The sequence below is a fragment of the Rhipicephalus sanguineus genome, unplaced genomic scaffold, assembly GCF_013339695.2.
Source record: "Rhipicephalus sanguineus isolate Rsan-2018 unplaced genomic scaffold, BIME_Rsan_1.4 Seq214, whole genome shotgun sequence".
Classification (NCBI taxonomy): Eukaryota; Metazoa; Arthropoda; class Arachnida; order Ixodida; family Ixodidae; genus Rhipicephalus; species Rhipicephalus sanguineus.
In genome coordinates, this window is record NW_023614784.1 from 98084 (window position 1) to 157737 (window position 59654).

Below are 59654 nucleotides of genomic sequence, written 5' to 3' on the forward strand. Positions count from 1 at the left end.
GATGGCAGTGATAATCCAGCAGTATTTGAACGAGATCCAGAGTCCTTTTTAGCAAAGCGATGGTTATATATGCTGAGGAATTTTTTCTGGACTCGTTCAATGGTGTAACCGCTGGATTGAGCAATGCCATTCCATATCACGGACGCATACTCAAGTTGTGGAAGACATATTGCCGTGTACAATTTGTGTAGGGCCATGGGAGACCTGAATTCTCGAGATATTCTACAAACACATCCGAGAGAACGAAGGCCCCGCATAGCAGCACGCTTAACGGAGAAGAAAAGTTTAACGCGCTGTCAACAACACCAAGATCACTGATTCATAAACCCTGCATGCATAACGACACAGAATTGACAGAGTATAGTAATAATAATCAATCAATCAATCATCAATCAATCAATCAATCAATCAATCAATCAATCAATCAATCAATCAATCAATCAATCAATCAATCAATCAATCAATCAATCAATCAATCAATCAATCAATCAATCATCAATCAATCAATCATTTACGTGCCCAGGAACAACCGTGAGGTCCTTTGTGCAGGCGCACGCAAAAAAAAACAATAATAATAATAATAATAATAATACTAATAATAATAATAATATAATAATAATAATAATAATAATAATAATAATAATAATAATAATAATAATTGTTATTATTAATATTAAGATTTGCGGCAAGTTTTTTTACGGAATAGAAGAAAGGGCACCGAATATACGCCGTAGGATCATGCGCTCTGACCGAGAGGGACACGTTGGCCAGAAAATCTTCCACTGCAGCGTTCACCGGCATCGCCCTTCTGATTTCGCGTCGCTCTTTTTTTTCTTTTCTTTTTTTTGCTAGTGCAGACCGGCCTGAATGCATTCATTGCACTCAGCAGGTCAAGTTCGTTATCACACGAATTAGAGGTCAGAAAGTCCTCAAAATTAAGGTCGCTCCTGTGCGAAAGCTGGATTGTTTTTCAAGAGGTTATTTTTTTTTCCTTCGGGACCGTACATATGTGTATCTTACAAAAATATTTTAAGCCTTGTGTGACAGCTAGCGCGCCGCGAATCGTTTCGCGAGAGGGAGCAGGGCGAATCCAATTTGTTCACTGTCATTGCCCACCTCGGCGTTCGTGCAGATGTCAGCTGGCAGGAAAACAACGGAACAAGCAAACGAGTACTGCGTTTGACCCTGCGATGAACGTGTATAGGTCGTACGCCGAACGTAGTGCATGAGAGTATGTCACATTCGTGCAGCGCAATTCTTCGCTGCTTTCGACCATTGCCAGTAAATATTGCCGACGATGCATTGGCGGAGATCAGCTGTCGATGTGACCAAGGAAAAAACAAAAGCATTCTTTGCCTATCTCTCGCATTGTTGGCTTGATGCCGGCTGCACTATACACTCTAAGCCAAAAGAGACTAACGAGGGTATAGGTATTGCTCATTTTAAGAGTAACTGCGATGTCAAACCATTGCTCCTTTTGAGGGAGCAACTGCAAGGGGACGAACTGTTAGCCTTCTAGCAGTTATTCTCTTGGAGGATGAAATGCTGTGCCCCCCCCCCCCCTCCCTGGTGCTTCCCGAGGATGAATTGTTACTCCCACAAGTTGCTCCTGAAAGACTAACGGTTAAGTCTTTGCAGCTACTTTCTGAGAAGCAACTGCCTATGCTTCCAGTTACTCGGCAACTGCAGAACTATAGTTCTACAGTTACCGAGTCGAAGTGAGTGATCTTTGAGGCGCTGCCCGCGACAGTAACTCCGTGATTATGGCGTTGCGTTGCTGAGTACGGGGTGGCCTGTGAGTTTTCGGACAGCGACAACCGCAAAAGAAAAAAAAAAGAGAGAAGAAAGCTTGTGTTCTTAGATTCAGCTCTAAGTTAAAAAACCCGAGGTTGCCAAAACGAATCTCGGGCCTTCCACTATGGCATCTATCAAAGCGCTACTACAATGTATTGCTTTGGAAAGTTAAACAAGATAAATTATACAATGCACATGTGAGCAATACAGATCACGAGGAGTGAGAGAAAAAGCTGCTTTTAGGCAGCTTGACCATAGGCCGTCACCCCCTGTATCTTGGACTTGTGTCAGCATTTGGCCACACAACTATTATCAATATAATACATCAATACAATAATACAAATCATATATACAAAATGATTGAAACAACAATGTGCATGCTATGATCACCCTGAAAAAGTAGTGTAACAATAAAAGAAAAACGATGCAATAAATATGTGGTACATGGGTGGATCTTTGGCCTTGTTGGTGCGACATATGTATAACGTTAAGCGCAGTACTGAATTGACGAGGACGGGACAGGGAGTGACACACACACACACAAGCGCTTGTGTGTGTGTGTCACTCCCTGTCCCGTCCTCGTCAATTCAGTACTGCGCTTAACGTTATACATGTGGTACATAATCTTCCATGAATCCTGACGTGGTAAACAAATAAGGAAACTTTGCCGTTTAGTAAAAACAAAAGGTCTCAGAAAGAGGATGAAAAAAATGGAGTACAGTATAGAATCGACGCTATATATAATGCTTCGTACAGCGTCGTAAACTCTCCCGTTGTTTGTTGAGGTTGTCGATGCGTATCGTGATGGCGTCGCGGTGAACTCTTCTTCATTAGGCCGGATGCAATTTGAGGAAACTCTATCAAGGTCTCGATCTACCGCTGGTGTCGTGCCGAAGCGTCCGTCCGTGATAGCTAAGTGCATGCTCGGCGATCTGAACCGTGCATTTCCTGGTCGGTCAATTTCAGTCGTCGCGCTAGTGCCTTCGTAAAATGGTACGCGCACAGAAAACGGGAAGCCTATCGAGGCACGCCGCTAAAGAAAAAAAAATGCACTGGTCAAAAGAGAGATTGCTTCCTTGATCACGTGAGTGAATGCTGTAATTCGACGTGACACATAGCAGCTTACTTGGTGAGCATGGCAAAGTGCAATATAGCTTGAATTCATTTCGGTAGCGCAAAAAAAATAGAGACACAGACACAAGAGAGGACACGTAGACAGGACGTGTCCTTGTGTGTGTGCCTTCATTTTCTAGCGAATGAATGCCAGTTATCACAACCAACTAACCCGCACTACCACCTTGACTGCAATACAGAATCAACATCAAAGGGGCTCCGTGACATCTCTTTTTCATCCGTAAAATCGTTGAGTCGGTGCCTAACCTCACTTTCACCGGGCTTTATTAGCCACATTGATCTTCACTGGGTGACACCGGATGCTTTATCGCGACATGTCATTAATTAGAAGATAAAAAAAAAAAACTGCGCTACCACGAGAAAAAAGAAAGACTGAACGTCCATATATATAGTCCTCTGTCGAGTACCCACGCTCATTATTCACACTAAAGTACGCATTTCATTTAAGCTTACGTTTTGTAAAATTAAATTACAAGCAATAACATCTTTGTTTTACTGCCCCCCCCCCCCCCCCCCCCACTTCTTTTTTTCCTTTTGGAAGACCTTATCGAATTGTGATCGTATGCACGCTGTGTACTTCCTGTACCCTACTGCTATGTTTTTTCGGTATATGCAAGAATCGTAGTTCGTACTTCATATCGTTGTGTTTCTTTCTCAATTTGTGTGGCATTTGCATTGTTCTAAAAGGGGTATTCATGCGGCATTTCTTTGTTTCATAATTTCATTATGTACGCCACCCAGGTTTTTTTTATTAGATAGTGTTCAGGAGATTTTGGTACTTTTGTCTAGCGCCGGCTACTCCTGTTCACAGGTGATAGTATAGGGAAAAGTCACAGCAATGAAAAAAAAATACGTAAAAGATTTGCTAGGCAGAGTTCACATATAGTCCATTTACATAAAAAAGGGGGAAACACACACATACAAGGTACAGTCTCGTCAGATAACAGTATAGTTCACATAATGTAATCACACGGACACTGCATATGCTGTAAATAACACGAAACGTCCAGTCACAAAACAGTACCGAAATTCGCAAATTCCAGTCACATGGATACAAAATGAGTTCGCACATGAAGCGACACATGCGACACAGTCAGGTCAAAATGTATGCATCAAATCAGCTTTTGAACGTTTTTCTCAATAATTTCCAAGTACGTCACTTCTTTCTAGGAACTTTTTGACTGCTAATAGTGCACGTTTTTGCAGGTATGTATTGGCCATGGACCTAGGATTTTTCGTAGGCTGACGGGCCTACAATCCAGTGCCATTAATCTCTTACTAGTTGTCTTTCGTCCTGATATCGTGGGCATTCTAATAAAATAGGCTGTATATCTAGTTGAAAGCTTTACACCACCAAGTTTTCTGTGGGGCCCCTTTGCGTCGGCAACTGTCAATCTATGAATAATGTGTGTAACATGCTGCATCCAATCTCGATCTACGGGCTTTTCCTAGGTGCCTGAAAAGTGTTTCATATGCAATCCGCAGATCCGACAAAGTGAGCTTATGTGTCTAGATAGCCGCAAAATAAATTTTTTCTTTTTTCTGCACGAAAATCAAGAGATAAGATCACAGAAGGGAAAACGTGTTTGCGGCGGTCTGTATATTCTTCTAGATGAAATATAAGCAACGAGAAAGACGCGTAGCTAGACTAGCTGGTAGCTTTCAGTGAACAGAGCAGTGACAGGCGCCAAGGACTTACGCACCGCGATGAGAACATAACTAACATCATTTATTTTTTTAACGTTAAGGAGATATTCTCCCTTGCAATATTTTGTCGTCTCTGAAAACACATACGTGACACAAGTTGAAGTTCAAATGCATATCTGTGTCAACAAAACTGCATATACATCACTTTAAGGTGCCGTATGTTCCGACTCGAAACAAAGTTATCATTATCAACATTCAACATAAATGTTCCACAACTAAAAAAAATTTACTAAAAAGCACGTGTGACCTATAGTTTCCACGCGTTACTGGAATTGAGAAGTACTCGACGCCGCTTTTTACATTCTTGAAGTCATAATTCTTGCCTGATCGAAGCACCTCTAAAATAGCTAGGGCTGATCGCACAAGCTGGGATAACTCCTGACAAGTTTGCTCACAGCTTGCCTTTACCACAAGAATTAGTCTCCACCGTGAACCGTGCGGCTAGCTGACTTCTTCAGAAGCTTGGAGTGCTCGCAGCGAATAAATCCTCAAACAGGGTGGCCAGATGCAGCTGAACTGTACGCGCTGCCGAACATAATAATTAGGTGTGAAATTCGGGACAGTTTTGAATATGTTCGTACCTTCTGCGGGACCCCCCCCCCCCAAGCTACACACACACACACACACACACACACACACACACACACACACACACACACACACACACACACCCGCACACACGCACGCACGCACACGCACGCGCGCGCACACACACACGCACGCACACACACACACACACACACACACACACACACACACACACACACACACACACACACACACACACACACACACACACACACACACAACACACACACACACACACACACACACACACACACACACACACACACACACACACACACACACACACACCACACACACACACACACACACACACACACACACACACACACACACAAATTCCGTGCATCTTGATTTGGGTGCACGTTAAAAATGCCCTATGGCCTTCATAGCCTCAATGTTGCTTTGGGACCGTTACACGTAGTCAATTAATTTTTTCACTTCTCACGATCGCTAAACAGCCCAGTTTATACGTGTAGGGATGTGGATTAATTCAAAGACTGACAAGTTTGAACTGTCGCTTCTAGGCAAGCACTCACGTGACGCGCGTGGCCTCGGGACAGGAGTGCACCTGCCCTTTTGACGTCGTGTTCCCTGTCTCGAACATTTGTCGGAACCGCAGAGCTGCGCTTGCAAGGCCGCACTGTCGTCACCGTATTCTGTCCACACACTCCCATGTAGCGGTCCTCCGCTGGGAGGCGACGTATCGGAAACCGCTCTCGTATTTCTGTTGCGTTTGGGGACTGCGTGGCTCAGTCGCGTAACTGGCGCGTGGCGGAACGCATTGCTTTTGCGCGCGCAACTTGTGTGAGGGCCGTAGCAACGCGTCGCCTCGAATAAGACTGTCTTCCCGCAGTGACATTTCTAAAGGGACGGAGCACAACGCAAAGGAAACGGTCGCTTCACCTGTCCGAGAGACATGACTCGGAAACCATAAGGTGCCGTATTAACGAAGATTTTCGCCCGTAATTTGAGAAAGGAACGTTGCCTCCTTTAAGTGTAGTATCAGGATTGCTTGGAGCTCTATCTTACGAAACAATTCTAGCGTAAGAAATCTTCTTTAGTGAATACGAGCCCAGAAGATTCTCCAGCGAGCTAGTGTGATTAGCAGGCTGCTCACAACTTCTTGTGGCAGACTAAACAAGGAGAAAACAGGAGCTCGAATAATCCATCACTGACGCCGTCATCAGAATCAAGATAAAGCAGAAATATATCGTGCGGGCACACAGACCTCACGGACGTGGCTTCATCTGAACGAAGACAGCGAAATAGGTGGACACTTTGGCCTCAGCGACGCGTAGCCCACAAAGAGCGAGCATATCACTTGACAGCGCAGGGAAGATCTTCGTCGGGTCACGGCTGAGACACTGCCTAGCAGTCGACACCGTGATCCGTTGCCGAGAAGAGAGGCGACTTCGATAGCGCGCCCATTACCGCCACAGGACCGCACGTGCGGACACGGTCGACCTTGCTCGCGCTCGCTGAGCCCTTCGGCAGCTTCCCTTTCTCGAGTGACGGTGGTCCCCGTATTTTGGCTCGTTCGTGGTGGCCGAGGCCGAGGAAAACAAAAACCTGTCTCGGCAGGTGTACTTTAAGCCCCATTGCTTTCGCGCGGCCCTCGAGTTTTCTCTCTTGGCATCATCGCCTGGGCGGTGGTGAACAGCGATCTCACGTCGCAGTCCCCAACTTGTCGCATACCTAAGCCTTGTAAGAGAACCGTGAAGCCCGGGCAGTGTCGCGTTTACACCGGTGTGTGCCCCTTGAAGCCTGCCCCATTCCCGCGAGCGAGGGCCTGCCCGCACTGCCCTCTCATCTGGTGGCGACGACCGACCGCACCGAAGGAGAGAAGGGGTTACCTCCGCAGCGAGCGCTCCTCCGTGAAACAACTTTCCTTCGCCGAACACGCAGAGCGCGCGCCCGCTTCAACCAAGTTCGCGCGAAGTAGGGACGGCTGCAGGAAGGGCTTCGCTCAAACGACACTCGAGTCCACGACCGCCGCCATCGCCGAGCAGCGAGAGTCATGCGTGAGAAGAAAAGTGGCGCGCCGGACTCCGCTTTCTGCCGTCTAGTGGGTCCGCAGCGGAGGAAGTCCCGGACAGCTTCTCGCAAGGGCCGTGAAATCGGCACACATTTTCTTGTTTATTCCGTGCCACGGGCGGCCACCAGTCTCCCGCCGCAAGTGTGTGCTCCGTGAAGACGACGAGTAGGAAGGCTGGACGCCACGCTGCTTGTGGCGGTCGTGCTTGTGGCCTGCCTCGGTGAAGACTACATCCACAGGGCTGCCTTGAGCTTGTCGAGAAACCAAGATGGATTCCGGCGCAGTTCTTCTCAACGTTTCCAAGTTGGAAAACGACGCGCCGCCAAAGTGTTTCGAAAACATGGCACTGGACGTCCCAAACGGAGTTATCGACGACGTAACCCGTAAGTGTCACGAATATTATCCTTGCGTGCGGCCCAGACACACTGCGAAAAGCATTCCCCTGCAGCGCTTTTCTAGAAGCACACCTGCAATTGAGAGCAGGCATCATGTTCGCGTCTGTACCGTAAAGGCACGTTCAGTTTTGGACGGTGTCAGAACGTCGTCTCAAAAGCATAATTAGTACGCGACGCTTCTTGGCCTTAAAGCTGAAGCTGCTCGTGCTGCTGCAATACACCAGTGGTAAGACTTAGCAATGACATCGAGTACAACCGCAGTGACACAATTATCGCTATTATATGCCGACTCGCTCGCGCCCGATCGTCCTGGATGGAAATACACTTAAAACATGCCTCGGTAAAACTAGGTTGCGACGTATTGCAATTGCTCTCACCACATCGATCACAAAGAAAGTTTTGGCAACTTGCACCCTTATATGCTCAACGCATGGAAAGACTTTGGCTCCACTTCGGCCAGAGAGCCAACGATATTGACGCGTGGATTGTATCTCGCGTTCTACTTCCTTCGTAGAACTCTGCGCTGAACTTCGGCATGGTTTTATGTTTCACCAGGCGGCTCAGGCAAACGTCCTGCTTCACAACGAGCTTTGCTTCTATTTTCATAAACATCCGGGGATCCAAAGCGCGTGTCGCGGAAGTTCTGTTTCCTTGGTTGTCGATAGGGGAGCAGCCTCGCTTCAAGTTCTTGCACCGCAAGCTGAATAGCCCCGACAAGATATTTTTCAGTGCAGTTTCTTTTACAGCCTTTCTCTGCGTAGTTTGCCAAAATCTTCGACTTTTGCATAAATTTAACTAACAAGTCATAGTTACCATGCAGAAGGCAATAAATAACACTCTCGAATAGTCATTTTCTAATGTCTTCGACTGCATGCTTCAGAGCGCTGCTGCGGCGCTTCAACACTGCATGTATAAGACAACATGGAAACATATATTAGGATACTGAACTAGTCTGTAGTGATAATCTGGCCTCATTGTTGTTACTGGAGCCCACTTAAGTACGCATCAGCGCTTCATTGATGATTCAGACTAGTAGCACTTCAGTGCCGTCGGACTGGCAATACCGACAAGCCGAAGGTACCATAACAAAGTAGCGCATGGCGCGTCGGTGTGAAGAACACTATACTTTAAAAAATAATATTCTAGCCAGAGCCAATCCTCTGCTGCAGTTTTTTTCTCGATACGTCGGAATCATTAGAAGCCAGCTTGGTTAGAGGGAGAAAGAAAGAAAGCCTGATTGCAGGACAATCTGGATGGCGTGTGAACAGCGTTAAGCAAAGTGCGCGCGCAGTTTTAATGTCCAGCTAGAAAAATGAGGCTTCAAGGAAGCATTACAAGTGAAAATGGAATAGATTGTTTCATTGCATCGTGCCCTACATGTTCAGTTCTCCCTCTATCGTGATGAGACGCGACGATATCCGACACGCACGCATGTTTCCCGACAAATGATAAATATATTAACATCAGCAGTCGTTCAATGTATACGCCTGGGGAACGGGATGGGATATTCTGTCAGAATCCGCTACGTGGGTCAACTTTCCATTTCGAGATGAAGCACAGAAAAGGAAGGCGACGGCACAAAGCTAAACTAACAACTGAATTTTATTGCAGAAAAACGTCATTTAAAGACCTCCGGCAATCACCCGGTGCATGCCCGAGAGTCATAAAAAAAAAACACAAGCGAAGCACGACGCGAAACACGTAATCAAGTACCAAATCACCCGAAATGGCTCATTTTAGGAAGCCTCTTCAGTCGTGCACTAACTGGCCCAACTCTTGACATCGCTGCTTTCATTTCAGCGCTGACAGAACACTAGAGCACACTGGTACACGCCAATGCTCCAGGTCTGTCCAATCAGCGTGCGCTGAAATGGACTATTCCGTAAGATTACACTTACTGTATTCTTAGACCCCCTCACCCTTTTTTTTTTATGACGCCACACTGGCCCTACTGCATGCTACGATGTTATCACCTTCTGCTATGCTCGGTACCTTTCTATATCACCGCACGTGTGCAGTGTGAAGAATGTGCTTTTGAAAATTCAAGAGAGAAAGAGAAATAGAAGTTTAATTCAAGAACGGTGAGCACATGCCCGGACACAGGCACTGACTCATTCAATGCGCTATTATCCTTTGACACCGAAGGAAATATGTCACCCCGCAGTGCGAGTTAAACTGCGTTAACTTGTATTAACTCTAAATTAATGCATAGCGTGACAAGATAAATACGTAATGAGCGCATAGCCGCTCTTTCGATATCTAATTTTTTTGTTTCGAGTTATGTGCCATAACCACTTTAAATACTCCTTGTGGACGCATTTCGTACGCGTGTGGAACGGCAAAAGACAGCCGAAATTTGCGGAGAACAATTGCCATTAATCTATAGTCAATTTCTTCAAAGGCATTCCGTCCTGATCTTGGCGTATGGTTAGTTCGCATTTGCTCGCACTACTACGCCTCAGAAAGTTCTGTCTCAAAACATAATTTCAGAACCAGCGTCTGTAGCAGCTGCATTTTGACTCTTCATGAGTACCTGACGTTGATTTAGACTAAAAGAAAAAAAAAAGATATGATCTTTACCGAGTGACACGGAACAGACGTGGAAGCAAACAACTTTCCGCATTGCGGCGCATTCCAACCACTGACGATATCAATTACCCCATTTAGGTATCGTGCGCAGTTCGGTGCTAGCACTATAGAATGAAATGGCGCATCAAGAAACTCGCATGTTTTAGGCCTTTAAAGGGCATCTTTCTTGAGTCTCCTGCATTTAGGACTCGTAGAAGCACACAGACAGATATAGGAGTATATCAACTATGAGTCTCCGACTCTGACGTAATCTAATAATATCTGGTATTTTATGTGCCAAAACAACGGTATGATTATAAGACATGCCGTAGTAGATGGCTCTAGCACTCGGTTCTCTATAGCATGTCGTTTCGATTCGAAATGTGACCGCAGCTGCCGGAATCGAAAGCCGCGACTTTCGGGTCGGTAGCCGAGCACCGTACCACCGAGCGGACTATAGTTGTATACTCAGTTATATATATATATATATATATAATATTATACTATATATATATATATATATATATATATCTATATATATATATCATATATTATATATATCTATATATATATTATACTGAAACAGTAAAGTGTGGCGTTTTTTTTTCTCAAAAAGCCAGATCCAGAAACCGAAACTGGACTCTAAATTTCATAGGAACGTAAAGCACGCCTAAGTGCCCTTGACATTTAAAACGTTTTTGTAACTGCAGTGGGGCGATTCCTGATTCCGTGGACTCAAAAAAGCGGTTTCGAATCGAAAATGAGCCCAAATCCTGCACCTGATTGAATCAAACCGAGCCAGATCCATTTAAACCAGCGTTTGCGTCAACAATCGTGGACCAAACAAACGAATGTGGTTGCATCCAATCTGTTTCATTTGTGGACCCTAGTTGCTTTATTATCGTGTTTTCGCTCCACAGTTTGCTTTTTTTTTGGGGCGAGTTGGTACTTACTGAAGGACATGATATTGTAGTGCAAATTTCGAATGGAAGAGCAAGATGCCGACTTTCCTTACTCCAGCCTGTCTTTAGTGCTTCTTTTCGAGTTTTCCGCTACATATCTTTCTTTCTCTGCGAGACAGTATAATTGGAATGGAAGACAACGGAATGAGTTATTAGGCACCTTAAAAAGAAGCGGTCCTGAACTAAAACCACATAAGAAGAAGAAGGGCTGAAGCATTTTTGGAGAGTCCTCAATAGATGCCACGGACGCGGAAAACGCTGCCGACAGTCCAGGACAGTGTGCCTGCTTCCAGGAAGGGCCATTCGCTCTTCAAGTCTAGCCATTACGCCCATGAAAAAAACTTGGAGCACGCTTGAGCTTCGCCTTCAAGAGTTAGAACGCGATAGCGTAATGGAGCCCCGTGCGCATTGCCTTCCACTGTGCCGCACAATAAAGGAACATTTGTTCGCGTAACACTGGCCGTTTTCAAACTATACTAGAATGCCTAATGCAGGTGCAGTTGCGAAGTGCCCACTTACGCCATAACTCTTCCTTTTGCGGATTGGCGAAGTACCCAACTACGCGTCCGTAAGGCGCCACGCGCACCAGCGCGAGCTACACAGTTTGTAGTTGGTGGGCAGCTTTAAACCGCTCACTCGTTGCGCTATTCACATGTTATGGACACCTGGTGCGATTCTACGATTCTGCCACCCAATATTAAATGCGTTAAGGAGACTCCTCCCGCTACATCAAATTGTTAAAGCCATTTTTTTACGAAGTGGTTCCGCGCATTGGCGTGGCTCCGTAGTAGAACACTTCCTTGCCATGCAGAATGCCCGGGTTCGATTCGCACTCGGACCGAACTTTCTTATTATTTATTCATTTGCATCTATCTCGAATTTTCGCTCACAACCAACGACGCCGCCGCCGCCGACACCGGAAGGACAACACCCGACGAAACAAGCACAGATGGTTTAATTACGTAGCAAACATTGCTATATTGTTCGTACGCTGCCTTCTAGACTACTTTGGCGTAGCCAATTCAAGTCCGAATGAAATGTTCCCATCTATAAGAGCCAAACCCAAATTTTACTCATGAATACCGATTTTTGTGAGCTTTTAGCCGTAATATATGTTGAAGTATTTTTGGTTGACAGGAGCACACTGGCGAAAAATTGTGGAGCAGACCCGATCATATTGTCAATATCAAACAACTGCGTTTTTCTCAGTTTCGCTTAAGTGGACTTGGCTCTTTTAGAAAAAAAACAACACTACAATTGAGGTTGTTCTGAGTGCCATGGCGTACTCCTGGTGACACGATGAGCATATCAACGCCAATGAGATGGTTGACTGCAGCGCGATATTGATCCATGGATTGTATCACGCGTTCTGTACTTTCCTAGCCTCTTCCTAAAGTTCTGTGCTGAACTTTTGCATGGTTTAAGGTTTCATCGCCACGACACTAACCGGGTGGTGGCTGTATGCTCGAACCAATTACCATCTCGCCATCTTGTGCATCGGCAGCCCTCATTTCTCTTACCTTCTTCCACTTTGGCCAGAATTGACTTCATCTGGCAGCTCATATTACGTGACCAAATAAGGAAGTTTTATATGAACCGGGGTTCTCAAATTCACCTTAGTAGTGGGCCGCAGTCACGCAATTTAGTCCCGCTAGTGCCAGGACAGTGAAAATTGGAGCGGGTGAGGGGGGCGGGGGTTGAGGTGTTTTAACAAGATGTCAGCTAACGTTGCCATTTGAAATAAGGCCTTTCCCATATCTTTAGTATGGGTCATTTCTGAAGGGGATTTGGCATCGTGTAGGATTCGAGGAACGTATCGATACCGATCTCTTCACAATAATGCTGCCACTCGCTATGAAAACAAATAATAAGACGCAAATAGTAAGATCACGAAAATTATTGCGCCGTGAAGAGATTTTTACGGGAGGCGCATACAGAATGTAAAGTTAGTGCAGAAGTGAGAACAAAGTAAAAAAATACCTGCTCGAAAAACATATATATATATATAATGAATATCGTTACGGGACACTTGAGTGGTTAACTAAACGCGTTGATGTGATTGACGGCATATATGAAGCTATAGCTATATTACGCGACCCCGCTCTCCGAGCCGAACGAAAAGAAAGTACTTGCGTGGCGGTCTTCAAGCGTTATCAGTATGAGGAATCTTCGCAACGGCTGCTGTGCACACATTGCGTATAAAGCAGCCGTTGAAAAACAAGGAAGAGGGGTGCCCCAAGTCAAGGACCAATTGGTTGCTTGCGGGCGCGTCTCGTCGGTCGTTTTGCAGTGGATTCGTCATTTGACTCTTTGATAGCTTTTGCTAGCTACTTGCCATCGACATCAACCCACAGCCACATCATCGTCTCAGTCATGGTAATCATGCTATCCTTGCGCTGATCAAGCGCTATACTTATTCCCATGCTAGAGCCAGTGAGTGAGAGAGAAGAACATTTAAAATACCCCGAGTGACATTTTCGACCATGGCAGAACAGATTGCCAATACGTGCGTTGCGATTAATACATCCGCAGAAAGTACGCAATAGTGGGTATCTTTTAGCGATTCACAAGCCGCCCTCGCACTGTTACAAAACGATAATCGAAATTCTTTAAACGCTGTGTTGCTGTATGAGGACTCTCAACGAACATAACGAAGCGCGGTGACCCAAATAATTGCATTGCAATGGATACCAGGGCACTGCAATATTCCTGATAAACATTGCAGCGGGCGCAGCTGCGAATCGCCACAATAACGCAGAGACGATTCGCCTATCCTCTTTGACGCAGTGGAATCCGTCTCTGCTAGTGAGGCGGACCTCCTGTCGTCTCGGCAAAAACAGCTGGTTCGATCAACAATCAGAGAATTCGAAGTTATTTTTTATAGGGCCCACGTATAAAACTATCGAATTACGTCAAATCTGAACGAAAACAGAAAATTGAAACATTAGTTCACCTCCTGCGGCTTCGGTACAGCCTTTACGCGACACTTCCTATACAGGATAAAAATGTGCTCTACTCCAAAGTAAAAGAAAAGCTCCCTTGGAATGCTATACGAAGTAAGGGCTAGCAGCTAATTCTTTTAGCATCCGACCTGGCATAAATCGACAAAGCGATGTCGTGAGGTTAATGCCGCCGCTGCAACCGAGAGAAGCGACCCTCGTGCTGTCTATCGCGTCAAGCAAACTGAGCGGTTGGGGATTACAGCACGTACAAAGTTATGAGCCGTCTAATAGTCCCTGTCAAGATAGAACGCGTGCGACCGTGCCCGACAGCTGAAAGTAGTTGCTACCGGAGCAACGCAAGCACCCCCGCTAGAAACCCCCATGGCCCTTCCGCGCTACGGAAGACGCCCCGTGCGTTTCCTCTCCGCCTGAGCCGCGATCGTCGGCTGCCCTCGCACGCTTCCACTCGCACACAGAACATACGACGCGCGGGGCGATGTTATCGTCCTTGGACTTTACACGGAACCTCACGGCGGCAACAAAAATGCACCTTAGGTGTCAATAAAAACATTGCTCTAAACATTGCTTCGGCTAGTTCAGTTTCTAGTTTCTAAATTTATTACTCTCAACCAGGGGCGTAGCCAGAAACTTTTTTCGCGGGGGGGGGGGGGGGGGGTTCAAGCATCTTTAATGTATGTTCGTGTGTGCGTTTGTATGTGTGCGTGTATATATATGCAAGCAAAATTGAAAATTTCCGGGGTGGGGGTGGGAAGTGGAACCCCCCCCCCCTTACTACGCCCTTGCTCTCAACTTCGGTGTTTTATAATTTATCGCTCGCTATAAAAAGGCCCGCGCTCCACTTACAGCCGAACCGCAGTTCCTCAGGAGGCAAGTATTGAAGGTACTTATGGCTGCAGGGGTCATGTAAATGGATAGATATACGATAGGCTTACGGAATTTTTTTTTCTTTATATAGTGCACTAAAACTAAAAATGTCAACATTCTGCAAAATGAGCGTGCGTGCCTCGTCGTTGGTGCTGGCTTTGGAAAGTGAATTTTTCGATGATGTATTACTGTCCTTGCTTCTTACTACTACAGAGTTTCGAGGCGCATTTATAAACGAGGTGCGCACATTTGACTCACAAAACCGCGCCTTGAATAGCAAGCTTAAGGGAGTTTGCAACCGGTAGCTTTAATTATTCGACCTCGAAAGCGACGCGATTCCAGGGTCATTGTTTACAAGGAGAGCTGTCCGCGATTACTGTCTGCAAATGAACTCATTCATTTTTACGTGAAGACTAGAGGGCTAGAAGAATTCGTGCATTTTTTTACGGGCTCTTTGATACTGCATTACGAGTACTACGCCTTCAAAGGAACGAAATCGAAAGCCCACAAATACCTTGCATATAGCATGAAAAGTGACAGCCTTAAGTAATTAAAGCAGGTTGCTGATTATCCAATGAGAGCAACGAGAGTGCTGATATATCCAGTGTACTATGTAGTTGTATAGCGTAGGCATTTGCGCAATGCGTTCATTCATGGGTACCTTCTTCCTCTGTGGGCCGCCTCAGGCAATCCCCTGAAGTATAGCTCGTTGAAGCTATTCACCGGGGAAACACTCAAGGTATCGCGCTCTTCGAAGTCGGTAATACGTGACGTGCCTGCGCATGAAAGTACACTCACAGCGCACGAGTGGATGATAAACGCTGGACAGTATACTCGTGCATGTTGCTGTTTTGTGACGAAAGTGAAGAACGAGGGGGAGGGGGTCTCTTTTCAGAGGACCAATACAAAAGAGTGCACGGAGACGGCAAGGTCACCTGAATGGGGGGTCTCAGCTTTCCCAGCTGGGAAAGGCACTCGGGGCTCAGGCCCCATAGCGCCCCCGTTTCCGGAGACCTTGTTTTGTTGCGCTAACAATTGAAAGTACGTGCGAATACACGTATATCACGGCGTGGTACACCGACACAATGCCCTCTGGCACACTACGAGGTTGTCATGGTCGGAACGGCTGTCTAAAGCCAGAGTTTGGGTGCTGCGAGTGTTTCGCTCCACAATATTAAACGCCTCACGACATCTCCTTATGTCATTGCAAGGCGCACAATTTTGACCAGAGCGTATAAATAGCCGGAAAAATTCTTAAACTTGACAGGGCCATTTACCCGATATATACCAAACACCGCATTGCTCTCAGCATGAATTTTGTCATAAAGCTACCCCCCCCCCCCCCTTTTTTTTTACCTGAATGAAGGACTGAGCAACCGGCAGTATACCGTGTCCCTGCTAACGTTAACCAGACTCCATGAAAAAGAAGAAAAACCGGCAAAATATACGATCATGATACCTGTAAAGTAACCGGTCAGCTGACCTATTTCGCCAGTAGCACAATTTTTATGTGCAAGTTACTTGGGTGAATAAAATACATCAATAAAAGGATAAGGTAAACAGTAGTTTGCCTAATGTTCGCTGGTACACACTATATATTTTTCACGTAGTCATAACTTAACTCAGTAGGTATACCTTAATCTGCCACTAAAAGCATATTTCATAATCGAAGCCATTCCGTCATGCTTCGTTAATGAAAATCTCGGAATTAGAATTTCAAACGAAAGAGATGACGGAATTGCGAATTATATTTGTTTTTTTTTAATGTATGTGCGGTCAGGCTAGCCAGAACAGTGATCTATTAAAGAGAAAGGTATGCCTCTGTTTCATACGTGAAGAGGTTTGATAACAAGTTGCTCCCTCGCTTGACCACACTCGACAGACGAGCGCAATTTGCTGCACGCATTCCTCCAAACGCGAAGGCTGCCGTATAGAAGACGTTGGCACGAGATTGTTATTATGAGAGCGAATGTGGGAGCTGCAGGTGCCCGACACAATTATCATAAGTATGAGGATCGGCGACTGACTTAGCCAAGGTCACGTTACTTTCGGGATAATTATTAAGTGGCAAGTTAGAGGAAGCACACATTGCCAGCTAGGCCAGCACGCTTGGAAATGTCGTTTCTTTACGCGCCCTTGGATATTTGGCACACACCAACGAGGCGTACCGTCGACATGTTATGCTGTGTTTCATAGAGGCGACACTAGACAGGGAAGATCAGCGGCGGACTACCAGCTCGCAGTGCCTCTTCATGACGTTTTCGCCAACCACATAGCGGCGTAGGCTCGTCGGGACTTAACCAGGTCACATAGCACGCGTCAGCCGCAGGCGGCATACATGTGGCTACCGTTAGATGTGTGCCCGTGCACCTTCAATAAATCATTGTTCGTTTTAGAAACTGGAGCAGTAAATAATAGCGTGATTCTGTTTTGATCATATTCCTCTTGCGCTTCGCCTGTGGTCCAAGTAGTATCGCTAGTGTTGGTGAGTCTTGAACAGAGTATGATAATAGATGAATGCAATCATGCAGAAGGTATACTTACATTATCCTTCCGAGACAGGGATGCATGTCATGAGGGTAACAAATATTTAAGTTAATGTTATGTCAGTCAGACTTGTCAAAAGTTGACGGCAAGTATACGATTATGTCCTTTCCACGCAGTTTCACGTACATCCGACTTTATATGCGGAGCTATTATTTAAGGTAATACCTTCTGAATTCGTTCTGTAAGGCGTCGAAGGCAACACGGAAGCATATAATTTAAGAGATGTCTAAGAAAGTTGCGCCAGTTTTGATTTACCATGTGATATCGCCATCAGCTACAACTGTTAGATTGGCATGTGGACGGCTTAATGTAATTAACTATTTCGCGATGTATTGAAATTAGGCAGCTAACTGGTCGGCGATGAAATTTTCTTTTGTCAGTCTCTTAGTGAGCGAAAAGTAGCATTGGGACTCGGATCCTTTGTATGTATGTATGTATGTATGTATGTATGTATGTATGTATGTATGTATGTATGTATGTATGTATGTATGTATGTATGTATGTATGTATGTATGTATGTATGTATGTATGTATGTATGTATGTATGTATGTATGTATGTATGTATGTATGTATGTATGTATGTATGTATGTATGTATGTATGTATGTATGTATGTATGTATGTATGTATGTATGTACGTACGTACGTACGTACGTACGTATGCATGTATGTATGTATGTATGTATGTATGTATGTATGTATGTATGTATGTATGTATGTATGTATGTATGTATGTATGTATATATGTATGTATGTATGTATGTATGTATGTATGTATGTATGTATGTATGTATGTATGTATGTATGTATGTATGTATGTACTGGTGTGAAACAATCATGCATCATACTTATGCTACTTTGAGCATTATAAATCTTTCTGTGCGCCACGGCATTCTAGGACGGTTAACAGAATAAACTCGGAGAACGCTTGAGATTTCGCCTTCAGGAGTAGAACGAGATAGCGTCATCGGACTCTGTTCGCATCGCATTCTCAATCGCTAGCCTGCTTCGCTTCTCGGTGGACACCGTGCCGCAAGGAAAGGAACGTTTGTGTGCCCAACAGCGACTGCTTCAAACTATCCTAGAATGCCTACTGCACGTTCACTTGCGAAGGGCCCAGTATACGCTATAATTCTTCCTTTTGCGAAATGTCCCACTATGCGTCCGTAAGGAAACACGCGCACCTGCACGCTTTGTTGATACAGTTGGTGATAATGATAATTAATTATGCCTGTACGCTTTGTAATTTTAAACTAACCACTCATTGTGTAATTCACGTGTTTTGACGCACTGTGCGATTCTACGCTTCTGCCACGCAATACTACATGTTTTAAGAAGTGTCCTCGCACTACATGACATTTGGGCAGGGTTTGTCCCCGCAACAATCTTAAGCACTATAGTGTATCTCTGAGGTGGAGCACCTGCTTGCCACACAGAAGTCCTGAGTTCGATTCCCACTCGATCAGAATATTTTTATTATTTATTTGCATCTATTTCGAATTCTCGCTCACGGACAACGCTGATTTTTCGCTCACAACCAACAACGCCGGCGCCGACACCGGAATTTCTGCGAAACGAGCGCTTTAACGCTATTGCGTTAATACTTTCGCGTGCCTGTCAGACGCTCTGTTAAATGGACTGTCTACCATCCTTCATCGCTTTTCTGTTTTGTACCGCAATAGAAAGCACACCGGCTGAAGTGTCCAACCTTGCAGCGGTTTCTCTGGAGAGTGAGTAGAAAATTTTAAAACAGAATGTTTCGATCTGCGTTCGGTTTTCTTCCATTGGCGTGAAACATGCCCACAACACTGGTTGGTGGACGCCATGACGATTGTAGTGCCGGTAAAAATTAAAAACCGAAAGGACATGTGATTTCTGTAGGATTACTTTATTTTCGCTGAACACTAATGTAATGAATGTAACAGTCGTTTTCAGCAAGCTAGCGGTTAACTGAAGCCTTATTATACGATTACAGGAGCAATCGCAGTCTCTGCGTTTATTTTAGCACTGCTGCCGCAATCCAAGCAAAGTCGATTCATCAAAAAGAGGCAATAAATGCACGCCTTCACAGCCAGACATGTGAGGCATCCTAACAACAATACAGCGGCGCAGTACGACCAGCGCGAGGAGCCGCATGGCATAGCGCATGAGTTGAAACAGATGAAATCGAAGATGGATGGATGGATGGATGCTATGAGCGTCCCCTTTAAAACGGGGCGATGACATGTCTGCCACCAGGCTCGAAGAAAAAAAAAACACCTTCCTTGTTTCATGTTGGCCTAGTACCTTATCTACATTGATTAAATCTATGTTATTATACCAAAAAATATAAATTCACGGTCCATCTCTCTGCCTCTTAAGGCAGAATGACCTTATTTTTCCCCCATTATTATTTTTGTTCTTTATCTCTACTTTTCTGCCACGAATACTCTAACCGTCTCTTACTTATTTCTATCGCGGACGTGTGCAGCTTTCCATTGTTGTCCCTAAAACCCAAGGCTTCATGTAGACTCGTGCCCACACGTATACTGGTTGAATATCGCCACATACAATCAGTACATGTTCCATCGTTTCCTTAGTTCCCCGCAGCATGTACATTGTTCTTCTTCGTTACTGAATCTCGCTTTATAACTACGCGTTCTAAGGCAGCCCGACCTTGCTTCAAACAGTAAAGCGCTTCCCCTTGAATTATCATAAACCTTTCCCTCCTTATTTCGTTTTTTTCCCTTCCGGTACAGCGCCGCAAGCAGCGCCACCGCGCGTCTTTTTGGATGCGTGAGAAAAAAAAAGCAAAAAATTACTCTCTGACGCAACCGAAAGTTGCCTCAAGTGCGTAAAATACAATTTCAAGTTATACATGTTTGTTTTTAAGCAGAATGAGTCTACCTGCGAGGCAGGCCCGTAGCCAGGAATTTTTTTGAATTTTTTTCGGGGGGGGGGGGGGGCAACTTGCTGAAACCTTGACTGTTTGAGAAAACGCCTATTTTCATTATTTATTTTCGGTAAAACACCATGTATCATAAAATTTCACCCCCCCCCCCCCCCTGGCTACGGGCCTGCTGCGAGATTTCTTGTCCTACTAGTAGGTTGACCACATCGCTCTGGGTGGTGCTAGCGGTCATTCTTTCACGATTTTCACCATCAAATTAAAATATATTTCCTTTTTATGGGGCAAAAGCATGCTCGTTGCCGCCGATGTGACGAACGACTTCTCATTTCACCACAATCAGAAAATTTTTTCCGAGCGGTAGACAGTTCCTTCAAGTTTCAAACTATTATTCACAGGATGGTCTCATACACGGCAGTTTGTACGCGTTCCACATACATGTCACCCAAGTCTTTGCGTGGTTTCGAGTTTCCGTGTTGCAACGCGTGGCATTAGACATTGTGCGAACGGTCCGGTTCTGAAGGACAAAGGCGGCGTCTAGCGGACACGTACGGAGAACGTAGTGCAGGGGCTCCCTGTCAAGGGCTCAAGGCGCCGTTGTCAAGGCCAAGGTCATAGAACGCGTCATCGGCACCGAATGGAAGCCATGCTCGCCTCAAACAACCGTTTGCTTCTTGAGTTATGCCGCGTGGTATGTTGATTCAAGTAGGACGACGACTACAAAAAAGCACGAAATAAGATACGTTGTTTTTTTCTTTTCCCTCTTACTATAGTTCTTTATTTTTTGTAGTCGGTGTCTAATGTTCACTATTTATCACGCACCCGGCCGACGAGATCAAGTGGCTTCCATAAAACGCACACTTAATTACGCTTTCTCTTCGTGTCGTTTCAGTGCGCCGTCTAAGAATACAAACATAGAAGCGTGTCACGTGACTCCTCTCGAGGGTTAAACGTGAAAAAGGAAAAGTAATGAACTAAGATAGCAATCGTTGTTGTTTGAATGCAGCGCACGGTTACTGGTGTTCCTTATCGCACGATTTAGAAGGTATACCGCTTCAAGCATAGAATGAGCCACGTGGATATCTACACCGTCCTTTTAAGGCACACACGCACGTACCTAGAAAGAAATGCTGACACACTCCGGTGGTAAAGGCATGTTGCGCGAGTTCGCTCTAAACAGCGAGGCTTTGCAACCGGTGTGTGCAACGGTTTGCAACGGGTGGATGCCTTCACGAGGCTAGTCCCTTATGAAACTCGACAATCTTACGAATGGTGCTCTTTGTTTCATTTTCTTTTTCATTTGTATATGCTGTGAAAGTTTCTGTATTCTGTTGTTATTTGGCAAATCGCCGCGAAATATGGTTCTTGGAGCTAGTAAAACAAGTTTTGTGGTTTTGGATTTGCCGTAGAGACGACAGTTACTCGAATATCAAGAAACGCATTTTTACTTCCAGGCTTTGAGAGCCTGGAATACAGAAAAAAAAGAGAGCGAGAGAGAGAGAGAGAGAAAGAAAAAAAGTTACGCACACGCGCCAAGTTCATAACGCTCTTCTTTAAAACACTGTAGCATCATATATTCATACCAGCTGATGGCCCACTAAGGCGGGGATGCAAGAAAGAGGTATTCTTTACAGATGAAAGCATGATGACAGCACACACGTGCTCATTTGAGTGCTCAACTGCTTAAAAGATTACTCATGGTTAATTCTTCCGCTTAACGACCTTTCACGCTTTTTTCTTTTTTGTACGACGAATCCCTGTCACATTATGACGGCTTCGCGGACCTCAGCGTCTTTCGTGTGAAACCGCAGACCGCCTTAATAGGCGAAGCGCCTTCTCTTCGGGTGTTTAAAAAGTCGGCGGCAAAACTTGTTGCGTATGCGTTACGACAGCAATACTCTTCAGGCGGATGAGCATCTGTGCCTACATAATTACGTCATTGCTTCGTGCGATGGCTTTCTGATGGGCGCGCGATGTCGATGATTGGCGTGCCTCATAATCATACCGCGTGAAAGGTTTGAATGGACGGCGGCAGCTTTTCCTCGCTCACAGGACCCATTCCTTGTACGCTTGCGATCATATGCGTGTAGAATGCCTGTGATTTTTTCTTGGTTATTTGTTAGTTGAGTATCGATTTCATAATTTAGGGATAGCCGGTTCTAACACCACGTTTTTACATTTAAATTAAAAATAAAAGAAACTGCTGCCCTCAGTCTGAAAAATATTTCCCTTTAGGTCTCGTAGGTGAGCACAAGGCAACGCATGACTTAATTGTTTGGGTTATTTGATTACATTAAAAATGTTAATATTAGGTCGCTGATTTTCACGAATACAAGAAATAACAATGAGCCTGTATTGGGGCCTATTTTATTCCTGTTGTATGTAAATTACATCAGCAATAACATTTCATCTACAGTTCGATTATTCGCAGATGACTGCGTAATTTATAGACGAATAACTACACCTCTGATAGTGACGCTTTGCAATCTGACCTTGCGAAAATTGCAGATTGGTGTGAACAGTGGCAAATGGAGATAAATACTTCGAAAACTAAGGCTGTAGCCTTCACTAGAGCGTCCTATCCTATAAGCTTACTTATTATTTGATAAGTGACACAGTCATTGCGCGTGCGCATACAATAAAATACTTGGGAGTTCATTTATCTTCTAACGTTTCATGGAGTGACCACATCGAGCAATCTGTAGCAGTGCATGGAAAACCCTTGGCTTTATCAGGCGTACCTTTACTTGGCAAACAAGTCTAACTAAATTATTGGCCTATGCGACTTTGGTTTCGCGCAAAACCAGAATATGCATCTTTATTTGGAACCCGCACCAGTCCTTATCCTCAACAAACTCGAAGCAATTCAAAATAAGCAACCCGCTTCATTACCAAAGATTATTCACGAACATCAAGCATAACTAACCTAAAAAAATCTCTGAATCTAAGCACCCTAGAAAATAGAAGAATCATAGCACTTCTATCTCATTTCCACAAACTTTATCACTCATCATCGTCGTTCCGCGCATGCCACATCACGGCCGCCCATCGTATCTTTCCGCGCCTGGATCACCCGTTTAAAGTATAACCCGTTTTTGCTCGAACAAACTTCTTAAGTAAATCCCCCCTTTTCTCGCAATATATCACTGGAAGAAGCTACCTGCCGACGTCGTTTCTTCTCAAAATCATGAAGATTTCATGAATAAACTTAAAAGTTATTTTAATGAAAGTTAATATTGTTCTTGTGCATATCTGTTTTGTTGTACTTGTTGTCGTCGTTCTTTGTACGCGGAATTTCAATGAACGGGAATTATCCTTTCTTTGCATCCTTTTCTTGTTTTGAACACTGCGAAAATTTTCCTTAAAGTTTCTGTTGTCCTGTTCTTTTCTTTTTTTTTCTTTTAGTAGCACTTTCTTTATTTTCTCCGCGTAGCATCCCTGTTCTGTTAAGTAATAGTATCTCTACATATGTATAGCGTATGTGCATATTTATATTTTGTATCAATCGTTTGTATTTGTTATTCAATTTGTACACGGTACTTGTAACAGCTTTATTGTGTTATAACTCCCCTATGTAATGCCTACCCAGGCCTTTAGGGTACTTGAATAAAAAAAATAATCTTTACAACGTTGTTGTACTGCAGTGCAAACAAACTTCGCAAAACTGGAATTCTTCAATGATTATCCAAAGCGAACGAAGCTCATATATTGTGCATAGCTGTGATATGCAAACACAGATATTCGAGGAAGTCACTCCAAATATTGAATCGAATGTGAAACATTTTAACATTTCTTAAGCCACATCAAATATGAAGCTTGCCTGGTGTCTGTTTCATATAAGAAACTGGGGTTATGAATATGTTGGCAGATATATGTATAATACCATTCACAGTTAGACGCCCAAATAACCGAAGAGCCTATAAATGATAAGCAGCTTTATAAATGAACAGCGGCAACATATCAATAACGTTACCGAAATATGTAACCGGCTGCCGCGGTGCTACAGTGCTTACGGTGCTAGGCTGCTAACCGGAAAGACGCGGGTTCGATTCCGGCCGCGACGGTCGCATTTCGATGGAGGTGAAAGGCCAGAGACCTGCGTACTTAGATTTAGGTGCTCGTGAAAGAACTCCAGGTGGTCAAAATCATCTGCAGCCCTCCATTACGGCTTGCCTCGTGATCGTATCACGCTTTTTTTTAACGTAAAGTCCCAGTAATTATTATTTTAAATGCGTAACCATATATGTATACGCACAGTGTTGTGTTCTCTAAAGAAAGGTGTCTGCTGCAGCGCCATACATTTCTTTTAAGGAGTGTAAATATTATGACACACGTCAAATAAATATCGCAACAAAATCCTAGAACTACATATCTAAAAGCAAGTAATTATATTGAATAACTGGAAATCACTTAGTCGATGGTATGTGCCGCACGCACTTCTTAAGGGACTATTGTCACTGTGTGACAAGCGCAGCTATCCTGTATAAATCATTCGGAACAGTCTCTACGTCCGTTTTTTGTCTCCCTCGTGAAGCCTGTAAATAAGTGTATTCTAAATAAACGAATACCGACAACATACAATAGTGCGTTCTTGGACAGAAAACAAATCGATTACCACTGAATATTTGGTCCAAATTCTAGACTTAGAATATCTGCCCACGCCTAGATATACGATGCGTGATCCTGCCTATGGAAACGATTACAAAAGACCGCGAGAAGTCTATCTGTTAGGACCGGGGCGTTTTGTGCGCACGTTCTTTACGCTTCAGAGCGAGTATAAGCTCAGCTGAGAACTACTGAGGAAAGTTACGCAAAACATCGCGTTTGTGGCGTTTATTGTGCGAGATGTCATGTCATACGTGAAAGGAAACAGCCCCCCGGCGCCACGTCATCTTATAGTTGACGATAAAGGAAGCTTGTCGAAGGCAACAGCGAGCCATTGTCGGAGTCGCATTATTGCAAATGAGTTCTGCGGAACCCCGCAAGATGGCGGCATGGTTATGAAAGGGAGATTGACAACCACTCGTTTGTGATTTCCTTTCATTGTCGGAGTTTGCGTGCGCTAGCTTTCCCACTGAAAAAACGGATAACTTGGTGCCGCACTGCTCACTGATGGTCTTAACAATGCGCAGCGACGGTGGACTTCAAGACCGAAGTGAACGGCAACGGCCGCCACAACGGGTTCAGGAACTTCGAGAGCATCGACCTGACCTGGAGGAACCTGATATACAAGGTCAAGAAAGGCAAAGGTACACGCACTGCACAACGCGGAGACAAGCGAAAGCTTAGTAACCAGGAATGCGCAGAAGAATGAGGGCATGTCATGGACGAGGTTATGTTAGAGGAAGTGAAGGGTGCCCTTTCTTTCCTCCTCCTGGCAACTCTTCCTCAACCTCCTCCCTTTTCTCATTCACAAAAAAATTATGCGTGGCTTTAACTGACATAACGTCAAATGTACAGCATAGCTGAGGGGAAGCCTCAGCGATGAAATGCAAAGTGATGCAAAGCTAGGCGAACGTGGACATGGTTTAGCACTGAAAGAACTTCCTCTTCGCTTGACCACCCGCGTGCCTCCAACCTGCAACTCACTTCCCTTTCCACTCGCCTCCGCTATACTATACTGTACTCTCCGTCCTCCCCCTCAGCCTAACTTCCCTTTCCACCCCTTGCTATACTAAACTATACATTCTATGCTGTGCTTTATCTCTCTCTCCTCCTCCTTTCCATCGTCCTCCGCCTCACTGGCACCCTTTCCCTACCCTTGATATACTATACTGCGCGCGGTTATGCTTCACCCCTCCCCTACTCCTTTCCTTCTCACCCTCACTTCCTTTACCACACCCCTTGCTATACTACACAATATACATGGCTATGTTATGCTTACCATATTCCTCATTTCATTATGATGATAGTTTTGCGCGGTCGCCCGGCAACGGGCGGAATTCAAGCTTTAACATCTCCGCTGTTAAAGTTCTTGCGCTATAACTGCCCTTAAAAGCATATTCCAACCAATCTTGATTCCGGACATATCATCGAAAGCGGCCAGCCACAGTGAGAAGAACTTAAGAACGACGAGCTTAATAAATACGTCCCCTAATCTATATTGAATGACGTCCTGCCTCCGCAACCAACCTGGCCTCCAGGCCTTTCCGATATTCATGAAATAAGTGCACGCTGCACGCGTGCGTGAGTGGTGTTCCCCGCCCGTAGAGCTCCCGTTAATGGACCCTTCGCGCAATAAAAACTCACATGTTGCTCTTACTCGCTCCCGGTTCATATTGTACGATAAATTATAGTTCGATAAGTATCCTATGCCTAGATGTATGCGGTATTCAGCCCAGTTTTCTGAACAAAATATACACTGTAATCTGGAACGAAGAGGGTATCATGGGGAACAGCACAAGCTTACTTCTATATACACATGGCTAAGAAGGTCACGAAAGTGATGAGCACTCAAAGAGAAAATAATAATTGCTGAGAAGTGACATTTGCGCAATACTTTGCATTATGTCATTAAATTCCTTCTTTTCTGTTGTTTTTCAGCCCGAAAGTACTTAGTCAACAACATGAGCGGTGAAGCACGGTCCGGTACGCTGACTGCCATCATGGGTCCTTCTGGCGCAGGCAAGACGACGCTGCTCAATTTGCTCACGGGCTTCTAGTAAGTGGACTCACTCTTCTCATTCACTCGTTCTGGTTTCTCATTCAGGGATACCCTTCAAGGGGTAGGGGCGACGTTTATGCATAGTATGAATTTGATGATAAACCATAAATGCACGAGTCATGCAGCTTGAATATGTTTGCCTACCGTTTACTCAGCCCACGCAATGTGGAATGAAGAGCCACAGAAAGCGCCTGTTTCAGTAGATTCGAAATGATCATCATTATAGACGCTTAGCCACGTTATTCCGTGGTGGGTAAGTACTGGGCGCTTCTCAATGCATTTCTTTGCCCTTAGTGCTTACGCTCCCCCTTTAAGCTTGATTAAGACGCCCCGAGATCAAGTGGATTTCCAATAAGAAGTGTCAGATAGACTTGTACGCTGCGTGGCGTTCTGCGAATAGATGAGCTATTGCAAAAGGTCCCGCGATTAAGTCCATAGCCCAAATCTTAGGCCCGTATTCTGAAACGCTCCTTACCCATGAGGGGGCCTTAACTGCTTGAGGACGCCTTATCGCGTATTCTGGAACGCTCCTTACTAAAGTTCCCCAACTGAGGCCCTCCTTGGTGCTCCCTCAAGTTAAGGTAGCTCTAGGGCTACCTTCAGGCCTCCTTACCTTGCTACTTGCACTGAAAGGGTGCTTCTCTGCAGTACTGTTTCAGCGACAGTCTGTCCGATTTTTATTTTCGATCGATGCCTTGTACTTCTGCACAAGCCTGCTATAATCGTATCCTCGTCGTTGTTGGAAAATTACTTGCCAGGCGTATTTTCGAACGTGCGGCTGAACGGCTGCCAAAATTTTTCGTTAAGATTGCGCAGCGCGAAGAGGACAAGACATTTTACAGGAATAGAGAAAACAGAAAAGACTCAAGGAATGAGAAACGGTAGACCCCCTCTTCGCCCACCGTTCGTGCTGGCGTCTTCCAGAAATGACAGTTCTTGTTTGGATTATGCTAACGATGGCTTCTGATGCATGGGCATTCCCCCCACATGTCATGGGGCTGCTTCCACAATGAGGCAGGTGCGGTCGTCCGGGTAAGAGGAAATCCCATTGGTTTTAGCAAACACGGGGGTGCAGCCGCATGCGCTACAATGTATGCCCAGGAAACCCTCCTTTCCTTTCTGCGGATTATCTCAGCCACTAAGATTAGTAATCCGTCGTGATACAGGCGAGTGACCTGTGCCTGAAAGCTGGCGCCTACTCTGTCGCAGCATGACTATTTTAATGCGCTTGAGAAGCAAGACCGAACAATAACCCTTTTGGCAAGTTTACTGTGCGGAGTTGAGAACAGCAGGATTGCTTGTACGAGCCTGGTTCATATGTCCAGCAAACATGATCGCGTGTGAAATCGAGCTTAAGATCAAGGAACCCGACGGAATCCTAGAAGGGAATACCACGTGTTATGACGAGGAGCGATATACATTCTTCAAATATTCCGACCATTTGTGACAACTCAGAATGCAACCCGAGGCGCCGCACTGTAAGACTAAAAATCGTCCTCATATATCTGAATACTTTCGATATATGGCGCTGGCTAACAACATGAGCGCGAACTTGGCGCTGGCTAACAACATGAGCGTTTATTTCGTATGTGCACAAATATATACGCTTCTTGGGAAACGGAAATAAACAAAAGAGAGAGAGAGAGAGGGGGGGGGGGTTCAACGCATACGTCCCAACTAGTCCATGACGGTGCTATGATCACGTGCGGAGATACTTAATTTCCTTGTCGGTTAGTGCGATCGATGGGTGCTTACACGTGATGGCCCAATGGAATGAATTGCGAGTGCTTCATATATTTCCCGGGCGCGGCTATCACGAGAATCTGCGCAAGATGCGCGTCTGATCAGAATTAGGACTTCAGCCACAGTCGGCACAGTGAATAACCAAATTGCTTCCAGTACGCGCCTTGAGGTTGATCTTCTGTTCTTGCAGACGGTCGTTGAGGTTCAGAATACGGGGTGTGATCACGTGCGCTCCCCCCCCTCCCCCCGAACAAGGAGCCACCCATATATAGGAATCTGAATCGGATGGGCAAATTCTACGTTTTTCGTCGCGTGAACTAATTGATCAAAGAAGCTTCATAATAATGAGGGCAATACATTTCGAGATACAATTAACACGCGGTATTATTAGGACACAGCGCTGTACATGCACACCTTTGTGTATACCGTATTTTTCGCCACGGTGCGACCTATCGGTTGATCGTTGGCGTTTGTGTTGCCTGTTACTCTTCTCTTATTTCCGTATCGGCAGGCCTTGATTACTTCCACGATGTATCTTTGCCAACTAGCTCACCTATTTGCCGCTTTAAGCGCTGTGCACACTACAGTGCGAACGTACCGAGTGCGTATAGCAGAGACTCGTGCTACTGTCTCAAGGAACGTTTAAGCGCGCAGAATTCCCTCTCGTTGCGCTTGGAGAGAAAAACTTGTTTCGCCACGGACTGCGAGTTGGAAGTGGTTTTGTGTCACTTCCGCAAACTTTTGTCCCACCCGCTTTTGTCCCGCCATCGTGGACTCCTTTTCGCTCGGCCAGCAGTTTGGCGCATCTTCATTACGTTGCGCAAGCGGCGTGACCTCGGCGCGCTCACGTATCGCCGCCTCCTCAAGTCCGGCTGCAGGTAGAAGTATACGTGACCGCGTGCGCAGCGCCCACGACCATGTTATGTACGCGTTCGAGAGAACCGGCTGGCGATCTACGCCCTACGTTATGCTGCTTCGCTTGGGAGCCGTGAGAAAGCGCATCTGTGTCTGTCACGAGAGCGAAAAAAAAAAAATAATAAAGCCAGGCCTGCGCGGAAAGCGCAGCACAGTCACAGCGAAAGCTGGAAGAGCGGCATTTCTATAGACTGTTGTAAACTCTCTTGGGGCTACTAATACAAATACACTAGCAAGGTACCACTACGCCATAAATCACAATTTTTGTGAAGTTTGGAAGCACCTACAACGCCATTATTCGTTATTATGCACAGAATCGAGGTACCAACTACACATCTGTAAGGCATTACGTGCACTTTGTTGGCGCGCGACGACTGATGACTATGAAGAATTGTGGCTCAGCCCTTTGTAATGGGTTGGAAGCTTTAAACGGTCACCAGTTATGTAATTCGCATTGTGTGATGCCCGGTCGCTATTTCACTTTGCCACCATGCTATATAACATACGTTGACGTGAGAAAGAGAGAGAGGGGGGTAAGAACTTTATTGAGACCCTGAGGAAATGGATCACGGGCTTATGGGTTTCCTTGGCAACCGATACAAGTGCACTTGCGAGGAAACCACTACACTATAATCATCATAATTTCTGTGAAGTAGGGAAGCAGCCACTATGGCAGTTTCTTAATTCTACGGGGAGCCGTTGCACACGCTAAACATGTAAGGCATTATGCGCACTTTGTTGATGCTGTGACTGATGACGATGAAGAATTATGGCAGAGCCCTTTGTAATGGGTTGGAAGCATTCAACAACCAACTCGGTGCGCAATTCGCATTGTGTGAGGCCTGGTTGCAGAATTCACGTCGTGTGACGCTGCTTGCTATTTCACTCTTCTATCACGCTATGTTACATGTAGTAGTGTGGTTCCTTCCCGACATGAAGCCTGTATAGCGTCTTTTGCAAAGCAGTTTCAAGCACGGGCATGGCTCTGCAAATGAAGAGAAAGAAAAACAGGAACGGCTCTGAGGTAGAACACTAGACTCCCACGCAGAGGGCCCAGGTTCGAACCACGTTCCATCCGGGAAAATTTTCTTATTTCTTTTTTTTTCTTATTTAGCGTGATAATGTTTACGGACAACGGCGGCGGCGGCGGACAACTACGGCGCCGAAACGACCGTTGAAATGACCTCATAACAGCTTTCGCTGTAAAAAAAAAAACACGGTTGATCCTCCGTCATAGGAATCGGAATAACACAAAGTAAAGCGTGCCCTTACAGAAGTAACTGAATGTTTACTGTACATTGATATAACAGAGTTTGCAAAATGTATATTGATGTCTAGCAGCTATAGCACCGTTTAACGTGGATGTGCACACTTTCATGATTGGTAGTACATCTCCATCCCGACGACTAACGTCCCTGCTAAATGATTAAACAAACCCTTGTGGTAGCTGTAGTAGTTAACGCAGGCCCGTAGCCAGGAATTTTTTCGGGGGGGGGGGGGGGGGAGGGCACTTGCTGAAAGCCTTGACTGTTTAAGAAAAACGCCTATTTTCATTATTTATTTTCGGTAAAACGCCATGTATCATTAAAATTTCGGAGAGGGGGGGGCGGGCCCCCGCCCCGCCCCCCTCGCTAAGGGCCTGAGTTAACGGTGAAAGCGTAATCAGAGAACTAGGGGTGATAGCCAGAAGAGCGTCGCATATTGAACGCAGAACTTGGTCGCCATCCCGCGGCGTGTTAAAATGTGATTGAACACCACGGCCGGACTCGAGGGAAACGCAAAGCGCGTCGTGCCGCCCCAGTAGCCCGGCCGCGATTTTTCTAGGAGCGAGCGCGTGAGCGGGGAACGCGGTATTATAGCTACGTGAGGCAGGCGCGCGTCGCAGAGCTATGAGCGAGGCCGACGCTTTTACGACGCTTGGCTAAGGTCGCCACCTCGCGGTGTGTTAAGGCATTGACAAAATTGAACTTCTATTGAAAACGCACCGAATGGGAGGGACGTAAAACGCGTTGCAGGTGCTAATCGCGGAAGCCACAGTAATGACGATTTACTTTACCGCTCCGAAAGGGCAACCACCCGCCGCCGAGAGAGGTGGTAGATATAAAATGCGCGTTTGTAAAGCGCCTAGAGTCTGTGACCGTGGCGCAGTGGATAGCGTCGTGGGTTCGATGCCCGTTGACGGAACTTTTTTCATTGCCATCTGATCGTGTATATTTTTCGACGTCATTTCCGTGACGGAAATACGTCACTGAAGTCTTGGTGGACCCCGGCATAAAACACTTTTGTGTTAAAAAAAACGGTTAGCGCTAGCGTTTGCCTTTGCAATATACCAGAGACGGAGACACGCTTTAACAGTGAAGCTGTTTAAGGTGTCGGTAACTTGGGCTCCGTCGTGCAAAACTCCTCAGGTGGAATTATGCGCCACAGGGATCGGGCAAGCCCACTACCGAGTACAGCAGGTGTGAGCGTTAAACGGAAACTCTGCTCCGCAAAGTGGAGCGCGTGAAACACGTGAAAGAAAGAGAGAGAGAAAGAAAGCGATGGAAAGAAAAAATAGCGAGAAATAGAGGGAATAAAGACATAAAAAGATAGAAAGGCAGACAAAGACATAAAAATAGAAAGAGATAGATAGAAAGCAACAGACACGAAAAAGAGATAGAAAAACATAGCCAGACAGAAGAGAGAAAGAGAGAAACTAAGAAAAAGAGAGAAAGAAGCAGAGAGAGAGAGAAGAAGAAGATAGAAAGAAAGAGGAATCGATAAATAGAGAGAGAAAAAAACAAATAAGAAAGAGAGAGAAAGTTAGAAAAAGTGAGAAAGAGAAAGAAATAGACAGAGAAAGAAACAAACACAAAAGAGATACAAGGAACACAGAGAAAGAGAAAGAAAGATAAGAGGAAAATAAAGAGGAACAAGAAAGGCCACCCAGCTCCGCTCTTCCTTCAGGCTTGGCACCACTACTGCGAAGCTGCCATAATTTTTTTAATGTGGCACCAGTAGCCATGAATGTGCATTACATTCGTATCATACAGGGTGTTTCAAGAAATGTGTCCAACCTTCTCAAAAAATCAGAAAATGCGATACTTGCGGGGTTTCAGAATTGCGTTTTCTGTAGCGGCAGGAATCTTAAGGTAGTTAAGGACATCATTTAGGACAGTAATTAAGAAAGTACATTAACTTTTTAATTAGTGAGTTAGGTGATTGTGTCAAATGGGAGAATTGAAGTTCTTCATGCGAGGAACCCATCCGAGCTTTGAGATTTCGAAAAAGCGTCCTCTGGTAATTGTGTGGCGTAATGAAACTCAACGAAATGCAACGGCTTTCAACAGCGAAAGCCATCGAATTCGGTTTGAATTTTATTACTTCGTAATTATAGAGGCAGCTTTTTCGAAATCTCAATGTTGGGATGGGTTCCTGGCACGAAGAACTTCAATTCCCCAATTTGACACAGTCACTAACTCCACTAAATAAAAATTAATTAATTTAACTGTCTTAATTACTGTCTCAAGTGACGTCTCAAACCATCTTAAGATGCCTAGCGCTACAGAAAAAGTCATTCACTCATTTGGACGTTCTCAGAAGAATATGGCAGTGCGTTCTTCCATGTTTCTGTTTACATTTCACCATTGAATTTGGTTGAATTTCATTACTTCGAATTATTACTAGATGCCACTTTCTCGAAATCTGAAAATTGGGTTGGGTTTCTGGAATGAAGAATAACTCCACTAATTAAAAGTTAATTAATTTAACTTTTTAATTACAGCCAAATATTTCTTAACCATCTTAAAATCCTTGCCACTACATAAAAACCAATTCTGAAGGCAGCAATTAAATATCGCATTTTCCTGATTTTTTTGAGAAGGGGACAGATTTTTTGAAACACCCTGTATTTGACAAGCATTAGCCGTGCATAAGTGGTGGCGTAGCGAGAAATTTTTTTCAGCGGGGGGGGGGGGGTCAACCATCCTTTATGCATGTTCGTTCATGAGCCTGTATGTGTATATACACACATGCAAAACTGAAAAGAATTCGGGTGGGGAGGGGGAAACTTGAAGAGCCAAACCCCACCCCCCTGGCTACGCCGGTGTCATGCATGTTGCCATAACTACTTGCATGTGTTCATGATTTCGATATCTCCAAGAACGCTACAGTATTGCGAGCGACGTAGTGTATATCAGCCTTGAAAAAAAGTTTTTGCGTAAAACTACTACTACCGACCAAAATTATGCGACAGTACGGCGCGAAACGAGGGATGCGTAAGTGCTGCAGCAGACGTCATTCAGAAGCTGAAGGAAGAAGGCGCCACTGTATGTCCTCGCGCCAAATACTAGCATATCCCGCTTAGAGACAAGCTATGAGTGACTGGTACCTTCCCTGGATCTTTCTTCCCATAGCGACAAGGGCTTCAAAGGCGAGGTCCAGATCAACGGCTACGTGCGTGACCAGCCACTGTTCAACAAGCAGAGCTGCTACGTCATGCAGGAGGACCGACTACTCCCTGCCCTCACCGTTTACGAGGCTATCTTCATGAGCGTCGAACTGCGCATGCCCAACATGGCACCAAAAGACAAAGCGAAGAAGGTGAGCCGGGCATGGATGCTTCTTATCATACTGTCGTACAGGAAGATACACTCAAGAAAGTGAAATTGCACAAAGAAGCTGGAGTTGGCCGCGAGCTTAATTTGTCGGAATTGTAGCTTCACTTGGATGTGTAACTCTCACTTACAGATGCAAACAGTACATGTCCGGGATTCGATCCTGCGACCTTCGGGTCAGCAGTCGAGCACCATAACTTGACAACTGCAGCGGGTGGTGTATAAACTGGTGTCCTTTATCGCGATAGCAATTATATGGACACTCTAGATGGGTTTTTGCGCCGCCGTCGCCGTCATGTTCCGTACAAAGTCCAAATCGATAACATCCCCGCGCATCGTGTGTTCTACCAGTGGGTAAAAGCGCGCGAGCGGGGGCGACGAACGCGGCTGAAGCGGAGATGAAACTAGCAGGCCCATCTCCGTCGCACGGAGGGCGCATGCGATAATAGAGGTCTTTAGCTTGTGCGTATACTTTTTAACGTTACCGTGCTACCGGAACGCATGTTTTAGCAAAGTTTTAGCTCCACATACGTAAACCTTTACGTACTTACGTAAACGCATACGTTTACGTTTGCGCAAATCCTAAATGATGATGATAACTACATTTAAACTATATTTCGTTTAGATAACATTCAATCACCGCTGTGGCAGAATCGTAATAAATGTCTTTAGCGTGTATGGTATTCCGGTATACGCAAAGGGGTGTAGGAATAGCCTGTTACCGGGCGTTGGTATCGACATCTTTCGCACTTCGTGCAGCCACCACCATACACATGCGTAACCTCTGTGCTCTAAACGTGAAGAGGCTGGACGAAAACCGCTTTTCTCCCTAGAGCGGCCGTATTCTCTTACACCAGTCTTTTGTAGAGTTACGCGAGATCGGATCCAAAAGAGTTAGCTGCCAGCCTTACTTCGTATAACATTACAATTTGTTGCTGCATTCATTGCTTCGCCCTTGCGGTGAAACTATGATATATTTTTTCGTCGGAGATCGTCAAGCGAAAAGAAAGTGAATCCCATTACTAGAAACTAGCAGCTCGAACCTACGCTTAGATAACTGAAATGTGCACACACACACACAAAAAATGCATTGATTAGAATGCGGTACTTGTTAGAGTTGTCCACCGCACAACATGAAAACATGTTTGAAAATGCTTTTTTCGACACTGCTCGTCAGAAACGGATGCGATAGAGACGGGAGAATAGGGAAAAGCCGGTAGGTTACCAGGCGCGCGTTCAATTTGCTACACGGAAAAAAGGGATCAAGGCACACAAAAGAAGAAAAGAAAAGAGAGAACAGGAAGAACGCTACTGTATCCTAAAGTGCATACTTTACGTCAAAGTTAGTCACTGAAATCTGTACAGGCCGGTTTTTCTGAGCTTGAGGCTTCTCAATATTAGCTAGGCTACATGCCCTGAAGTGGTAAAGAAGCCGAATTCGCCAAGTTTTTGAGTCGGCACTGTCGACAGTACGGTCCTGATAACATCAGCATCAAGGATATTGCAGTGTCTACGATGTGTGGGAATAGTTATTTTTTCTTTTTTTAAAATAAGCTGCTAAAAGTTATCAGGATCAGTCTGCGCTTAGGCGCGTTTACACTAGAGCGACACGACACCGACGTAGACACGAGACAGACGCAGACGGTCGGCCGACGAGTCGCCCGCCGACGATGTCGCCGGACCGTCTGGTCACACTAGGCCGACGACGCCGCGCCTCCCAAGACAGCATGTCGTAGTAGTGTCAGCGCGTGACTTTTTGACGCGGCGTCGCGCCCTCTTCCTATGGGAGAGAGGGCCCACAGCTTCGTGTAGCCGCGCGCCCTCTCTTCTCATGGGTAGAGGGCGCGACGCCGCGTTAAAGTGAGCTTTAGCCGCGTCAAAAGGTCACGCGCTGACACGCCGCACCGCGTACGTGTGTTCAGCCCTTAACATGATGGCAGACCAAAAACACCAGCAAAACGCATCGGCAGACCTGTCGTCGGCAGGTCGTCGGGAGATCCGTGGCCGAGCGCGTTTACACTAGACACCGATTTCGGTCACGGTAGAGGAGTGAGGACTGCCTAAATGAGCAGCAGGTGGTCCCCCGTTTTAAACTTTTGCGCGCAAGTTTAGTCGGTGTCGCTGTGCGCGCCTTCTGTGTGACAAGAGAATCGGCCGACGAAAGGCTGGGAGCACGACAAGACGCGGATGGCGTCTTTCACAGACGATCGGCCGACTGTTGGCGTCGTTGCAGTGTAAATAGGACGACGACACGACAAAAGCACTCCCGGCGACAGTCGGCAGACCGAAATCGGCGTCGTGTCGCTCTAGTGTAAACGCACCCTCGAGAGTGTGACATAATTGTTATAATAACACGTAACCATATTAATAGCATGCAAGCAGACGCTACGAAAATTTGTTTTGATAGTGAAATGTGGCAATTATTTTAACGTGGTGCTGCTCACATGTCTTCAGCGTTCATGCCACACACGGCTTACCCAGGTTAGCATCATATTGAAGTTGACATGTCTTGCACTATACATGTTCAGCACAGCAGTTCAGCCAAACTTTATATTTCATGCCTCAGCGTTGAAGTGACGCAGACCTGTTTCAACATCTTCACGGCAACACCGACTTATATTTTCATAAAATATTTTGTTTATTGGACGAACATAGAGCATGATGACTGCTAAAACAAACCTAGGATAAAAGTCATAGCCATTGCTCAATTCTTTCACACATACTGTAGTTAATCATATATTCCATGAATCGTTTAGTCGTTTAATAGTTTTATAAGCTAATACTTTAGAAGAAACTGTGTTAAAATCTTTATATTTTTATCACAACACAGGTAACTAAGGATAAGTAATTCAATGTGATATTTTGTATTGCACAAATGTGCGTTATCAGTGCGTCCACGGACCACTCATGTACAAGTACAGGCCCCGAAAACATGACTCGCTAGAGGGAAATGTGGTAAAATAATTCGTAAGAAATATTATTATGTCATAAAGTACCATTAATACTTCTCCTAAAGTTGTTTATCGAAGATTTTAAGATAACGTCTGTATGTCTGAGGACCATGTGTTCTTTTTTTTCTTGTGTTTGAGAGTAACCCGAGGGTGGCATCTCGTACAGGAAATTTACGTGAGTACGCCTTCAATACTTGCCTGCTGTGTTCTGGTCGGCGCTTGAAGATCTCTGCTGGTGGTTTGGACGCTTTGAGGGGCTCACTGCAAGCCGAAAGAGGTCATTAAGTGGCACGAATGCGTGGGTTTTTGTTTTAATAATTTTTTAATCGGGGAGTTCGTTCGTCTTCGGTGCACCTAACCGAAACGTGAGAGGCCAAGCTCGCCCTCGAGGATCTGGAAGACCAGCGACAACTCGTCGCCAGGTCCAAGAGGGTAGTCGAAGCCAGAGGGTCCATGAACTATAGGGCCCTCCCACCTCACGGTAATGCCGGGCGTCGCTCGGAACACTGTTTCGACAATAAACGTTCATTTCTCTCTTTCTCTCGGGGAGTTCGAAGATACTGCACGATAGACGCTGCATTCACAGAAACTTTGTAGCTGCGTGACTGTCATATTCTTAGCAAAGGAAATAATGAGAGAGACGGAGAGAAAGAGTTAGATTAAGACGCCATTTTCTTGTAAGAAAAACGATCCTTTGTTGTTCTTCCGAAACTTCCAGTCATTCCACCAGTTTTAGAGAACATCTTTCATAAACACTCTCATGTATACATTATTAAAATCTTAACTGTATTACTCTCAATCATATATTGAGGCTAAAAGGCACTCTGCAGCGCTGGTAGGAAGTTTTCGAGTTGGTTCATTTAGTGAGGCAGTGCCATGTTATCTGTGAGCACGGGAGCCTATGCGTCGAAACGCTACCAGATGGGAAATCAAAATGTTATGAATCAGTCCAGAAGTTCTCATCATTGCTAATGTGTTCAGACTCGTAGGTCAAGCTTATTATATTTCGCGTACCAATATCACTAGGACAACAACAAGGATAGGTCAAGAGGAAATCGCTGAGCCTCGCGACGCACTGCAACACATTGCTCAGCACAACACTGCCTTGTACTGCACTGGCACGACAACGCTGCACAAAGCACATCACCGCACAGAGAAGACTCCAAACTCTTACAATACATACAACATCAGTTGTCTGCATAATGTAGGTATGTATGTCATACGTTAGGTAACTTACTGGTTATGTCGGATCGAATGAACCAACTCTGACTAAAGCCTCCAATACACCACAGTGTGTATATAATTCAACGACCTTTTCGATCAGAGAAAGAAACGCTTAGTGTCACGATTAACGTTACGATATTCCGTTTACTCATTATAATTACTATTGTCCTTTCTTCCCGTAGGTTGAGCGATCGATTGAAGAGTGGGGTCTGGAGGTGTGCCGCAACACGCGTACAGAAAACCTCTCTGGCGGCCAGCGGAAACGTCTGGCCATCGCCCAAGAGTTGGTCAACAATCCGCCCGTTCTTTTCCTCGACGAACCCACTAGGTAAGCGCACCTACATTCATGTTCTACGCTTCTTATGGGCAAGTGAATTAGAGAAATACCTCTGGTACTATCGTTTTCTACTTCCTTTATACTTCCTTTATATTTCATTTTTTCAAATTTTTGGTGGTGCCTTCGTTTATCATCTTTTGTTCCCCTTACACCTTTCTCAAGAGCAGGGTATCCAGCCGGTGTTATTATTGGCTAACCTCTCTGGCTTTCCATCTACGGTTTCTCCTTTGAAGAAACTCATTGGAACAGTATAGGCAGGCCATCTTCTGATGGCAAAAAAAAGAAGAAAGACAGCAGAACTTTCTCGGTTGAAACTGAGAATCATTAAACGGACCCTGAAACGGTTTTGACGATTTTGTACAAACACATTGGGCCGGTAGAGCAAGTCAAGTCCTAAGGATCATTTACAGATCAATTTAAGCTCTGTGCGTAAACTGTGTAATTTATTACAAGGCTTTAAAGCTGCGAATCGCCACCGATCACAGCGGCTCAGCCAAACGCGTTTTCAAGCCGCCCACTTCCATCCAGTGCGCGTCGTATTGGAAGCCCGACGTCACGCCGGCGGCTGATCTGATTGGATCCACAGTCCACGTAACAGGCAATTTTTTTCGACATAACTGCGAACAATGTTGTTCGTGATCTTTGAAACTCTTTATAATTTGTTTTCGTTAAAAACCAGTCACTGATAAAGCGAACAGAATCGCAATTTCACTGCTGTGATACCACGCGCTCCATGTTGACGTGAGCTGCGCGACCAGTGTGTATTGCAAGGTTTTTGTCTGACATCATGAATTGCCATTGCTGCGTTGTGGGCTGCAAGTCCAGCGATTGGCGACAAGTGAAATGCGACACCGTATGCCTTTGGAAGGCAGCAGGCTCGCCGCGTGGCTGCAGCGCATCGGACTCTCTGTATCGGATCGACAGCAGGATATACAGTGAAACCTCGGTGATACGATCACAGCTCATACGAATTTCGGGGAGATACGAATTTTTCGTTGGTCCCGGCCAAGGTCCATTGGCCTGCAATGTAATGGAGTACGGTTGTTGCGAACTGATTTTCACCCAGCGACATTTGATACGAACGTTCGCTACCACCCAGGTACTAAGAGGTGCTGTCCGTGCTGTCGCGCAAGACGCGCCAAGTACGTGCGAGCGCGAGAACGGGGCATGCGCGCCGCACCGCCAAATCATCAGAACTACGGTGCAAGAAAAACACTTTTCTTACGGTCAGAATAAACCTTCAGAGACGCGCCACGGCCTCCGAGTGTCGCGGGTCAACGCACCTGCTTCACTAATTAAGTGCGCGCGTACGGGCCGCATATTTACCAGTGCTTGTATGATTGATCACATCTAAAAACTTAACTGACAATCATTCAGGATTTTTCCTGACGCTGTCGCAGCCTTGACAAACAACAAATGAAAATGTACGCCAGCTTTCTTTTGTCGCATGCTAATTTTCCATGCTTTCTGGTGATATGAATTTCGGATGATACGAATATTTTGGTGGTCCCGTGATATTCGTATCACCGAGGTTTCACTGTACGCGTTTGCGGTCGCCACTTTAAGCCGGAAGACTACGGGCTCAGTTCCGTGTTTATGTAGTGATCCGGCCTCGGTCTGAAGAGGTATCCCCTCAAAGCCGACGCACTGCCGTCTTTGTTCCTTCCAGGTGGAAAGGTAAGTTCACAATCGATCCAGATCATGTGCTGTGTGTGCATAGTGGGCGGTTCGCACGTGGGCACTCACAAAATTATACGTAATCTCGTTAATTATAACTATAACGACTCCGTCTATTCAATGTAATGTGGCCAGTTTCGCAATAATTATATATACGCAGAATGTTCCTCACCGCTTTGCGATTTCCAGCACTGATTAAAAAGTGACAGGGTGCATGTGAATTGAAAACAGTGCATTTGAAACCTCTGCACAAGTGCGTACGTCGTAGGGCCAGCTGGAAATCCCCGGTTCAAGTGTACGGTATGCGGTGTCGTATATAATGAGCTCAAATTAAACCCCGCAATAATGCAACTCGTGTGCGACGACGTTGATATAATACTGCCCGGCGAGACTGGTAGGCGGATCACTGCTGCCGCCCTCAGCACGAAGCGCCGGATGGCGAAATGGCGTGTCACTGTATGGGTCGAAACCCATTTCGGCTCATTTGGCGCAACCGTTCTTCGAGGCCGGGGTCCATTCTCAGCAACTGCCTGGACTGCCGTGAAACAAAACACACGCTGCTCGGATGGCGCACGCAGGAGACGGACGATCAGCCGAGCCAGCGGCCCAGCGCCTGACCCACCGGTGGCTACTGCGCTGGCGTCGACTTACCGGAAGTAGACGACGCGACGGCACGCAAGCGTTCTCGCATGTCACATCGTGATTCAGAGCCTCTTGAAGGCGGAGCTTAGCCCCGAGCGCTCGAAGGAAGAGTTGAGGGTGAAAGTCGGAGTGGAGGAGGAGGGAAGCTATTTATTATACGTAGCTCTCAATAAAGGGTGTTTCGACTGAATTATGGTGCCAATGATTTGCCAGGCGACAAACCAGGCTAACCTCTCCGGGATTTTCATTAAAGATTATTGTCTCTCTCTTATCTCTCCAGTAATGGTCTTAGCAAAAACGAAATGTCAAAAATCCGTTTCAGGGCCCTTTAAGATCATTACAACAGGAACTTTTAAGGCCGAATAAAGCAAGCTACCAGTTTCCACCAATCACTGCATAATCGCCAAAATCACCACCAAGATGGCTCAACACCAACGTTACAATATTATCGTTGCGGTCGGTATGTCGAAACTGGGCAGATGTAGCTGTTCATATCTAGGGGATGCGATAAAAAGTTTTGGCACGCAATCCCCAAAGATTATTATAAAGGGGCTCTTACACGTAACTCTATTGTAGGTGTCAATGGTATCAAAAACAACCGCAGTATTGCCCGAAGGGCGAGATGGCGCTTGTTTTTCAATGACGACGAAAAATAAATTCCCGTAATCTGTGAAAGTACAGGGAGGCAGAGAAATGTGCAAGAGATTAGTGAAAACTTAGCGCTTCACTGAAACACGTTAAAACGGATGTGAGTGAGCTCCAACATGTCGTCCATCGACAAGCCATGCCGCGGTGCCATCTTATGCTCCTACAAATTTAAGGGATAAAAAATGTGCACCATCATGTATGGATTTGACTGCATGACAGCCAATTACATAAAACGTGTCATTTATAGCGACAGGCAATTTAGTACAGCTAAATAGGAAGATACGCTAATTGGTTGTCCAAACAGATCTCACAAGAACACTTGCTTCATTTTGTGTGGCAGAATGCATTATTTCCTCCGCTGATATTCTGCGTGACACACATTTAAATTCCACTCATATTACGTAAAATGCCACATCTATCGCTATTCAAAGAAAGTATACATAATGCTGCTGCTTTACTCAGCACTAACTTCATTCCCAAAACAGATCGCTAGTGGAGCTTGTTTGCTTTGGTCACAGCGGCGTGGAATGCGCTGATAGCGTTACTCTTTAAAACTGACAAAACTGTTTACCATCTTAAATTTAGCACGTAATCAATAGTGCTACGCTGAAGCGTATTCATGACTACGTCGACTTTTTGTAATTATAGCATTAAATGCTCACACATTTTTATTTATTCTATTGTTGCTGGTGCACGAAGCTATTCTGCCAATTCACTTTTTGCTTGTCAGATCTTTCCAGCTGTGAGCGTAGTCACATGCCAATCTATAGATAGCAAAATATTACGCACGTCTAGCAGATAACCTTTTTCGGGTGGCTCTTTCTTGCATAACGTGCTCACGATCTCGCTTTCTTTCTAGCTGTGCATTATTAGGGGTTGTCATTTGCTGCAGCGCTCTTTTTTTTTTATAATGTAGCCGCTCTAACGTCCCCTGTGTTATGACGTTTTCGCTAGAATGCACGGCACGAACGGATCAAAATAAACCTGTGGACACCTCGGCCCCGTCACTATTAATAAAGTTAGTTTCGCGTTTACTGCACGCTACGTCAGACCAGTGCATACACACCAACTCAGCGGAAACGCTACTGTGATAGCATGCGTGCACACAACGCACAATACAGCAGCGCAATGCAGAGCGCTGCTGTGCATGCCTTTGCCACCGAACCGATTGAGCGAAACGTTGTAGGTGCTTCCACTACGATTCGTCATTTTTGCAGCCTATTGTATATCTCGTCTCTAGAAACCTTCTAAACGTATCCGCGAGTGGCGCATGTGCCGTCAATAGCGGTAGAGCACGACACACCGACGGCGCGAATGCGCCTCGTGCGCGAGCAGTAAAAAAATTATGAGAAGTAATATGTAATAATCAATAAAATAATTAAAAATTCAGTAAGAATTTATGCAGTCGCACTCAACGTGAAAGCTTTAGGAAGTGCGGAGCAGTGATTCGCCTGCGCTTCGGCGACGCTGGCGTTCGCGGGCAAGCATGCGCTGGCGTTGCAAACGTACAGCCTGCTCGGCGTCTATGGTGGGAAGGGAAACCTTCATTTGTGATGCAGTGGCACCTTCTCCCCCCTTTCCCTCCTCCTAACCTCACATCTCTCCTCCTCACCCTCACTTCCCCTTACCACCCCTTGCTAGATTATGCTACACATGGCATGATGCTCTACCTCCCTCCTCCCTCAGACTCACTTTCCTTTATCACCCCTTATACGTACACGAATATGCTATACTTACCCTCCGCCTCCTCATTTCCTTCTCCTCACCCTTACATCGCCCCCCCCCGACCCTCACTTTCCCGCCTGCTTGTTATACTATATACATGACTGTGCTATAAATGTCTATGATACACATGGTTTTGACTGGGTGCCGCTAGCGACGACATGAGATGACAGCATACGACAGCCTGTACCCCTAAAGTGCGGAGATGAAGGAGATGACGGCGATTTTCGTGATCGTGTAGTTTGTTTCTATTACATCATCAAGTGTTGCTCACGCAGCAGACACGTTATTAAGGAAACAGTGGTTACAATTTAGTCATCGCTAAAGTCTCCATAACAGTGCAACGATTTCTTTCAAAACGAGCTGTACATACTGATTTCAAGAAATGTTTAGCGCATAACAAACGCACGGACGACAAAAGGACGGACGCAAAACGAACGCTACGTGCCGTGTCCCTCCTTTTTTCGTCGGTGTGTTTATTGTGCGCTAAATATTCCTTGAAAGCACGTGCTACCACCAAGCCCGAATTCCAACCCTTGCATATTGACGCTGCAGTGGCCTGGACAACGTGTCAAGTCTGATGTGCGTACAGATACTGAAGCGGTTGGCTTCCATGGGACACACTGTCATCGCTCCATACACGCACCCAGTGCCAAGATCTTTTCGACTTCGACATGGTGAGAGGTCTTCTCACTCGTCGCACGCTGTTTTAGCACGCCATTGTATTTATTTGTCCCATTTGTATGACGGGTTACTCTATGATGACACGCAAATATTGCTTTGAATAAGTGTGTCGGTTAGTTGACATTAAAGAGATACGCTCTTATGTTTCGTGATTGAGTGGCTGTCGCTGAGATTTTCCGACGCACTTCGAACATAAGAGAAGACAAAAATTAACGTGAAGAACGGCGCTAGATTTTTCGGCGTCCTTTCTGATCTGTTCTTCTTTCTGTGTCCTTCTAAGATGCCCACTCTTCCATCCTAACGATTGAAATGTATCAGACGTCTAAATTTCAAGCAGCTCGGCTTTGTGCGATAACTTCTGTTATCAGCCACAATAAATGGGGACGCGAGGAGGAAGTAAAAGCATGCCGTACTCATGAGCCATGACTCCTGTGTGGTGCAATACAAGTGCGGGCTTTGCGAAAAATAATATTCTAGAGATAATCGATCGACTATTTACGGCTGGTGTTACAAAAAGCCTTGCGTAACGCGAAGCTCCGGGATAGGGCCTTCTGAAACATTGAACCTTTACTTTTTATGGTACTATTATCGTGCACTGATAGTGAATTGCAGGGCACGAACTACCATACGGCTAATAACGAAACTGAGTAGACCCCAAGTTATTCTGCTGAATAGTAATGGAACGCATGCGTGTGCAGTAAAGGAGCGATGCGTCATGGTTTGTATTTTTTTCTTGTTGTGTTGCGAATGTATTTGTTTTAATGCTTCAGATTGCCACACACAACTGTCTAATTCGACAAAAGCGATATTGGCACGAGGAAATGCGTTAATGCTCGGTCTGAGACACAAACGAGCTTCAGTGTCACTAACTACTCGCGCCCTTTTCTTCGCAGCTGTACATGGTTTCTGCGGGTCGTTGCATCTACAATGGCAAGGTGGACAGTCTGTTAGGCTTTCTGACGAGGCATGGTCTGCAGTGTCCGCAGTTCCACAACCCTGCAGACTACAGTGAGTTGAACACACGAAGAGTAGACTCGTAGTGCCGTCATAACGGAAGGTACACAGTCGACGTTCACACTTCACATTTTCATGTTTTTAGCTCTAGTTCCTAAGGAAGATATTATTTAGAGCTAAAGAAAAGAACAATAATCTATCGGTAGATATGCTGAACACATTTCCGTTCAGTTTGTTCAGATACAACGTGTGTTTTACTTAACCGTTGCGCAGGGAACGGAGTCAGCAATCTCTGCCGCGTGTAAATAAAGTTGCACATCAGCCGCGGACGTACGCCGTTCAGTGAACATGGCTTCCGCGTTCCCGCCTTTTCTACACAGCGTAATCTACAGATGTGAAAAGGAACGGACTCTGGCCGATGTGATGTGATGAGGTGCGCACTAATTTGATGACCACGTCCAATTAGAACGGCGAAATCAGGCAAGGGCGTCCAATCAGAAGTGGCGAAAGCTGTTTGATCAGGCATCCGTGGATCAGGCCGAAAGCTCGGTTCGTGTCCAAAGAACGCTATTCGCATAATAATGCCCACGGTGCGTGCAAGTTACTTTTGGATGAGACTCGGAAACTTGGGAGTGACGCTGTCGGAGCAGCAATATATCGGCGAATAAACCATTTTTACCTCTTAGATGAACAGAAAGGAGAGGGAAAGGTTCAGGAAGGTTAACCGGGAGAACAATTTTCCGTTTGCTACCCTACACTGGGGGAGGGTAAGGGGGACGGAAAAGTAAGGAAGGAAAATGAAATTTTTCTTTTCTGGTTCTCAATAAAGTTTATTCCTCCTCCTGTCAGTATGCGGGTACACGAGAAGAATAGCTGATGTGACGACGCGCAAAATATATTTGCATAAATTTCTAGTTAAGATGAGTCGTCTAATGCCTGTAGAACGAAAGAAAGAAGAAGAAGAAGGAAAGAAAGAAGAAAGAAAGAAAGAAAAGGAAAGCGAAAGAAAGAAGAAGGAGAAAAAGAAAGAAGAAAGAAAGAGAAAGAAAGAAGAAAGAAAAGGAAAGAAAGAAAGAAAGAAAGAAAGAAAGAAAGAAAGAAGGAAAGGAGAAAGAAAGAAAGAAGAATGGAAAGAAAGAAAGAAAGATTGTGCTTCGTAATCAATAGGTCAGTGTTTAATGCAGCGCCGAACTAACATTGCTTCTTTTTTTTCTTCCGCAGTCAGCGAAGTGGCGTCTGGCGACTACGGTGACTACCGCGACATACTGAGCCGTGAGTTCGAACTGCCGATGCCCGACAGCAGCGAAGCCACTAAAGGCACGAAAACAAAGTACGGAGGTCTCATCATGACCAGCGAGGTGCGTGGAGCGATTGCTGTGTTCGGCAATGGCCGTTCCCTTCCCCCCTGTCTCTCTTTCTTTACATCCTTAATTTTCAAACCCCGCATCCTTGTATCCCTCCATCCACGTAGAATACGCCCGAATGTACATGATCGCAGCGGCCTCTTCGAAAGGCTGTTCGAAAGGCTATTCGAGAGGCTATTCGATTTTAATAACATACGTGTAATTTATATGACCAACGGACACGTAATATTTACTTAGCTTCACAAAATGTTTCCAAGGTTTTCTAAAATCTGGTGCTTAAACACGCAGCTGATAGCCCCACGTAGCGTGTGCCGTACTTTAATAGCACTGGCATAACCAGGGGGGCTTCAAACCTCCGGAAAAATTTTCAGTTTTCCATGTGTATACATACACGCACACATACAAACGCATGCACGAACCACACAACGGGTTGCTGGACCTTACTACTACTATTTAGGCTTACAGCGCACTCTGACACGCGGACGAAAAAGAGACACACGAAGATACTACTACTACTACTACCCCCCCCCCCCCTCCCCCGAGAACAATTTCTGGCTACGCCCCTTGTTAATGGTGACTAGCGTCTAATGTCAGGGTGATGTTATAAGAGACGTTGCAGGAAGAGAAATTTCCTTTCAGCGATTTCACAAGTAGGCTCATACTCACGTTGTAGATATTATAACTGCAAATTATAGAGACCATACGAAGACTGCCAATGGTAAGCAAGACGTAGTCGAAGGCAGCTGAACGCTATCGAAGCCATCGATAGGAAAGAACCGTTGTGTCAGGACCTTAAAAATACGATCATCCGTCCAATATATCGGCTGACTGCATGAGTAAGCAAGTCGAACTGCATCCGTTCTTCTTGAGGCAAAAATTATTACCCCAAAAAATTAAATGCTTGGATTCAGTCATTCACTAACTAAGTTAACAAAACGTTCCTTTAAAATGTGGACACGGCTATTGTCATTTATCTCTTCTAAATGCACTTGCCATAGTTGAACAGCTCTCGATATTGTAATTTTTTGTAATTGGCATAATTTAAGACATTTAGCATAGCTAAGTATGGAGAGTACGAAACGTAATTTCCTCGACCATGTTATAATTCCGCAAATGATCCTGAATCACCACTGCTTACAAACGCCGATGTTTTTCAAACGTTTATGGAGAGAGAAATTATTTTTTCAAAGCCAATTCTTATACTACAGAAATAAGTGTTCGTTGTGTAAAAGTGGGGGCCATAGAAAACATGCATCCCCTTTCGTCCTTTGTCTGGGCTAGTAATACGTTAAAATCAATTTTAATTCCGCGTTATTTCTGCACAACGTTCTTGTGTAGGATCAGAGATGTGGACAACGTATATCAATTTCTTGTTGTTTGTTTTTATCTACAGCAAAAGGCAGATGCCAACCGGATGTACTCTTTCAAAGTCAACCAGTTCATCAGTTCCAGATTCTCCTTAAGATGCTGGCTTTCGGTTTTTCGTAACAAGGTCAGTGTTTTATGATTTTGTGGTCAATATTAGCTCTGTTGTTGATATAGAAAGTATAACATCTTCTTCATAATTGCAGAACACCCGTGAGTCCGTCAGTTTATTACATCAGCAAGCATAGAAATATTAGAATGGGATAGTTTTATTATAACATCAATCTTGACATATGCTCAGGGAAACTGTAATTCATGCATGAAATTTTAGTCACTCTGCCTGTTTACAATAAGCCCATAAAATTGTATTTTGCGTCTTTGATCGTTATTCTTATTTTAAACTGTTGAAACGAAGGATGGTCGCGTCGGGAAGATGCATAATTAGTGATTTTGCTTAAATAGCACCACTAAATAGCAAAACGATTTTTCTCGCATTAGTAAAGTAGCCTTCCACGATACCAAAAACACCCCGCTTGCTGCGAGAAGACGCTTAGTAAGCGAGAAAACGCGCAAACAGAAATACAGGTGGCGACGCCACTTTGGAATTCCCGCACCATTTGCCGTGACGTCACATACTTTTGACGGCGCCTGCTTGGGTCTACGTAGTTCGTAATCGGTTAAATCGAAGTACATTGTCCTCTGAGGGGGCCAGAGACTTGACATAACGAGTTTGTGGAAATTTCGTCGAGCCAGTGGCGCCAAAATACGTTAAATGCTCTTTGAAGTCCCTTACGTCACGAATTACAAAGCTCGGCGCGAAATTTAAAAAGGAAACTTTGAACTTGGTTTTCTCCTCTAATAATAAACCTATGGTGGTGAAATAAACTACACAAGAGTTCTCCGCGCACATTTTATCAATCTAAACCATTCATTGTTTCTCTTTAGTGTCCCTTTAAAACAGTGCGTTACAGGGGTGCGGCGAGCGACAGACAGATGGACAACGCGTCATGGCGCATAAGCGTCGGCTTTCTTGCAGCACAGTTCTAGCATGAATTGTACCTGAGCAATTTTGCGTTTGTGCGCGTGCTAGACATGTAGAGAGAGACGTTAAGAGGAGGCACGATTATGTACAGTGCTGCCTTAAGTTTGCCGACATGTGATCAGTACATGCATCTGCGTGTTCACTATTGTTGGGCGCAGGTGGCTACTCCCCTGCGTATTGTAGCATACGTGGGTTTCGCGCTCATGTTGGTCATCCTGTACTACGACATCGGCAACAAGGCGAGCACGGTGACCCACAACGCCACAATGTTCTTCTCCATGTGCTGCATATGCGTCTTCCAGACCATCCTTCCGCCGTCATAGTCTGTAAGTCTTGACATGTGCGCGAGACCGAGCACCATTTCCGGTCACAATACTGGGCGTGTATGCACTTCTATGCACAGCGAATGCACAAGAGAGCCAGTTATTTTTGTTTCAGACCAAAAAGCAGAGGAAACTAGGGGCGTTTTGAAGTTCGCACGTTTATCAAGGAAATCGGTGACCTCTTTGACAGCTTAAACCCCTTCACGTTTTTGCAGTTCCCGTAAACATCTCGGTACTGATGAGAGAGCAACGGAATTGTTGGTACAGCCTCAAAGTCTTCTACCTGGCGAATTACGTCACAGAGATTCCATTCCTGGTGAGTGATGGTGTTCATAATGGTGCACGTATAGCCGCCCTTTTAACAGCGGTGCTGTTTAAGCTTGCAGTAGCGCCGTTTGTCGCCCGCACAAAACTGGAAGCGGGGGAGAGCGAAGCTAGAGAGGTGGAAAGACGAGAATAGGTATGCAACGCAACGGTAGGAAAGGTGTATGATGAGAGTAAATGCGTAATAAATCATAGTGTATAGTATAGCAAGGGGTGGGAAAGCGAAGTGATGGTGAGGAGGATAGAAAAGAGAAGGATAGGATAAAGCACAGCATAGTCGTGTATAGTATATCATTCAAGGCTCCACGTGGCAAGCGGATGGGAAAGGGAAGGAGCGATGTGAGGGTGAGGAGGGAAAAGCAGAGAAAAAGAGGAGGGTATACAGCATGGTATACATGGCATAGTATATCAAGGGTGGGAAAGGAAGTTTAGGGTGAGGAGGGAAAGAGGGGAGAAAGTAAAGCATGGCCATGTATAGTAGTGTATATCAAAGGGTGGGAAAGGCAAGTGAAAGTGAGGGGGAGGAAAAGGGAAGGGGAGAAGGTACAGCATAGCCATGTATAATAATATCTGGGGTTTAACGTCCCAAAACCAAGATATGATTATGAGGGACGCCGTTGTGGAGGGCTCCGGAAATTTCGACCACCTGGGGTTCTTTAACGTGCACCTAAATCCAAGTACACGGGGCTCAAACATTTTCGCCTCCATCGAAAATGCAGCCGCCACGGCCGGGATTCGATCCCGCGACCTTCGGGTCAGCAGTCGAACGCCATAACCACAAGACCACCGTGGCAGGGCATAGCCATGTATAGTGTAGTTTAGCAAGGCGGCGAGAAAGGGAAGTGAGGGTGAGGAGCAGTGATGTAAGAGTGAGGATGATCAAAAAGGGAGGGGAGAGGGTAACACATAGCCATGTATAGTACAATGTATCAAGGAGTGGGTAAGGGAGGTGAGGGTTGGGAGGAGGGAAAGAAGGAGGGAGAGGGGAGCCATGTACAGTATATCACGTGGTGGGGAGGGAAGTGAGGTGAGGAGGAGAAGGAAGGAAGGAAGGAAGGAGGGGAGAGGGTAAATCATTGCACAGCCATGCATAGTATAGCATAGCAAGGGGTTGGGAAAGAGAATTGAGGGTGAGGAGGAAAAGAGAGAAAGGAGGAGGGAGAGCGTAAAGCATAGTATAGCATAGTATAGCAAAGTGTGCGAAAGGGAAGTGAGGGCGAGGAACAATGATGTGAGGGTGAGAAGGAGGCAAAGGATGAATGGGGGTATAGCATAGTTTAGTGGAAGAGGGAGGCGAGTTGGAGGCATGCTAGGGAAGGCCACCGGCTCAACTGTTTCATTAGTCTTCGCACCACTAGTGCGAAGCTACCCCAATTTTTTAGACCTCCGCTACCGAAGTGTACGTGAACTGTAATGAGAATTGCTTACAAGTTACCCTTCTATCTGCACTAAGTCCTTTCGCATAGTTCGCTATCTGCAGTACTTTTAAGCGTGCGTACCGGTTCTTACTGCAACCGAAAAGCGCTACATTCAAGTTGTGTTTCATTGCATAAGGTGCCGAGACTAGATTTGTTGTAATCCTCCATTGCATACATTTGTACAGCTTAAATTAGTTTAGTAACAAATTCATGATACTGGGATAGTCGGTTCTGAAAAGCATACGTGGCGTATGCATGCACATCTAAACAAACAAACAAACATGAATCTCATTTTATTGGCAATACCTTGAATCGTGCAAATGAATAACTATTCACAAGATCTTTTGTAGCTCGAAGCATGGCCGAAGAAGGTAGCCTAAAAATCATTTCTAACACAATATATGTAGAAAGAAAGATGGCTTTTAAGGGCTCGTTTTTCTTTGTTAGACACAATACTAATGAGAACTAACAGACAATAATGCCAATGAAAGTATAGGAGATGTTATTTGCAGTCCCTGCCGGCGGCAAGTTGTATTTTCGTCCACTTTACTTTCTTCCCATTTATATTCCAATTATTACAAATAACATCCCCTATACTTTCCTTGGCATTATTGTCTGTTAGTTCTCACTAATATTGTGTCTAACAAAGAAAAACGAGCCCTTAAAAGCCATCTTCTTTCCTTCATTCATAGCAAGGGTCTCGTTCTGGCAGACTTGACGCCTTCAGGTAGTATGCGAGGGATTCTTGGTCAGCTACCAGGTCGTAAAAAAAAAAAAGATCACCTTTAACGTGACGCCAACAGGCAGAAAAAGAGTGTTCCGCACTCGCGGCCGGCTGCGATCGGCGCTGACTAACACTCCTAGGTTTAAATGCACATATATGCCCCATAAATTGGATGGGAGGATGACCACCGCCGTAGCTCAGTGGAAGAGCATCGGACGCGTTATACGAAGGTCGCAGGTTCGGTCCCTCTCAGCGGCAAGTTGTCTTTTCGTCCACTTTACTTTCTTCACATATATTCCAATTATTACAAACACATCTATACTTTCCTTGGCATTATTGTCTGTTAGTTCTCAACAATATGTGTAGCTGACTTCAAACTGTAGTGTCTTGTAACGCACACTAGTGTCAATGACTAACATTCAGGCTGAACATCAGCGCCGACTGTTAAGGTCATAACGTGTGTGGGAACGGGACCACGTGTGGGAGCATGTAAGAGGCCGCAGATTATTCATGAGTCCCAGCAGAATCTCTGGGACTCACACGGGGCTCATAGTAACGCGAAGGTGGCGTTATTCGGAACCGCCGTCATCCAGAAGATGAAATTCAGAGGTTGGTGCAACATGTGATTCCAGTTTTAAGGACAGAATAGCTTGCTAGACATGATCTAGTGTTACTTCTACGTCAACTCAGCACCCTGTTGTTAAATCACATTAACCCTTTTACACTGCACCCTCTCTGAGCGCAGGTCATACCAAACGCTGTGTTGGTGGCTATCGTGTACTATCCGACGGCACAACCGAGGGAGCTGTGGCGTGTAGCAGGCGTCATGCTCTTCTGCGTCCAAATATGCGCGGTGTCGCAGGCCATGGGACTCATCGTGTCTGCAGTGTCCAAGTTGCAGGTGAGACGGCAGGGTTCCCAGCAAACTCTTTATAGAACGAGATAAGTTCAGAAAGGAGGAGTATATTTTGATAAATTCATGGCGTCGGTCTTAACTAACCATGCCTTCGTGCTGGCCAGGCAGCAGCAGTTTTCTCATCTTAATCGCTTGCGCAGATGTCGATGTACGTCACTAGAGCTACAGAAGACGTACAAAGGGAAATGAAGCGTAGGCGGGGTGGCGAAATCAGATTAAGTTGCGTAATTGGGAAGTCTCGTATAATGGACACCAGTGTTAATGTAAAACATGGGTGAGTGACATTTGCCTTTCAATGTAGCTCGGTGACGATTGTGGCCGTATCAGGGGCCATCATTGCTGCCCAAGTACTTCATACTCTTCGTTAGATGTACTTTGGTTCACTGTGCGTCAATGCGCCGATATTTTTCCCCCTGTCACACAGACGGCGGTGTTCCTGGCCCTGCCTATCGTGTCTCCGGCATTTTTCTTCTGCGGCTTCTTCGTGCCGGCCCACCTGCTGACGCACTACGCGCGGTGGTTAACGGACATCTCGTACATCTATTACGGCTACAACGGCCTACTGCTGTCGGTGTACGGCTATGGCCGACCGCCTCTGGAATGCGACCAGTTCATATGCCTCTACGAGGACCCGGCACAGTTCCTGGAGTTCGTCGGTGCAGCGGACAAGAAGTTTTATGTGCTGGTGCTCGCGCTGCTGGCTTACGAGGCCATATGCAGGACCATCGCCTTCATCCTGCTCAAGATCAGGCTAGCTAGGAAAGAGTGACGCGTTTCACTTTGTGCCGCTGCGAGGTGACTTTTCATGTGTGTGCGCGCGCTCGTATGTGTACATCATGGTGTGCGAACGTCGGGCATTTGGCTTTGTTTTTCGTTTGAGCTCGAGCCCCTTCGAAGCGGGAAGCACGGCTATTGGCCTGGAACACGGTGTCTGGAACTACCACCATCACAGTGCATTCCACGGGTAAAGAGACGCCGTTGAGGAAGCTACGTGAGCAGACGCGCTGGAGCGGAGTGTCAACCGATGGAAGTTGGTATCAAGACTACAACGCCAATTTACGCGGCAATTCATCGACGTAAAGCTGACATCACCCGATCTACGGCTACAAAGCCACATGAAGGTTTATCGCCTACTCCTTGCTGACGATCGAAATAGCGCTGAGTGAGCGCTGCTGTCGTTTTAGCGCTTCTGCAAAGTTGGCTTTGTCGTGAGCGCTCGCGTGGGCGCGTGACTTTTGCGGATCTGGGAATTTAATCGTTTTTCTTACTTAAGCTGCATCAGTTTTTAAACAGTCTGTGCGAGTAATACAACGTCGTGAAACATTTGTTATTGTTTGTAAAGATTGTATCACAGATCTTTTTGGTGGATTTTCGATAGGGTAATTGACGATGACATGCCCATGCACATTTTTTCTCTTCAAATGTTCATATTTCACGTTTATTTGACCACAGTTTGCTTCGTAACAATAACCAGTTTTTGAGTGAACGAAGAAAGAAACAGCAACGCCACTCGTTCATCTTGGTCTATTGCACTTGACAGCGACGACGCTCCTATTGGCTTTACACACTCTCCGTGAGTACTGTGGGGAAGGAACACGGCGCAATAGAAGACGGGGACAAAGGAGGGCAACGCACTGTGCGTCGTCCGTGTTCCTTCCGATGTTTCACCAACACGCCCAAGCTGCTACACTAAGAAGCGTAGAAGGAAACCATATTTAAGGCTTCACTAAATGTAGCATTGTACTGACAGAGATGGACTACGTTCTAAATTTTGTTGTTCTAGGCGAGCAAATCTCGGCGCTCACGACATTCGTCTTCTGGCTTTTACACCAGACCACTCGACTTCTAGTTTGCTGCACCAGAGCCACTTGTTCCATGATTACCGGATGGCCTACTAACTGCTGGCGATAGCATTATGTATACAGAGCTTAAACAGTAATCTTGCTATGCTAATTTGGAGCTTTTATGGAAGCACAAAAGAAGAAAAAGGTATTTCAGCGATCACTGAACAAGGCGAGTTCACAAGATAACCGCTGCTAAGCGTTGCACGAAAGTGCTACCGCTAAATGAGATAAACAGAGTAAGGTCGCTAAGGATGAGCAACACCACTGGAAGTGCTGAAAATGTGCTACAAGCGTAAGCCCTGAAGCAGCAAGAAACTTTATTACAGTGCGATACTTGCATATGCCACATGTCGAACTAGTCTTGCACTAAGCGCCCTTATTCGAAACGTCATTGCATGTACTAACGCTCATTCGAGTGATGAACACTAAGGAACGGAGAACATTTCACATCAATGTAAGCGCACGGACTTTATCAACCATATCTTGCACCACGGCTGACCACATGTGCTCATGCGACTGATTGCATGTGTCCGGAAAGGACAGCCTAGTTGTGGAATGCTTGCCCCAGTGCGGAATAAACTGCAGATCTGTGTTCTTGTACAGTAAACTGTGCGTGCTGATTTTCGCTTATCGGTGTCACTGTCTTCTGCATGCCACCTTAATGAAAATAGGGGTTGTGCTACCACCTCGTCCATATCATACCTCTGAACCAACCTCACCGTATAGAAACGCCGACTCCTGAGGTGGGTGGTAAGAACGATGAAAGGATGATTTTTTAAATGCGGACGCGTTGAAAAGCCCCTGTGGCAGATAATTCGGTGTCGGCGTCGGCGGCGTCGTCCGTGAGCGAAAAATCTCGATGGATGCAAAGAATAATAATCAGGGGTTCAAGCCGGAATCAAACCCAGGCATTGTGATGGGCGATCAGGCGATCCTACCACAGAGCTATGCCAGTACTTTTTTTTTCTTAATGCGTGAAATTATTGCCTTCAGCATTTGTCAACTATTCCCAATAGAAATCATAACTTTAGAATTACCCTCATGTGCACAAAACACAGTCGCTTGAAATCCAACTGGGTGGTTTAAAGGCACACCCATTACATCATCATCGGCTGCAGCATCACCAAAGTATGCAGGTATGTAGGTGTGCATATTGGCTTTCAGGCGCGTAGTGGGCACTTCGCTACTTCGCAAAAGGAAGAATTATGACGTAGTGTGCACTTCGCAACTGTACTTGCAGTAGGAATTCTAGGAGAGTTTTAAACGGCCACAGGCGTTCCTTAATATCATGAATCCTTCGCAACTAGCGCAACTTTCTGTCGTTCTAAAACGTTCCTTTCCTAACGGCACGGTTGAGGCAGCAGCGTAGAAAGTTGGGCAAGTTGGTGAGGGTTAATGTCAAGCTGCGCGGTGGGACGGGACACGAACACGGAAGTGAGAAACGAGCGCAGCTTGTCTCACTTCCTTCTTCGTGTGCCACGCAGGTTGGCCAAGACGGTTGAGGTGTCGACAGAGAAGTGAAGCGTGTCAATCGATGAGGAGGCGATGCGAACGGGGCCCGATTACGCTGTCGCATCCCACTCGTGAAGGCGAAGCTTAAGCGTCCTCCAACTTTTAAATGCGAAGCATTTCTTAGCGAACTTCTGCGACTTTGAGCGTATCTATCTATCTAGCCGCCTACGACTTTGTGCTCTCCTGGCCGTTTCGTTAATCGGATGTATACCAAAATTGGTGTGTCATAACATGGCCTTATTACGAACATAAATGACAGGTCATATCATGAAAATCATGATACGTATGTCATGAACAGCATGATTTACATTCCACGGCCTTTGGGCTCTTGCGGCCGTTCCCTTAATTTCATATATACCAAAATTGCCACGGCGTGACAAGAGTTCATGACGAACATAATGACATGTCCTAACATGCAAATCATGACGCGCATGTCATGTGCAGCATGATTTATATGACATGGTCGCGGGGCGCTCGCGGCCGTTTAAATGAAGGGATATATAATGAAAACTGGTATGACGAGACATTTCTGTATGCCGAACATAACTGACACGTGGTAATATGAAAATCATGACTTGCATGTCATGTACGACATGATTTACATGCCACGCTCATGGCGCACTCGCGGTCGTTTCGCTAGATTGATATACACCAAAATTGGTATTCTGCGATATGACTGTATGAAGAACATGAATAACAGGTGATAGCATGAAAACCATAACATCCATGACATGTATATCATGATTTACATGCCACGCTCATGGTGCATTCGCGGCCGTTTCGCTTGCACGATATACACCAAAATTGGTATTGCGCGACACGACCGTATGACGAACGTAAATGAGAGGTTGTAACATGAAAATCATGACATGCAAGTCATGTACGACCTGATTTACATGCCACGCTCATGGTGCGCTAGCGGCCGTTTCAGTAGATTGATGTACACCAAAATTGGTATTGCGCGACGTGACTGTATGAAGAGCATGAATAACAGTTGGTAAGATGAAAACCATGACATGCATGTCATGTTTGTCATGATTTACATGCCACGCGCATAATGCATTCGCGGCTGCTTCGCTAGCTTGATGTACACCAAAATTGGTATTGCGCGACGCGACTGCATGATGAACGTATATGAGAGGTGGTAACATGGAAATCATGATATGCATGTCATGTATGGCATGATTTACATGCTATACTCATGGTGCACTCGCGGCCATTTCGCTCGTTTGATATACACCAAAATTGGTATTGCGCGATGTGACTGTATGATGAACATAAATAAGAGGTCTTAACATGCGAATCACGTTATGCATGTCATGTACGGTATGATTGACATGCCACTGTCATGGTGCGCTTCCGGCCGTTTTGTTAACTGGATATATATAAATTGGTATGGCATGACGCGAGTGCGTGATGAACATAAACGACAGGTCATGCATTGTATATACCAGAATATGCGTTTCATTGGCATGGTGTATACTAGATTGTGCATGCATGCGTGCATGGCAAACATGCGATATATGGTGGACTAGATGCCATGGCATCAGGCCCGTAGCCAGGGATTTTTTTCGGGGGGGGGGGGCACTTGCTGAAAGCCTGGACTATTTGAGAAAAACGCCTATTTTCATTATTTGTTTTCGGTATAACACCATGTGTCATAAAATCTTCGGGGGGAGGGGGGTCCCCCCCCCCCCCCCCCTGGCTACGGGCCTGCATGGCAACGCGTCCGATGATTGAGGCATGGCATATCGAGAATAGTGGTAGCGCATGCGTGAGCCAACCGTCGATTAACTTGCATAAAGATGAAATCAAATGCCTTAACAGTTATCTTTCGCGTAGGCCCCCACGCGTGCGATGATTGAGGCATGGCATATCGAGAATAGTGGTAGCGCATGCGTGAGCCAACCATCGGTTAACTTGCATAAAGATGAAATCAAATGCCTTAACAGTTATCTTTCGCGTAGGCCCCCACGCGTGCCGGATGGATAGGTTCGCCTATTGCTTGGGCATGCGCAGATAAGTTTTCGTGCCTTCTTTCTTTTCCGCCGTTGTGCATCTATTCAGTTGTTAGTCGGCGTTCGTGGCGTCCTGACTTCTTTCTTGTGTCCGTGTTTGCACGCCCTGTCCTTTTAGAACCCCCACCCCACCCTACGTAGCCTTCAGCGCGCTCGCTAGTACGAAAGGAGAGAGAAAGCGCTTAAACATGCGGCAAATTGCTTTAACTCCGCTCGTAATCGACGGATCCTAAAAACTTTTGCGGCAGTCGATTCGTGAGGCAGTACGCTATTTTAATGAAACCATACGATGATTACTTGGAAAAGTGTTGCAGGGTCCCTTTAAAGGTGCATGTTAATGCCCCTTGCAGACCACAAGCATAGTCTGCACGATCTGTGTGCTCACAATCACATTTTAACGCAGCGCAAGTTGAAAGACCGATTGCAATGTGCAACGGCAACGCAGTGTGCAGCGCTGCGGCAAGTGCAGCTGGAATAGCAGCGCCTCTAGGATTTCAACAGCGGAGCTATTCAAGCCGACCTTTAGAGCGTGCAGAGCGAACAGAAATGATCACCATCATGAACCGGCACGCGCACTCTTCGTCCTCTTCTTCATCTTCTGCTTCGCTCCCAGAACACGTGCGCCGATTGCTCCGGCGCGGGATGCAATAACTCTGATGGGCAAGAAGACGAGTGCAGAAAGAGAGGAAGAAAAGAAAGAGAGAGAGAAATAAATATAGAGAAAAGAGAGATGCTTGGGGAAAAACTTTCTTGGCGAGGCGAGATTCGAACCCGCCTACGCACGATCCGAAGGCGAGCGCCTTAACCACTCGGCTATCCAGGCATGCTAGCAGAGCATGCCTGGATAGCCAAGTGGTTAAGGCACCCCCTTGTATAGCATAGTATAGCAAGGGTGTGGGAAATGAAATTTATGGTGAGGAGGACAGATTTTAGGGTGAGGAGGAGTGAGGAGGGGAGAACGAATACAGAGAGAGATCACGAAAGAGATAGAAAGAAAGACAGAAATAGATAGAAAGAAAGGGAAAAAGAGAGAAAAAGATAGAAGCGGAGAGCACGACTACAGAGAGAGCGAGAAGGAGAGAGAAAGAAAGACATAGGAACAAAGAGAAGTGGAAAATTACTGAGAAAGAAATGGAATAAAGAGAGAAAAAGATAGAAAGACAAACAGAGGAATAGATAGAAAGAAAGGGAGAAAAGAGAGAGAAAGACATAGAAAGAAAAGGAAAAGAAAAATATTGAGAAATAAAGGGAATGAAGAGAGAAAGAAATAAAAGAGAAAGAAATAGAAAGACACATATAAAAAAGACAGAAGAAAAAGAGAGCATGCATATCCATGTTTAGCATAGTATAGCATGGGGTGGGAAAGAGAGAGGTGAGAGGATAAAAGCCTAGCCAAGCCAGCTGGGACCAGCTACGTGCCCACCAGCTCTGTGACCCAGCCTCGTGCGAATTAGTGCAAGCTTTGCTAAGAGAGAGATAAAGGAAGACAGGCAGGTTAACCAGGGGAAGCCTCCTGTCTGCTACCCTCTACTTGGGAAAGGGAAAGGGAATGTAAAAGAATAAAAGAGAAGTCTGTGACGACAGTAGGCGACAAAACAATGTCA

The 59654-nt window shown here is 45.5% G+C and overlaps 1 pseudogene; it reads left to right on the forward strand.

Moving 5' to 3' along the window:
- Positions 1-7277: 7277 nt before the first annotated feature.
- Positions 7278-53912, forward strand: LOC119376723 (ATP-binding cassette sub-family G member 1-like; annotated as a pseudogene).
- Positions 53913-59654: the final 5742 nt, after the last annotated feature.